The sequence below is a fragment of the Rosa rugosa genome, chromosome 4 (assembly GCF_958449725.1).
Source record: "Rosa rugosa chromosome 4, drRosRugo1.1, whole genome shotgun sequence".
Taxonomy (NCBI): Eukaryota; Viridiplantae; Streptophyta; class Magnoliopsida; order Rosales; family Rosaceae; genus Rosa; species Rosa rugosa.
In genome coordinates this window covers 18,689,908-18,761,996 of record NC_084823.1, presented here as the reverse complement: position 1 = coordinate 18,761,996, position 72,089 = coordinate 18,689,908, and the positions used below count along the sequence as shown (strand labels likewise).

At 39.1% G+C, this 72,089-nt stretch overlaps 4 protein-coding genes and 3 long non-coding RNA genes across 9 annotated transcripts; 2 read left to right on the top strand and 5 right to left on the bottom strand.

Annotated features, from left to right (window-relative positions):
• Positions 1-608: 608 nt before the first annotated feature.
• On the bottom strand, positions 609-2,814 carry LOC133745629 (transcription elongation factor SPT6 homolog). 2 transcript variants are annotated; one of them, XR_009863683.1, is made up of 2 exons: positions 1,572-2,814; positions 609-1,053 (listed from the first exon to the last, which is right to left on the bottom strand). XR_009863683.1 is itself a non-coding variant. In XM_062173739.1 (2 exons), exons 1-2 carry the CDS (start codon positions 1,955-1,957, stop codon positions 670-672), a joined length of 645 nt encoding a protein of 214 aa, XP_062029723.1. In that variant the 5' UTR covers positions 1,958-2,763; the 3' UTR covers positions 609-669. The 2 variants fall into 2 exon arrangements, 1 of the variants encoding a protein (XP_062029723.1); XM_062173739.1 differs by having other exon boundaries at positions 1,697-2,763.
• A 26,362-nt stretch (positions 2,815-29,176) lies between these two features.
• On the top strand, positions 29,177-30,152 carry LOC133745630 ((+)-neomenthol dehydrogenase-like). Its single transcript, XM_062173740.1, has 2 exons — positions 29,177-29,393; positions 29,557-30,152. Exons 1-2 carry the CDS (start codon positions 29,211-29,213, stop codon positions 29,932-29,934), a joined length of 561 nt encoding a protein of 186 aa, XP_062029724.1. The 5' UTR covers positions 29,177-29,210; the 3' UTR covers positions 29,935-30,152.
• A 6,122-nt stretch (positions 30,153-36,274) lies between these two features.
• On the bottom strand, positions 36,275-36,583 carry LOC133745635 (uncharacterized). The gene is made up of 2 exons (XR_009863687.1): positions 36,476-36,583; positions 36,275-36,399 (listed from the first exon to the last, which is right to left on the bottom strand). It is a non-coding gene; the product is annotated as an uncharacterized LOC133745635 (long non-coding RNA).
• An 11,290-nt stretch (positions 36,584-47,873) lies between these two features.
• Positions 47,874-49,136, bottom strand: LOC133744455 (uncharacterized mitochondrial protein AtMg00810-like). Its single transcript, XM_062172559.1, has 2 exons — positions 49,030-49,136; positions 47,874-48,948 (listed from the first exon to the last, which is right to left on the bottom strand). Exons 1-2 carry the CDS (start codon positions 49,134-49,136, stop codon positions 47,874-47,876), a joined length of 1,182 nt encoding a protein of 393 aa, XP_062028543.1.
• A 3,194-nt stretch (positions 49,137-52,330) lies between these two features.
• Positions 52,331-54,857, top strand: LOC133745628 ((+)-neomenthol dehydrogenase-like). Of its 2 annotated transcripts, none has more exons than XM_062173738.1 (5): positions 52,331-52,485; positions 52,558-52,804; positions 53,061-53,126; positions 53,864-54,037; positions 54,201-54,857. In XM_062173738.1, the coding sequence occupies exons 1-5, from the start codon at positions 52,466-52,468 to the stop codon at positions 54,576-54,578; spliced, it is 885 nt and encodes a 294-aa protein (XP_062029722.1). In that variant the 5' UTR covers positions 52,331-52,465; the 3' UTR covers positions 54,579-54,857. The 2 variants fall into 2 exon arrangements, with proteins under 2 accessions (XP_062029722.1, XP_062029721.1); XM_062173737.1 differs by having other exon boundaries at positions 53,861-54,037.
• A 201-nt stretch (positions 54,858-55,058) lies between these two features.
• On the bottom strand, positions 55,059-66,123 carry LOC133745636 (uncharacterized). Its single transcript, XR_009863688.1, has 4 exons — positions 66,047-66,123; positions 65,876-65,920; positions 55,379-55,480; positions 55,059-55,302 (listed from the first exon to the last, which is right to left on the bottom strand). It is a non-coding gene; the product is annotated as an uncharacterized LOC133745636 (long non-coding RNA).
• A 121-nt stretch (positions 66,124-66,244) lies between these two features.
• Positions 66,245-66,790, bottom strand: LOC133745634 (uncharacterized). Its single transcript, XR_009863686.1, has 3 exons — positions 66,691-66,790; positions 66,506-66,584; positions 66,245-66,340 (listed from the first exon to the last, which is right to left on the bottom strand). It is a non-coding gene; the product is annotated as an uncharacterized LOC133745634 (long non-coding RNA).
• Between the last annotated feature and the right edge of the window lie 5,299 nt (positions 66,791-72,089).

The window sequence follows — 72,089 nt, the reverse complement described above, 5'->3', positions numbered from 1 at the left end:
GACTCAAAGGTGGTGTACAAGATATTGGATCTTGTACTACAATATCTAGTGAGAAGCCCAATGCCTTTGGGGAAGGAAAAAGCTACTATTCAGGTGTGGCGTACCTGTTTTGGCTGTAGATTTCCTAGATTTTGAATCCGTAGCTTTTGTAATACAGTTGGGGTCATAGAATCATTTCCTTTTTGTTTTGGGGGCTGGTTTCTACAGATCGAAGGTTATAGTATTTATAGGATATCTACCCTTTTGTTGAACTTCTCCAGGCGTTGTTGTGGACAGGTCATCACAGTGCTTGCTCTACATGTCCACGCCAAAGTCAAGAGCAATTCAACTGCAAAACTAATATCTGAGGCACATAATAGCTACTGGAAGATTTATGGTCATTGTAGATGTGAGATTTTTAGAAAAAGGGGCCATGTAGGAGGAAGTTGTCTATTATTCTCTTCTCCACGCATTCACCATGTCTATTGAAGATGATGGAGTAGAAGCAGAACTACCACCCACTATATCAGAGTTAGACGACTCAACACCACCGATTGCAAAATAAAGCACTTATTAAGACGGCCTTCTTCACTGACTCCCACTAGGGTTCCCTCGAGATTGAGAGCATGGAAGAAAGTCTTCACCAGGAGGGCCTATTTATTCTCATGAGTAAATTAACATATACAGTACTTACAATGTCAAATCATTGTTGTTATTTGTATCATCATCATCATACAAGTCTTCTACATCATCATCCAGCAGCTTTATGGTGAAATCAAGAGTACCATTATCTTTAGCCTTCTGGATACGAAACAATTCTTCGTCCTTGAATTTACTTAATCTCTTTCCTACTTTAGGCCACATTGTCTTCCTTGATAGCCTTGCACGTAATACAAGGGCGTCAAAGTATTTTCTTCGCATATACTGCCTGATAATAGGCTCCAAACTAATCTCAACAGCTGCTAACAGCCTTGCTCCTTTAAGCACGTGTTCCCGCGTTTGAAAAATATCGGATGTAAATCTTGCAGCAATCTCCAGTGGCATCTCTTCAGGTTCCTCCAGCTCATTGATATTCTGCAAGCAAATAATATGCATTCCATCAGTAACCCCCTCGTCACCTATTAGTGAGCCGGAAAGCTTAGGGACGCCTCTCGTTCCTCTTCCCCCATTTGACAACCGTATCTCAGAATGTTCAGATGATTCTCTGGAACTAATATATGCTTCATTACTAAAGAATGGGGATATCTCGTTGGGAAAAAGCAGAAGAAAAGGATTTCACGGGCAGAAAGGCGAAGGGAAGTTCGGAAAAGCCTAGCAGACGGGACTATCAAGCCCTTTCTATTAAGACCTCGGCACCCTCCTTACCCCCTACTCAAAATTTCCCCCGATTTTGAAGCCGCTCATTGTTTTCAACCATACCATTCCTGAAGTTATATGAATTCCAAACTTCGCCTCATATTAAAAATAGTTAGTAACATAAAGCCTTTTAAATCGGCTCCATTTTGCAAGGCAACACAGTATGTACTTTACAAAAGAAAATCAACGTAACCAGCTCCAATGGAAATAGTAAGTTGGATTAAGCTAGAGCATACTAGTTCCTGAAAAAGAGGAACAGAGGCCAAACAGCAATTGCTGTAAAGTCATCTCATCATTCCTCGACGAACCACTGAGTGTGATTCTCTACAACAATAAAAAGTTCAAGAAAAAGAGAACTCACCATTTCCCCTGATAATTGCAACCCAAGTTCTTCAGAGCTAGGACCGAAGTTGCATGCAACCCTCCACAGGCCAGCCTTGCTGCAGACGCTATAAACTGATTCCACCTTATACTGGCATGCTTCCCACACTTGCTTCCAAATATCTTCTTCAGCGACATTATGTAGCTCAAGAGGTAACACATCTTGATTGAAATGGAATTTGAATTTTGTTTCAACGTCCTCAACCTCTCTCTCTGAGGTAGCACTCTCAAGGAACTTCATAGAAGATTGAAAAAGCTCGGTGTGGGTCACCGGGATGTGTTGCCGGTACGTATGGTGTCGCCGGTAGTTGGGCGCCAACAGTAGGTGGGGTGTTGTTCACCAAGAGGCGGTGAGGTGTGACAGCGATAGCAGCTTGTGGACTGTCGGTAAAGGATGCCAAGTGCCCGTTTGAACCGAGGTGAAGAGACGAGGAGTTGTCGGGACGAGGACGACAACACTGGGAGCTGGGTTGTGCAATTGCCACTGAGAGATGCCATTGTTCCAGGCATACAAGACTAGTGCTGAGATGTGGAGTGGTGACCAGAGGAGCTGCCGGGATGGGTACCCAAATTCTTCAACCATGGTGAGAGGAAATCCGGGATTTAGCTTATCTCTCCTTGTTTCTCTCTCATACATGAATCCACAACTATGAGGTTTGCAAATGTGATTAATGGAAGAAGAGATAGGCTCTTGGCGGTGTTGTGTCGGACCAGGGTGTCCAACTCAATTCTGGATATTGGTTTGCCGGCGCCTGAGTTCACTTTTGGGCATCGCCGGACAACATGGAGAATGGGTTTTGCTCGTCGAGGGTCGGTGAGCATGACGGAGGCAGTAGTGAGCCACAAATATGATCGAAGTTAGTCGACCACGGAGAGAAAATCTGATATTTTAGTCTCTCTCCACCTCTCTATCTCATCAATTAACCCAACCCAGAACCATGAAATTTTTGGATTTTGGAAGTTACCACATAGGAGAGGTGATCGTTGCTTACCAGAGAAGGAAGGAGTTGTTAGTGGCGTGGCTGAGGTTTGTTGTGCAGCTGCAGGTCGTCGATCTCTGCGAGGAAGAAAAGGTTTGGGTGCCTCGCCGGACGACGTGGATAGTCCAAGCATAAGTAAAAAGATAAAAATAAAAAAGAGGAAAAAAAATTGGAAAGTTATAATAGTCATTTTGGATCTGTTGTGTGAGAATTAGAGAGAATAAGGACTATCCAGTTTAATTTGAAAGGCGAGGGACTAAACTGTTTTTCAGGGAAAAGTTTGAGGAGTAACAAGTATTTAACCCTTATAAAAATAGCTAGGCGCTAGTCAGGCGGTGGCTAAGAGACTAGTGCCCAGGCGGTTTTTTTAATTTTAATTTTAATTTTATTTTTAATATATTTAATTGTATAATTAAGAATATATAGAGTTAAAGAGTAAAAGAATTGATAGAATAGATTTAAAGAACATATAATTACATCACATTGCTCTTCTTTACAATCCAACCACTTTGATTTTTTTTTTTTTGAAAATAAAGGGCTGGTGCGGCTGTCCTCAAGCCTCTATTAATGAAATTTCTAAATACAAAGGGGGAGGGGAGAGACATTGAGCTTAAACCCCTGCAATAAGCATTTAGAGTACGTCCTGAAAAATAAAATACATTTCTATTTTTGGGTGTGTGTGTTTGGTGGGGTGGTAAGGCTTTGGTCCCATATATAAGAGATCAAGAGTTCGAGCCCCATCAAGGGTGGGAATGGGGTGGGGTTTTTTTTTTTTAAAAAAAAAAAAAAAAAAAACGTCCTGAAATAATATTAGGAGTCTCTGCAAAATACATGTATTCAAACAAGCACCAATTAGCAAAGAGTGCACTACTGGCTACTCCATTTGCTTTGACATAGTAGTGACATACCGAAAAGATAACTCGATTACAATGAAGCATGATTACCAAGTGTATAATTGAAATAAAGGCCACGATCATTTATGCAAGAGGACGACGTGGCTTAACAACAAACCGAAACACCCATTTGAATATATCAAAAAAGCCAAAAACCAAAAATCCTCTCACTCATAATTGCAACAATATTGACAGTTTTGGCACCACGATCTTTAGCAATATCTCATTCTGCTTCTACAATCCAACCTCCACGGTCTCCACCAGCACCAGAATCCCTCTTTCCTCTACTAATTCTGTCCGCGCCTCTGGCATTGAAACTAGCACGCTCAACACGTAAGTTGACTTATCCACCATGCTTGCCGCAAATTCCGTCGTTCTGTAAAAGCTTCACCGTGAATTCCGCCTAGCCTAATCGCCTAATCTATTCCACCCAACTGCTCAACCTGTTCTACCTAACCGCCCAGACATCTAGGTGCTTGCCTAAAACCAAACCACCCACACCCACCGATTAGTCATTACTTGAGGCGGAGACTCACCGCCCATCACCTAGGCGCTGCCTAGATTGCCTGGGCGCTCGAGTTTTAGAACACTACAAATATATATATATATTGTTATAAACTAGAGAAAAATATAGAGATAGAAGCGAGAAACAGAATATGGAGGAGGTAGAAGTGTTTGTTTCATTCTCATTAGACCCCTTTATATAAGAGTAGTGTTTACATCATAAGGACATAACTAATGAGTATTTACAGTGGACAGCCACATATATATAATATTTATAACACTCCCCCTTGGATGTCCACCACTAAATGATATGGTGTTGGACGCGCTTAATGTTGTCTCGTCAAAAACCTTGTCAGGTAACAAAAACCCAGTGGGACAAAAACAACCCTGGTCGAAGGAGAAAAAGAGTACAACGCGCATATGTCCTAGGTAGCATAATTTTGAATGCTCCCCCTGATGAGAATCTCCCCCTGATTGTTGCAAGCTTCAGTCATGTATGCAATAAAATACATGCACCATGTATATTGGATATGGTGTGTCGATCACATAGGTGAGACTATGTGTGCTTTGCATAAAGGGGACTCATCATGAATTTCAATTCCTGCGAAGGTTAGGGTAATACCAATAAAACTATGATAATAAATCTTACCTCAAGTAGAACCAATTTCATATGCTCAAATTATAGATAAAGATATTAGTTAAAGAATAACAATATAAAGGAACAACAATTGACACATTTACCTTTATACAATATTCCGAGCATTGAAATTTATGTATGACATACTTAGCCATAGATATCAATTTGTGTAATTGATAATTTCATATAGGCTCAATATGAGCTCTAGATAAATTCATAACTTCGTGGAAGTTAGAATATGTTGCAACATTGTGAGCATGATTCGAATTCGATTTCTTAGTCTTGTCATAGTACTCATTGAGGCAATAAGTCACTTTGACCATAATTGAATGAGTATGTATGAGCTTTAGACTTTTGATTCCATGAGTGAGCTTTAAGCTCTTTCACTCATTCATGGACTTGCCTTTGGCAATATGAATCCATTAAGGATTTGGTTAAGCAATATGCTTATAATGACACATAGGATTTGGGGATTTGCTTTTAGCAATTTGCCTTTAAGATCTTCATAATAATCATGACAACTTGCTATAAGCCTCTCGTCAATATAATAGCTATATGTAACACTGTATTTATAGAAAAGTTATCGCTTGGAGAAGAATGATAAGCCCATGTCTCTATAAGAGACTTGTGTCATAGTGATTTCAATTCACTTTAGTACACCCTTTGTAATTTTTAGGGTAGATAACGTCCAAGTATATCATCACGTTTACAATATTTAAATTCATTGGAATTGCCTCTTTCCAATTTGGCCAATAGTATAATTTGTCGATACAATGAAACGTGGTAGTAAACAGCCCTTGATGATATTTAGTAGCTACTACAGATGAGATATCATCAATGATCATCAATTAGAGATCTATCACACATTCAAAATATATGCATGCATTAGCTATAAAAGCTTATTCATATCAGGTACCCATGCCTCTTTTAGGGCATTTGTTGTCTCTCAATGACAAATTAATTAAAGAATGTGGATCTTTGTATAACCTCATGAAGAGCGCTATAGGGCTTGTATAATCTTCCCTTACAGGGCGATTAAAACATTGGACTTGGTGGATATATCCCACATAATGCACGCCGTTACAATAGTGTTTCCTCCCCCTAACGGCGGGAAGACCATCTAGTTTGACCATTCGCAAAATATGCGTGCAAAAAATTTGGATTGTAAATCCATTGGTGGGTGGCGAGCCCAAACCAATTTTTAGGTCAAAACTTGTCGTTAATAAGTGTCACTTTCTCAATTTCTCATAATTGATTGAGAATTTTTCTTAAGATAATGATAAGACATGGTGGACAAATATCACACACCAATTCATATCGTTTTTCATAATATTTATCTCCCTAATGACGGGAGAATTGTCTTATTAAAGTGACAACTCGCAGATATGCGATAAATTATAATATCCTCGTTAGGAAAGTTTGCAATTATTGTTGTATTATACAATAATGTAGAGTATGTATGTAGATGAGTCTACATGACATAGTAATGACACATTAGTCACGCCAAAATAAATTTATTTGGCTCAATGAAATTTCAATTCATGATACAGTATACAGTAGTATACTTATAGTTGATCAATACAACTTAATTTAGGTGAAAATTTCATCACCAAATATATGCAATGGTATTCCACATAGGTAACATAATACGAGCTTAGTTGGAGTCATCAATCAAGATCTGCAGCTCTTGAGATGATTGGTACCTTAGCTTTTTGAAGCATCAATTGTGAAAAATTATCAACAATTGCAATGGATCATGTCCATAGTTGCATTAGATGCATGGAAGACAACTATGTTTGTCATTATATTTATCATGAACATTCATGGTTCAAAATGAATTTATTAATGAACATGTGGTTCATATTATTGTTTGACACTGAAAACAAATGTCAAAATTATATACTCAAATTTGAGTCTGGGACAGTAGTCCATATGAGTATAAGCATATCCTCCAATAAATAATAGATTTAGGGATCATAGCCCTCATACTCAAAACATTTGGTTTGAGTCTTCACAATTAGAAGCATGTTCTAAGAGTGGAGTGAACAGAGGTTCACATGTACTCATAAAGAGAAGGGACAAAGGTCCTAACATAATTGGAGATCAAGAAACAAGAGGTTTTGATCTATTTGATTGTATAACAATCAGTGGAGGAATTTTAAGTCCTCATGAAATTGAATCAAGAAACATGTAGTTTCGATCTCATTATAAATTGACAATTTTATATCAAATTATTAGATAAGATAATAAGAGGAGATCAAATTGAAGTCGTCAAACTCATGAAAAATACATACCTCGATTCTGTAGGAAATATAATTAATATTTTTGATACCAATATGTGAGTACCATATGTCAAAATAGAGGCAGATTCATTTAGAGTCAGTAATTGAAATATGCATTACTATAACATTATAACAAAATAATCATAAATTTGTTGTAGTCTAGTTGGTTAGGATATTTGGTTCGATCGCATCCAAAAAAAACCTGGGTTCAAGTCCCAGCGATAGAAAATAATTTTGTTATTTTTTCACAAACGACATAATCATATGAGGTAGATATGACAAAAATAATCATAAGACATTAATATAAATAACTATGATAAGAATCAAATAATGATAATAAAATGAGCTATTTACAACAATAATTACTGGAGAATAGTAATCTGGGTCTTCTCCATGGTGCGACGAAGCTTGTTTATCTGCAGGTTCTAGTTTCGATCTGGGATGACAGATTGCTGATGGCGGTCTGGCGAAGGCGGCGGTGCTGCCCTCTGCAGAGGCCGGCGGCGGTGACCGTAGGGGATTTGGGCCTGGCCCGGCCGGCAGTTTGTGGGATTTTCTTCTCTTGGATTGCTGCTAGGGCTTGGGCCCTTTTTTTGGGCCTGGGCTTAGCAAGTTATTTTATTTCTGTTTTAGTTTATTGCTGTTATGTTTCTAGGTCGCGTCTTTGGCGCGAAATAAGAGTCTACACTTGTGGTGTAGAACTAGTAGGGCCTTGTGCCAGTCTATGCACTCAATGTGCCTTATCTGCTCTAGGTTGGCAGCGAGTTTTTGGCTTCGTCAAATGGTCGTTACCGCCTAGTGGCAGGATGAAACTAAGTGTCGTCGGATTTATCATCTGGCGGCAACATAGTAGGAAAGTTGTGCTAAAGCAGGTACTTATGCTAGGTTGTACACGGGGTACATATAGTGTTATCTTTCCGCTATGTCACTGCTATGTTAAAGCAAATGGAGTAGCTATTGCACTCTTTGCTAGTTGGTGCTTGTTAGAATACAAGTCTCCTGTAGAGATTTCTGATATTATTTCGGAATTTTTTCTAGATGCTTATGGTAATCAGGGGTTTAGGCTCAATGTCCCCCCCTTGTATTCGACAGTTTCATTAATCAAGGCTTGAGGGCAGCTCCACCAGCCCTTCTTTCAAAAAAATAAATAAATAACAATAACTACCAGATAATGGTAATTGAAAACGTTATCATGATAATTGTAGCTCTTGCAACAAATACTCATGACAAATTCAGTTATGAAAGAATTGTAATAAAGGTAATTTAAACATAATAAATATGATTAAACAGATAAAGATAATGAAACATAATTACGTTTAATCGGTACCAAAACATAGGCTTAAAATGACTAAACAAAAATAAATAGAGACAAAAAAAGCGCCTAAACATAGGCTTAAAATTTATCGGTGTCAAGAAAAACCGCCGCTAATCATGTAATCAATATGTTTTCCATTGTTATCTTCACTAACAGATTCTCCACATAACTTTAGTTGGGAGGTAATCATATGTATAGTGGAATTGAAAATCAGTGACAGATTTAAAGTTCTGAAGGCGCAAAAATACGTCCATTCATATCGTGCTCTAGATAGAACAATGGTTTTCTGGTGAGCAAATCGATCAGCCAATGCTTGCCAAATCTCAAGTGGATATTTCACTGTAAGGTAATCATCTTTTAGGATCTTATCAAGATGATAACGCAAGAAAATCATAGGCTTGGCGGGATCTTGCACAGATGACTTATTGTCAACTTTGATGGAATTTCCAAGATTTTTAGCCATAAGGTGAATTTCAGCATCAAATAGTTCTTGCCAGAAATTTTAAGAAGATCAAAGTCCAATTTTGTGAGATGCGTCATCTTTCTACATAGAGAAAAGATGAGATATATCAGGATCCATAATTATTAGAACAGTATGTTCTATGAAAAATGATATAAAAATCATGTACGAAACAGAGTTTCAAAATGTTCATAAATATGAACAATGAATCCCATAGGGAACACACGAGAAAAACATTCGTGTGATGTCTATAGAACCATAGGTTCTAAGACTACTCGGTCAGAGGACTCGAGTCTTGAGCAATGGAACATGTAGTTCTCATTGTCGTATATGAAATATAAATTTTCAACAATTATATTATATAAAAGATACATACAAATACATGTAAATGATCGCATAAAGAAAATTGATATTCATCTAGGAGAGAAAGAAGAAAAACTCATAGATCATTAGCCTTGGACATAAGCCCACCATAAGGCTTGCGGATCATCATGGAGTTCAAAGAAGAAGAAGAAGAAAAATAAGAGCAAATTCGTGCTGATAACGTGTTATAAACTAGAGAAAAATATAGAGATAGAAGCGAGAAACAGAATATGGAGGAGGTAGAAGTGTTTGTTTCATTCTCATTAGACCCCTTTATATAAGAGTAGTGTTTACATCATAAGGACATAACTAATGAGTATTTACAGTGGACAACCACATATATATAATATTTATAACATATATATATATATATATATATATATATATATATATATAATCCAACAATCATCACTAAAATTCTTCGTTAACATAAAATAACTCACTATATACGTCGGGGGAGCTTGAGTCACCACCCTTCTGAGGATATCCTTCTTAGCTCACTTAGAAATTTCCCTTGTCAACTAAGAAGCCTTTTTTTCAATCTCTCTTTGAGATACTAAAAAGTTTCACTTTTAGACATTTCTACATAAGTCACTATACCAAGATAACTCATTGACATTTAGGCCTTCTCCAACCCAAAGGTCTAAAGGGCTAAAGGGGTAAAATTTGACCCAATTCATGTCCAACCCAAATGGTTAAGGGTTAAAGAGCCAAAAATGAGGGCTAAAGTGCATATCCAAGGCCTAAACATAAGGCATTTTCCAATCCACAAGGCTAAAAATATCCCTGAGGCTAAATTTTAGCCCTGATTTCTTTACTATTTATCGATGTGACATCAACCATCTCCAACCCGTCAAGGCTAAATTATAGCCCGAAAATATAATTTAAAAATTTGAATATGTTATATATATATATATATATATATATGTTCTTATTTTTTATCAGATTCTTACTTATCTCTATAGCCCTTTAAATAGCCATATAGCCAAAAAATGAGGGCTAAAGTGCATGTCCAAGGGCTAAACATAACCTGTCACGCCCCGGATTTTGAATGATGAATTCAAATCCGAAACCTGAATAATTACAATTACAAAAAAACCAAATCTCGAAACTTCGAGTTCATTATTACAATTCACTCTCACAATATATTATAAAGCTCAAATGAGCATAACACACCTCACAACTTACAATTGTTGTAAAACTCTAACAATTGCTCTAACCGCACGATCACCGTCCTGGTTCTCCTGTCCTGTAGGATTACCCGCTACACAATTTGAATAGTGTACCGGGAGTTGCAACAACACAAAACCCGGTAAGCTTTTTACAGCCAGTATGAGTAAACAAGAAAGAACTGTTGATTTATTAGATTTCAAGACTACCACAAACCCACGTTACTTTCTCACTCTCATATATATATATAGACACTTATGAGTTACTCTCAATTTAGCTCATAAGATCACTCACTCTCATATATATATGTAGACACTTATGAGTTACTCTCAATTTAGCTCATAAGATCCCTCACTCTCATATATATATATAGACACTTATGAGTTACTCTCAAATTCGCTCATAAGATTTCCCAACATTTGGTAGACAGACTCATATATATATATAGACACTTATGAGTTACTCTCAAATTCGCTCATAAGATTTCCCAACATTTGGTAGACAGACTCATATATATATATAGACCCTTATGAGTTACTCTCAATTTCCCTCATAAGGTTACCATATATATATTGACACTTATGAGTTACTCTCAATTTCACTCATAAGGTCACTCCACATTTGGCAGACAGACTAGAGCTCTAACTGAACGTAACCACTCGTCCGGCCACAGACGTGATTACGATTTAATACTATTAATAACCACCAGCCCGGTACGAGAGCGTGATTCACTAATAGATGCCATGGTCACCTCGTGACCTAGTGATCTCCACAGATCACAACAATTTATTGTTCCTCAACAATAAAACTCAACACCTCTCACAATATATTGTTTCTCAACAATAAACTCAATATCTCTCACAATATATTGTTTCTCAACAATAACTCAACACAACTCCAACAATACATATTATTTCACGTAATAATATATATACAGACATTCACACAGGAATGTCTAGTAACACCAACAATAGTTCATATGATTGCAACAAAATAAAGCAATTAATTGTATTGGGTTCGTAATATGAACCACGTGAGGTTTACTCACCTCGATAATCCCGCTGCGTCTTCAATTCAGCTCAAAATACGATCCACAATCGTCCACCAACTCAAACCGTCAATCACCTAGTCCAATAATGATCTTGACTTAGCCAACAACTCAAATATGTAATTAAACGACGATCCAACGCTCAGATTCAAATTAAACGATGATCCAACGGTCGGATCTGAATTTAATGATGATCCAACGGTCGGATCCTCACGGATCGCCTTTAGGATCATCCTCCAAAATTATCACGAAGATCCAACGGTCAGATCTTCCTGAATCGCTTTTACTAACATCTCCACAAAATTATATGAAAATCCGACGGTCAGATTCTCACGAATCGCCTTCCGAATCACTATTTCTCAATTATACGAAGATCCAACGGTCGGATCTTCGCCCGTGACCTCACAAGGTCACCGGGACAGTCATACGATCAACATATCCAAAATTGAAGCAAAACCGATGGTCAGATCTTCACAGATCGTAAACCGAAGATAAACGTAAAAACGTTAAATAGTAACGTCAAAACGTAAATCCACTATTTATCAACTTTTTCTAACATGACCATGTTATATATCAAAACGCTCGTATGGATGCATAGATCATCGCCTAGATAATGAAAACTCGAAATATGGTCTGATGCGCCGCCACAAGCGGTGGTCAGTGGGCGGTCAACGCGGCGGTCAACGCCGGTCAACCACCTCAGATGGCAAAGTGACCAACTACAAACTGGTTCAAAATGAAAGGGTGGTCGACTTTCATACCTGGAGCTAAGCCTGGTTCGGCCTAGATCGTCCTAGATCAAGCGTTGAAGTTGGATTAATCTCGTGCGTCTGATCAGATTCCAGATTGAATCAGGGACGTCGAAATCTTCAACTCGTGATCTTTCACTCCACACTCCAAATCGTCAAGCAAGGCCTATATGGGGATGATCAGGGGGAAGAGGAGATCACGAAAATGGGGAGGATCGGCCCGTGCAACGCCGGCACGGCTGAGATCCGGTCGGGTCGGTTACTCCGCCTGGGGTCGCTTCGATCCAGCTCTGGGGGCAACGGCGGTGCAAGGCAGCGGCACCAGGCGACTGGGCGGCTTGCGGCGATCACAAGGAGGGCCGGGTCGTGGCCGGAAGACGCCGGAGGACGAAGATGGGTCCGGGTCGGGTCAGTCGGGTCGGCCGCGTGGGAGAGGAGAGAGAACGGAGAAAATGGGGGACTGTTCCGCAAAAAGAAATTGTTTCGTCCTTAAATGAAATTTCTGATTTTTTTTCGATATTTATAGAAAATTCCCAAATTTCAAAAGTTCATAACTTATTCATACGAACTCCGAATATTGCGTTCCACATGTCCACGAACTCGTATCGACGAGCTCTACAACTTTCATGAAGGAAGTATTCCCAAATTTTGAACGTATAAAAAGTCAACTTTGTTGACCCCCTAAAAACGTTCGTTTTCGAAAATAAAATCGTTCGAACTAATTCCACACTTCTCCAAGCTTCGTACTCGCTCCTACTATCGTGAAATCATTTCTAAAAATCCACGGAATTTAATTTGGATTTTCCGGGGTATTACAGTCTACCCTCCTTAAAGAAATTTCGTCCCGAAATTTGAGCGTAAGTCAATTCCTCTCGATTAAGGTTGACCTAACTATAGAATCTCCATCTTTTCCAAATCTGTAGTAATCTACAAAGCCTCAGCCCTTTGTATAAAAATACATTCCTATGGCCACTAAATCCTTTCATCACAAACGTAAACGCACAACACAACTGCTCAACATCACTCCACATCAATTACACAAAATCATCACATGGATCATCTCATAGATCCTTACATAGATCTTCACTCTGTACTGGCATACAAGCACAGTAAACACTCCCACAAAGTGTTTCGCTACTCAATTAGCATCACGGTAAATCTCTATAGTAAAACTCAAGCATGCACCATTCTTCACAACAATAGAGATGCATCACTCAAAACAAATCATCCCCAAAAGCACGCCAATAAAATATGTCACCCAGTGACGATGACTTGGGCTTGTTCAATCCTTGGGCTAAGCACTAGGGCTGGCCATTTGGGCCTGAAGAAATCGGACCATCCACATTTCGAACCGGCCCAAACCACTTTGGGTTTAACATTTGGGCCTACTATTCGGGCCGAACAATTGGGCTTACCATTTGGGCCTACCATTTGGGCCTACCATTCGGGCTTACTATTTGGGCTTACTATTTGGGCTTACTATTTGGGCTTACGATTTGGGCCTACCAATCGGCCCACCAACTTCCAGCTCGGCTACGGTATGAAATTGTACATACCGTATATACGTATGCATACCGTACAGATCGTATATACGTATGCATACCGTACAACTGTATATTCGTATGCATACCGTACAGACCGTATATACGTATGTATACCGTACATACCGTATATACGTCGTATATCAAGCATATACGAGATCCAAAAATATTTGTAAGAGGTAAGGTTCGAACTCCCGACCTCAAACACGAAGGTTTTGCTCCCAACCACTGAAGCAAGAGCTGCCTTCATTAATATATGCTCACGTGTTATATTTATTATGTCATAAGCGACATAAATAAAATAACGGGGGAGGCAAGGTTCGAAACCTCAACCTGCCGCACGAAACCTTTGTCCCCCAACCACTGGAGCACAAGCTGTGCTTAATATAATGTGTACAAATTTTATACTTATTATGTCATAACGAACATAATAAAAATAAACGAGAGGCGAGGTTCGAACCTCAGACCTCTTGTACACGACCACTCGAGCACGGCTGCTCACGTTATTATCCATACAAATCCTTTTATTTAAACCAACTGTTTCAACTGTTTAAACAATTCGGCCCAAAACATCCAAGACTGTTGCAGAAACCCAGCCCAATGTATCCAAAACTGTTACAGAAATCCAGCCCAACTCATCCAAAACTGTTTCAGAAACTCGGCCCATCATGTCCAAAACTGTTTCTGAAACTCGGCCCATCAGGCCTCCACCCACAGCTACAGTGATGCCTTGATCCGAGACAGGCCCAAGTACGGCCCACTTGTGTCACGGCTTATCCCTTCCGTGATTTACGGCAGTCAAATCTGCTTTCGGCTACAGCTGTCTGCCACAGCGCCTCGAGATTCCCTCGGTCCCCTTACACGCTCTCCACGCGCCAACAGCTTTTCCGGGTTTCGGGGCGACTTTAATCCAACGCGTGGATTGAATCTCAGAGATCGTCCATCCAACGGTGGAGATCTGCTCACCTCGTTCTATAAATAGGTGCATCCTGGAGAAAAACTGTTCACACCAAAGAAAAGAAATTTTCCCCAGCCATTCTCTCTCAAACTCTGCAGCCTTCCTCTCGAAACTCAAATCCTTTCTTCATCAATTTCAATCCTTCTCTTCTGATCTTCTCTCCCATCTAGTTGATTCAATCCCATCTTTCCTCTGAACTTTCAGATCTTCAATCTTTTCCTCCAAATCTTCAATCCTTCTTTCTCAGATCTTTTCTTCCATTTGAAGATTCGATCTCATCTTTCCTCTGAGAATCTCAGATCTCCAATCACCAGTTCAACAACTCCAATCCTTCTAACAAAATCTCCCTCAAACACTAAACCATGTATTCCTCGATTTCCACATCCTCTCACCCCATGACCCAAGAGCCACGAACTCTGCAACTAATGGAGCTCCAAACCCCGCAACAAATGGAACCACAACAACAGCAACCAACAGAGGAGGGAGGAAACACCCAAGCAGCTGGAAGTAGTGCCAACATGGATTTCTGGCGAAGCCGTACCAGGTGGATTCCTACTCCAGAACAAATAAGAATCCTCAAGGATCTTTACTATGTCAAGGGATTTAAGTGCCCAACTACAGAGCAGATTCACGAGATCTGTCTCCAGCTGAACCAGTATGGGCATGTTGAGGGTAAGAACATTTACTTTTGGTTCCAGAACGTCAGGGCTCGAGAGAAGCAGATGAATAGGTGTAATCAGGCTGCTCCAGTGCCCATGAGAACTAGTTCTCTTGGTACTGGTAGATCCATTGATCTCAATTTTGGGTCCACTGGTTCTACTGGTGCTGGTGGATCCATCGACATCAATTTTGGGCCAGCTGGTGGATCCATTGACATCAATTTTGGGTCCACTAGTTCTACTGATGATGGTAGATCCATTGATCTCAACTTTGGTTCCACCTATTCTACTGGTAATGAAGGATTTCTTGATTTAAATTCTGTTTCATATTCTTCCTCACACTTCAACACTAATACTAGTACAACTCTTTTGGCACAACAGGAGGACAAACATCCCTGCAACAACGAGGAGGAGATCACCAGGAGGTTCAAACTCTTCCTCTGTTCCCCGTGCACGGCGAGGACGTCTTTGGTAACCTGAAGACTACTTCCGAGGAAGGTAGTGCACATGATTACTATTTCGGTGGCTCAGGCGGTTACAACCGTGGATCTCCAGTTTCTCTTGAGCTCAGCCTCAACCCATCCGGAGCTGCTGACTAGGCTTAGTACAGCATAGTCCTCGTTTTCCTTTTTTTTTTTTTTTTTTTTTTTTTTTTTTCTTTTTTTTTTTTGTAATATAAACTCAATAAGATGGTGTGCATGTTTTCTTTCCTGTTTGTTTAACCAACAACAACACCAAGGATCGAACCTTGGTCACCCAATACTATTTTCAAAACCATAAACAACTCTACTGCACACATCTTTCATAATGATGCAATAAAAACAATCACTCAAAAAGAATCCAACAATCAATTAAGTCGCATCGAGGTCTAGCTAGTATCCTCTGAGTCAAACCAAACACAACAATTTCATCGATAGGATTAGGGATTTATAAAGCTAAACACATCCTGAGTTAGCTAGGAAAAACCCACGTTTTTAGAGTTACTCTTACAACTCTTATAGAATCTCGATAATTCCATCTATCAATTGCTTCAACAAAAACTCACCACAATTCAATCCCTAACATTTAGCGATTCAGAAATCGAATCAAACTCCATATCACATAGTAATTCACTTGAACCACTATGGATACCTAACAAAGTCACTAAAATCAATATCTGAAATTGCGTTTAACTATATCACCTAAAATCAATCACCAAAGGCAAACCCTTGCCTGACTCTAACATGTCCTCCATGCTTCTTCCTGCACCATACATAGGCCTCAAAATTCAATTTCATTCACTTGAACAAAACTATATTCACAAGTCTGCTATAGACATCAGGGAAAAACCCATACTTTTACTCATAACTTTTCCTTCTAAAAGTTCATCACGTAGTGTATATAAAATCACCACACAACCTTCTTAGTCTACACTAAGAATTCAATCTCACACAAGGTCAGCATAATTGCCTCAGAGTCACTTTAATCACGTATCACATGTCAATTACCAAAACTCCACTAAGACGTCTCTTTATAAAACAAGATATCTAATCCTTGATACGTACACCTCATCTAAACATCTGTACGTCCAACTTAAGAAGACAAAATTTATAACAATTCATACTCGTATCCACACTAGGTACGTGCATAGGTCCACACCATGTCTTCAACCAAACACTTCAACAATCAAAAGAACCTCATTTCCATAAAACAATCCTCGTTGACTTAACAGAGTTGAATCAAGAGGTTCCTATTCCTCAAGGATTGTAACTCGCGGCCACTGAACTTATTCCAATACGAACCTACAAGACAACTGTAAGGTTCTAAGTACAACCCCTTCGAATCTCCATCACCTAAGGAGTATAGTATGCTTGGCTAAGACATGTATAACACTTAAAACACAGTATAAGTCAAATACAAATTCATATTAACCAAGTCAATACTATAGGGAAGGTATTCACGTTCCCTAAACGACCTAGCGGCCTAAACAACTCCCAACACTCACGCATACCCAATGACTTAGCCAATACCGAAGAGCACACGATGGGGATCCGCTGCAGACGGGCCATCACTCGGAAGGTATTGACACATCACCAAATATGCACCTTACGCTCTGATACCAAACTGTCACGCCCCGGATTTTGAATGATGAATTCAAATCCGAAACCTGAATAATTACAATTACAAAAAAACCAAATCTCGAAACTTCGAGTTCATTATTACAATTCACTCTCACAATATATTATAAAGCTCAAATGAGCATAACACACCTCACAACTTACAATTGTTGTAAAACTCTAACAATTGCTCTAACCGCACGATCACCGTCCTGGTTCTCCTGTCCTGTAGGATTACCCGCTACACAATTTGAATAGTGTACCGGGAGTTGCAACAACACAAAACCCGGTAAGCTTTTTACAGCCAGTATGAGTAAACAAGAAAGAACTGTTGATTTATTAGATTTCAAGACTACCACAAACCCACGTTACTTTCTCACTCTCATATATATATATAGACACTTATGAGTTACTCTCAATTTAGCTCATAAGATCACTCACTCTCATATATATATGTAGACACTTATGAGTTACTCTCAATTTAGCTCATAAGATCCCTCACTCTATATATATAGACACTTATGAGTTACTCTCAAATTCGCTCATAAGATTTCCCAACATTTGGTAGACAGACTCATATATATATATAGACCCTTATGAGTTACTCTCAATTTCCCTCATAAGGTTACCATATATATATTGACACTTATGAGTTACTCTCAATTTCACTCATAAGGTCACTCCACATTTGGCAGACAGACTCATATATATATATAGACCCTTATGAGTTACTCTCAATTTCCCTCATAAGGTTACCATATATATATTGACACTTATGAGTTACTCTCAATTTCACTCATAAGGTCACTCCACATTTGGCAGACAGACTAGAGCTCTAACTGAACGTAACCACTCGTCCGGCCACAGACGTGATTACGATTTAATACTATTAATAACCACCAGCCCGGTACGAGAGCGTGATTCACTAATAGATGCCATGGTCACCTCGTGACCTAGTGATCTCCACAGATCACAACAATTTATTGTTCCTCAACAATAAAACTCAACACCTCTCACAATATATTGTTTCTCAACAATAAACTCAATATCTCTCACAATATATTGTTTCTCAACAATAACTCAACACAACTCCAACAATACATATTATTTCACGTAATAATATATATACAGACATTCACACAGGAATGTCTAGTAACACCAACAATAGTTCATATGATTGCAACAAAATAAAGCAATTAATTGTATTGGGTTCGTAATATGAACCACGTGAGGTTTACTCACCTCGATAATCCCGCTGCGTCTTCAATTCAGCTCAAAATACGATCCACAATCGTCCACCAACTCAAACCGTCAATCACCTAGTCCAATAATGATCTTGACTTAGCCAACAACTCAAATATGTAATTAAACGACGATCCAACGCTCAGATTCAAATTAAACGATGATCCAACGGTCGGATCTGAATTTAATGATGATCCAACGGTCGGATCCTCACGGATCGCCTTTAGGATCATCCTCCAAAATTATCACGAAGATCCAACGGTCAGATCTTCCTGAATCGCCTTTACTAACATCTCCACAAAATTATATGAAAATCCGACGGTCAGATTCTCACGAATCGCCTTCCGAATCACTATTTCTCAATTATACGAAGATCCAACGGTCGGATCTTCGCCCGTGACCTCACAAGGTCACCGGGACAGTCATACGATCAACATATCCAAAATTGAAGCAAAACCGATGGTCAGATCTTCACAGATCGTAAACCGAAGATAAACGTAAAAACGTTAAATAGTAACGTCAAAACGTAAATCCACTATTTATCAACTTTTTCTAACATGACCATGTTATATATCAAAACGCTCGTATGGATGCATAGATCATCGCCTAGATAATGAAAACTCGAAATATGGTCTGATGCGCCGCCACAAGCGGTGGTCAGTGGGCGGTCAACGCGGCGGTCAACGCCGGTCAACCACCTCAGATGGCAAAGTGACCAACTACAAACTGGTTCAAAATGAAAGGGTGGTCGACTTTCATACCTGGAGCTAAGCCTGGTTCGGCCTAGATCGTCCTAGATCAAGCGTTGAAGTTGGATTAATCTCGTGCGTCTGATCAGATTCCAGATTGAATCAGGGACGTCGAAATCTTCAACTCGTGATCTTTCACTCCACACTCCAAATCGTCAAGCAAGGCCTATATGGGGATGATCAGGGGGAAGAGGAGATCACGAAAATGGGGAGGATCGGCCCGTGCAACGCCGGCACGGCTGAGATCCGGTCGGGTCGGTTACTCCGCCTGGGGTCGCTTCGATCCAGCTCTGGGGGCAACGGCGGTGCAAGGCAGCGGCACCAGGCGACTGGGCGGCTTGCGGCGATCACAAGGAGGGCCGGGTCGTGGCCGGAAGACGCCGGAGGACGAAGATGGGTCCGGGTCGGGTCAGTCGGGTCGGCCGCGTGGGAGAGGAGAGAGAACGGAGAAAATGGGGGACTGTTCCGCAAAAAGAAATTGTTTCGTCCTTAAATGAAATTTCTGATTTTTTTTCGATATTTATAGAAAATTCCCAAATTTCAAAAGTTCATAACTTATTCATACGAACTCCGAATATTGCGTTCCACATGTCCACGAACTCGTATCGACGAGCTCTACAACTTTCATGAAGGAAGTTTTCCCAAATTTTGAACGTATAAAAAGTCAACTTTGTTGACCCCCTAAAAACGTTCGTTTTCGAAAATAAAATCGTTCGAACTAATTCCACACTTCTCCAAGCTTCGTACTCGCTCCTACTATCGTGAAATCATTTCTAAAAATCCACGGAATTTAATTTGGATTTTCCGGGGTATTACATAAGAGATCGCACACCATATAAGTGGATCATTGAGATTGTATATGAAGAAGATTAAACAAGAGTTGGTTATGAGCAAATAATTAATTAGATTTATTATTTGAACATAATTAGGATTTTCGGGTAAAACCGAACCTATTGGGCCTAAACGATTGTCGGGTTTTTTGGTGTGGACTTGGGCTTCACTAAATGAGATTTAAATGAAAGCCCAAGACACATTTTTAGTGCCCAATAACATGTATGGACCAGCCAAAATATTGGCTTTATGAAAGTCAATATTTTTCTTTTAGTAATTGGAGTTATTTCCTATTATATAAAAGGGAAAGCATGGACAAAGAAAAGTGAGTGTCTCCACACTATTATTTTCAGATTAGAGAGAGAGAAAGAGAGTTCTCTCTTGGTCCATTTTTCAGAAATTAAAGGAAAGAAGAACACTTGCATAATTTCTTCTTTTCTTTCATCTTTCTTCATCTCTTGATTCACTTGGTGAAGATCCTTAGAGGCCATATATTTTTGTGGCTTTACTTGTTACATCAAGGAGGAGATTACAAGCACAAGAAGGAGTATAAGAAGGAGTTCTTAATTCAAGGTGCTTCAAGGTGGAGGAAACACACACAAGGAGAGATCAAGGAGAGGAACTTTGGTGGTTCACTTGGATCGGATTAAAATCACGCTCCAAGGGTGAGTAGAACATAAACTCCCTCTTTGTTCTTCCTTACCATGCATGCTATGTTTATATACATATCACAATAAGCCAAGATCATGGGTTAAAGGAATGGATTTTATGTTTAGTTAGTAGTTTAATTGTTAAACTTATTCCGCACTAATTAAAAAGTTTTGAAATCCATCCATTCCTTCAATTGGTATCAGAGCCATTGGCTTAATTTTGATATGTTATAAACATGGCTAAGTATGTTTGTTGATGTGATTTTCTTAAGCTTAGAGTAATATGTAATTTAGATCATAAAATTTGCTTTATCATAAAAGTTATGAAGCATGTGATGTAAGGTAGATTTTATGATAGCAAGAAAAGGTTTCTAGAAATTACATGTAAGAAGTGGTTTAAGTTTTATGAAACTTTAATGCATATGAGATATGTATTAAGGGGTTCTATATGTTTCTTAATTAAAATGTTAATCTTAGAAACATGTTAGATGATATATGCTTTAGGGGATGCATGTTTTGGCTTCAAAGATGAAGTAAACAAGTGTTCAATGGAAGAACATAAAGCTGGAATTTTATTTCCAGCTTTTTGGAATATGTCTAAACTAGTTGTGAACTAGCTCATTTTTCCATGGTGTTTGCTCTCACTTTTGATCCATAAATTCATGAATTGTTATTTACCTAATAGTTAATGATGACATAAAATCATTTCCATGTTTCTCTCACCAAATAGTTGGTAGAGTTAGTCATCTTTATTATTAGTTTCTTTAAATAACTCTCCAAAAGTTGGTGATGCATGATGTAAAACATTATCTCTAAATCACTCACCAAAAGTTGGTGATGCATGATGTAAAACATTATCTCTAAAATCACTCACCAAAAGTTTGTGATACATGATGTAAAACATTATCTCTAAATCACTCACCAAAAGTTGGTGATGCATGATGTAAAACATTATCCCCTAAATTACTCACCAAAAGTTAATGATGCATGATGTAAGACATCATCTCATAAATCACTCAACTAATTTACTTGCTTAAATTAAAGTAATTTAGTGGTTAACTTATTTTGATTGAGTTAAATATGCTTGTTTAATTAACCTTATTAATCTTGGTTAATTAAAGGATGATTATGGACTATGGCCTAATATAATTGAGCATGAGATTGGCCGACTATTCATTTTGAATGAATGTGGTTATGTAATTAAAGTAGTTAATTCATTTGGGTTATGTAATTAATTTGATTAATTCATTTGGTTGTGTAACTAAGTAGCTTATTTAATTTATTCAAGTTTGATTAAATTTAAATGGGAGCTTGTATGCCCCTTATCCACTCTTGTAATCGAAGATGGAGGCACATGATGATGATCCAAAGAAGAAGTTTGAAGTCATCAAGCCTTGAAATAAGTTCAAGTGCAAAGTGTAATAGCTTAGCTTAGTTATTTAATTTTCGTAATCGTTACGCGTAATTAAAATCAACCACCCAAACATGACCTTGATCCAACATATGGGCTCATGTTGGATCAAACAACAAGTCCATAATCATCCTATGTGACCTATTATAATTGCATGTTCGTTGCACTTGATCAAGTAATTTTATACTTCCCATGATTCCATTTGAAAAATGTTTTTGATGAAATCAAATTGTTTTTCCGAAAAACAATTAAGTGGGAGTATTTTATTATAGATCAAGTATAATGAAAATGTGATTGCATTAGGATCAAAGCAAATGCAATGTGATTGTTATTAATGAGATTATTAAAGATGAGACCTTAAAATTCCCTCAAAGTGATATTAAGTTGAAAAACGAAGAAGACATTATGAATGCTTCTTTGTGGCCTTCCAACATTGTAATCTCCTATTAGATGTTCTTACATGTGAATATCATTCCGAACGGGGGTATTTCTTGCTAGGAGCATTAAAAAGAGGTTATTCAACATTTGATGTTGTAAGGTAGGGACAAATCTTGGTCAATATTCTATTATGATGAGATTTAATTTTTGATCCCTATACTTACATGAGATGATGGGTATAGCTTAACTAGAGTAATTTATCAATATCCTATTATGGTGAGACTTACTTACTTTAGAGGCCAAAGTTATGGATATTCACATTTGATGTGATTGGATAAGAGTATCCTCTCATGGAAATTAAGTTGACCTATAGTTCTATTATGATGCGGTTGGCTTAATGAAAATGAGTCTTCCATACTCACTAAGAGTTTTAATTTATACTCTCGAATTCCTTGAGGGATTTGGAATTTGTTAAAATAGTGAGAGGGTGCCATTTGATTCTTAAGACCCGAGTCACTTGGTTTTAAAATCAATCTCACTTCTTTTATTTTATGTTATGTAGACTGCAATATGTCAGGACATCCTATCACCAAAATTCTCAATGAAAATCGTCTTGAGGGCCCAAACTTCAATGACTGGCTCCGCAATTTGAAAATTGTATTGACATTCGATAAGATCGCTTATGTCTTACAAAATGCACCTCCTCACACTCCATTGGCTCAAGATGCAACCGATGAGCAACGTGTTACTTATCAAAAGCATAAGGATGATGACACGCAAGCTAAATGTGTTATGCTTGCATCCATGAACTCACAACTTCAGAAGCAACATGAGAATATGGATAGCGCCAGTTCTATATTACTTCATCTCACTGAATTGTTTGGTGAGAGAAATAGAAATGTGCGATTCACAGCTGTCAATGAGCTTGTTAAGACAAAGCATGTGAGGGGTGCTCCTGTGCATCAACATGGTCTAAAAATGATAGGCCTTATTGAGCAAATTCAAGACCTTGGATTTGCACTTGATGCGGAGCTAGCTCAAGATCTTCTTCTATCCTCCCTAGATGATTCATTTTCTCAGTTCATAATGAACTATAATATGCAACAAATGGATCATAGTCTTTCTGATCTTCTCAATATGCTGGTAACAGCTGAGAAGCAAATCAAGAAAGAGAGTGGGAGTGTGGCCATTGTCGCTTCTTCTTCCAAGTCCAAAGGCAAGGGCAAAGGGAAGAAGAAACAAGTGGCAAAGCCTAAAGGAGCAGTCCAAAAGAAGAAGAAGAAGGAACAAAAGGAACCAAAAGGTGTTTGTTTCTTTTGCAACAAGGATGGGCATTGGAAGAGGAATTGCAAAGCTTATCTTGCATCCTTGAAGAACCAGTCTTCAACAGCAGGTATGATCAATGTGATTGAATCAATACTTACAGTTAATAATACTTCCACTTGGATAATTGATTCAGGTGCATCTCACCATGTTTGCACTTTGTTGCAGGACCTAGTGGGAGCAAGGAAGCTTAAAGCTGGAGAAATCACCCTACGTGTTGGAAATGGCACAAGAGTTGACGCCAAAGCCGTGGGGACTTATATTTTGAAGTTACCATCAGGAGATACATTGGAGTTAAATAATTGTCTTTATCTTCCTATATGTATAAAGAACCTTATCTCCATCTCCATGCTTTTGAAGGATGGTTATAGAGTAGTTTTTGATAAACTAAGTGGTTTTGTATCTATTAATGAACGCATGATATGTCATGCTAATATTATTGATGGTCTCTTTCATCTAGCTTTAGATGGTAGTATTAATTGTATGAAGGAAAATGTTTTGGGATCTAAGAGATCTCGGGAAACGGTTAACCCCATTAAGATGTGGCACCTTAAGCTTGGTCATATTAGCCAAGATAGAATTCACAAATTATCCAAAAATGGATATTTAGAGTCGTTAGGATCTGATCCTATGCCTACTTGTGAGTCTTGTCTAAAAGGAAAAATGACCAAGTCACATTATGGTGGACAAAGAACAAGAGTTAAAGAACTCTTAGGCCTAATACATACCGATGTATGTGGTCCCATGTCCACTATTAGTAAAGGTGGATTCTCATACTTCATAACTTTTACCGATGACTATTCTCGGTTTGGATATATATACCTTATGAAGCACAAATCTGAAGCCTTTGAAATGTTCAAAGAATTTAAAAATGAAGTTGAGAAACAAACCGACAAGAGTATTAAGGCTCTAAGATCCGATCGAGGAGGCGAATACTTAAGCAATGAGTTTATTGATTATCTCAAACAAGAAGGCATTGTTTCTTCATTAGCTCCTCCTGGAACACCACAACTCAATGGTGTCTCTGAAAGGAGAAATCGAACTTTGTTAGACATGGTTCGTTCCATGATGAGCTATACTGATTTACCTATATCCTTTTGGGGATATGCACTTCAAACAGCAATTTATTTGTTAAATAGAGTGCCTTCCAAGTCCGTCCCTCTTACACCATATGAGATGTGGCATGGGAAGAAACCAAGTCTCAATCATATTAAGATTTGGGGTTGTCCAGCTTATGTCAAAAGACTAGAAGCAGGCAAGCTTGAAGCTAGATCAAGCAAGTGTTTATTTGTGGGATATCCTAAAGATAGTTTAGGATATTATTTCTATCAACCTGAAGAACAAAAGGTGTTTGTTAGCAGGAATGCCACTTTCCTTGAAAGGGACTATGTCCTTGATGGAAATGTTGAACAAATGGTAGAACTCAAGGAAGTGTCCAACAAGCCACAAACTAACACTTCATTTCCCGTTGAACAACTTCCTGAACCAACTATAACACAAACTCCAAGAATATCTAGTAGGATCCGGATACCTCCCAAGAGGTATGGTTTGTGTCATGAAAGCCTTGGGGAGTTAAATTTCCTTGGTGACAATGAAAACCTGCATGATCCTTCTAGTTATAATGAAGCAATGTCAAACGTTGACTCAAAGAAATGGCAAGAAGCCATGGAATCCGAGATTGACTCTATGTATACCAATCAAGTCTGGACTCTCGTTGACCCTCCACCTGGTATTAGACCAATTGGAAACAAATGGGTCTTCAAGAAAAAGATAGGCTCAGATGGTAAAATAGAAACCTACAAAGCTAGGTTGGTGGCAAAGGGCTATAAGCAAAGAGAGGGCATTGACTATGAAGATACGTTCTCTCCTGTTGCCATGGTTAAATCCATTCGGATATTATTTGCTATAGCTGCTCACTATGATTATGAGATATGGCAAATGGACGTAAAGACTGCCTTTCTGAATGGCAACCTTGAGGAAGAGCTTTATATGGATCAACCTGAAGGCTTTGCGTCTAGAGATGACATTCATAAAGTGTGTAAGCTTCATAGGTCCATCTATGGACTCAAGCAAGCTTCAAGGAGTTGGAACATCCGTTTTGATGATGCAGTCAAATCTTTTGGTTTCACACAAAACATGGATGAACCTTGTGTTTACAAAAAGGTCAGTGGGAGTGCTGTTGTGTTCCTTGTACTTTATGTAGATGACATCCTACTCTTTGGGAATGATGTAGGAATGTTATCTTCAATTAAAGTTTGGTTGTCCAAGACCTTCCTTATGAAGGATCTTGGAGAAGCTGCCTATGTACTAGGAATAAAGATCTATAGAGACAGATCAAAAAGATTAATTGGATTATCTCAATCCTTGTACATAGACAAAGTGCTGAATAGATTTCACATGGAACAATCTAGGAAGGGTTTTCTGCCTGTCAGACATGGCATTCACCTTTCTAAGAAAATGTGCCCACAAACGATTGAGGAAGTGCAAAAGATGAGCAAGATCCCATATGCATCTGCAATAGGGAGCCTCATGTATGCGATGCTATGCACAAGACCTGATATCAGTTATGGCGTAAGCATAACTAGTCGATATCAGTCCAATCCAGGTTTAGAACACTGGAATGCTGTTAAGAATATCCTTAAGTACTTGAGAAGGACTAAAGATTTATTCCTCGTTTATGGAGGTGGTGATTTGCAATCAGAGTTGCAAGTGGAAGCATACACAGACTCAGATTTTCAATCTGATGTGAATGACAGAAAATCCACATCGGGGTTTGTCTTCACCTTGAATGGAGGTGCAGTAAATTGGAAAAGCTGCAAACAAAGCGTTACTGCAGATTCCACTACTGAGGCAGAATACATTGCAGCTGCAGAGGCTGCAAAGGAAGCAGTTTGGATGAAAAAGTTCATCACTGAACTTGATGTTGTTCCTACCATTGAGTCACCGATTCCACTTTACTGTGACAACAATGGGGCAATTGCTCAAGCCAAGGAACCAAGGTCTCATCAAAAATCCAAACACATCGAAAGACGTTTCCATATCATAAGGGAGATTGTTAATCGTGGAGACGTTAACATTCTCAAAGTAGCATCTGTTGATAACATATCAGATCCATTCACTAAGCCTTTATCACAAGCAAAGCTAGAACAACATCTTGAGAAGATGGGTGTACGTTTCATGGCTGATTGGGTTTAGTACAAGTGGGAGATTGAAGGAATTGTGTCCTAAAACAATCATTTTGATGTAATTATTATTGTAATTATTATTATTCAAAAGGGCAAGTTTATTGTTCATTGCTTATACTTAATATTTGATTGAACAAGGTCCAAGGAATATGAGTTAAAGAGAAAGTAATCTAAAGAGTTAGATGTGTGAGACATTTACTCTTTCACACTCTTATCCTAAAAGGTTCCTAGTCATAGGATTATCACTTGGACATTGATAATCCGGAAAGACTAGCACATACTATGTATTCTCAATATGGAGGATGATATGTCTCTTGTCATTTGTGTAGAGACACTAATACAAGTATGTGGGTGCTCTTAACTTAAAGAGTATACTGAACGCGATCATTAGAGTTCTTGTATGGAGTCTTACTTACATGTCAAACTTGAACTCTAAATTGCAATAATACAAATTAGTCCTTTGACCTGAGACACCATAGTTGTCTTATGAGTGAATGGATTATCTCTTGATGATGCAATAACATTGTGTCCCTTAATGGATATAATAGATGCATTCATTGGTATAATCAATTCGGTCATGGAGACATGTGAGTGTACAACAAGGAATCTCTATCCTTAAGTAAATAAGGTGTATGTTCAAAGATGTGATTCAATGAGTCTTTGGCCAAAGCATTGAATGAGATTTAAAAAGGAGTTTTTAATCACATTCTAAGAATCACATAAGAATGAAAATCACATTAGGGGATTGACATATCAATTCCATACCCCGATGATGTGATTTAGAACATCGTGTTAGAGAAGGACCGTATTGTATTGTAATTCCAATTGAATAGGTTCTTTGTCATTCTACATTAACTAGGGTAGTCATGATATGTTGCAAGACGTCACTCATGACTTGTGAAGTCCCCGAGGATTAATAAACATTTATTATCCTAATAACAAGGGAGAATCAAAAATGGAGTTTTTGATTCGTAAACAAAATAGAATGGTTTCTATAAACTTCACTGCCTTGTTAATTAGAACCTAAGAGATCGCACACCATATAAGTGGATCATTGAGATTGTATATGAAGAAGATTAAACAAGAGTTGGTTATGAGCAAATAATTAATTAGATTTATTATTTGAACATAATTAGGATTTTCGGGTAAAACCGAACCTATTGGGCCTAAACGATTGTCGGGTTTTTTGGTGTGGACTTGGGCTTCACTAAATGAGATTTAAATGAAAGCCCAAGACACATTTTTAGTGCCCAATAACATGTATGGACCAGCCAAAATATTGGCTTTATGAAAGTCAATATTTTTCTTTTAGTAATTGGAGTTATTTCCTATTATATAAAAGGGAAAGCATGGACAAAGAAAAGTGAGTGTCTCCACACTATTATTTTCAGATTAGAGAGAGAGAAAGAGAGTTCTCTCTTGGTCCATTTTTCAGAAATTAAAGGAAAGAAGAACACTTGCATAATTTCTTCTTTTCTTTCATCTTTCTTCATCTCTTGATTCACTTGGTGAAGATCCTTAGAGGCCATATATTTTTGTGGCTTTACTTGTTACATCAAGGAGGAGATTACAAGCACAAGAAGGAGTATAAGAAGGAGTTCTTAATTCAAGGTGCTTCAAGGTGGAGGAAACACACACAAGGAGAGATCAAGGAGAGGAACTTTGGTGGTTCACTTGGATCGGATTAAAATCACGCTCCAAGGGTGAGTAGAACATAAACTCCCTCTTTGTTCTTCCTTACCATGCATGCTATGTTTATATACATATCACAATAAGCCAAGATCATGGGTTAAAGGAATGGATTTTATGTTTAGTTAGTAGTTTAATTGTTAAACTTATTCCGCACTAATTAAAAAGTTTTGAAATCCATCCATTCCTTCACTGTTATATGATACGAGCTGAAGTTGAAACTTAAGCTGCGTATTATCTATGCGTTTGATATGAATCTTTTAAATTTGGATGCAGCCGAGTTTATTATTAGAGGTTCTCAAATAAAATCTGCCATATCTAACATTGCAGTTTCAAATTTGGAAGACAAGTCGTCTTCCATTAGTAACTTTCTTCACCTTGATGCAGAAGCTTGAAGAAGTCGATTGGAGTGAACTTTCAACACCAAACTACGAGTTATCGGAAGAATGCCTGAAAACAAACTACTATGGCACGAAAGGAGTGACAGAGGCACTTTTGCCCCTACTCAAGCTGTCCGATTCACCAAGACTAGTTATTGTTTCTGCGGGTGTTGCTAAGTTATCGGTATGAACAACAAAAGCTACTTTTATTTTTCACATTCTCCTAAGAAAATCAAACTTTCTACTAGTTGTGAATAAGGTTGCTGCAAACTTGTGAATATGTAAATGCAATTATTCTTAAAAGTCAAAATCAATTTAAAGCTCTTCTGTTTTTCATGTTGTTTCAGGATTTTCCAGATGGATGGCCTAAAGATGTATTAAGTAATGCTGAGAGCCTAACAGAAAAGAGAATAGATGCAGTACTGAGTCAGTTACTAGAAGATCTCAAACAAGGTTTGGTGGAAACCAAAGGCTGGCCTCGATACTTTTCAGCCTATGCAGTCTCAAAAGCTGCCTTGAATGCATACACTAGAATTCTTGCAAAGAAATATCCAAGTTTCTACATCAATTGTGTCTGCCCTGGTTACACCAAAACAGATTTAAACTGCAAATCTGGCATCTTAACCATTGACGAAGGTGCCGAAAGCATTGTCAGGCTGGCGCTGCTCCCCAATGGCAGTCCTACTGGCCAGTTCTTTATCCGGAAGGAACTGTCACCATTTTAAGCATATAAGTTTATAGAGGCCCTTTCTGCTTTCATGAATAATGATCCTACTTATGATCATTTACAAACTATTTGGGTTATCCAGTTTTATGAGACTACTTGAAAATTGAGATATATAGGTTGAGGTTGAGAGACTTACGTTTTTGGACTTTGTCTTTGTAGTTTGTTCCTGCCTTTCAATTCTTCCCTTATTGTTGGAGTCATTGTGTAATATGTGTTGAGATTAAGATTTGAATAAAATATAATAAATCATCGCATACCAAAAGGTCTTTCAGATTTCTTTACTTTGGAGTTTCTAGAGAAAGCGAAAAACATATGCTAAACTTGAAATGCAATCCGGCATTTAGAATGGAAAATCAAGAAAAGTGGACTAGATCTAAAAGAACTTGCTGCCTAACCAAAGTTTTATCAATTAATCTTGAAAAGCCTGAACTATAAGTAACCAGCTGATGCCAACTTGTCTAACCAAGTTGCGCAGATAGATTGAAGCATTCATCACTAGGCCAAAAAAGCGAACAGACAACAGACCAAATTCGTTGTGTGATTTGGACGATCTCCGTTGTGTATCGGAGCGTTGTGTGATTAAAAATCGCACAACGGTGGAAACCCGTTGTGTGAATCACAAACAGACAACACTTATTTGGTTAAAATCGTTGTGCCTTCTCTCGGCAGATGACAGCCACAGTTGCCGCGTAGTCATGCTGCACATGTCCTGGGCATCATTCACACAACGAAAGTTGTTTCCGAGCCGTTGTATGAAAGGCAATCAGACAACGTATTCTAGTTATTACAGTTGTGTGATTGTAAATCAGACGACGTATGTTTGTTAGAACCGTTGCATGTTATATAAGGATTCATTGTGTGAACATTCAAATTGTTACTTCAGACAACATTATTAACTTTAGAAATTCTGTTGTGTGATAATCGTCTTTTCTGGATTTTGTGCAGTGATAATAATGCTCCATTTTACCTAATGAACAGTGACTAACTGTAAAGAAAAGACATTGGAATCTATAAAATAAGTAATCCAACTCATACTATTTGAAGAAACGCATTCAAATGTGAAAAGGGAGAATTTCTCAATCATCCAAGCCAACATTGAAAGAAGAAAAGCATTCAAATGCATGCCCATCTACTTGGGACATCAAAAGCTGATACAAATACAAACTATTTGTTACAAAACATGCCACACAGTGCATGAATATTGTGCCAGCAGAGAAGCACAAAAATGATGCTTTCCTTCAGCAACAACCTACTTCCTCTTATGCTTTCCTTTAGCTCCTACACATACGCCTTCACGACATACTTTGCCCATTCATTTCACATCATATCTATGTCTGCTTGGGTATATTGATTGTTACCTCTCCTCTCCCACTGCATGGACATAAAAGAGTCAATATAAACCAAGTTAAAGTGACTACATTTATAAACTACACTTGTACCTTTCTTGGAAACAATGTCAGGTCTTTATCCTCAATGATGTCTCTCATGTAATTAGAATTTAACATAGGAAAATTTACCATAGTATTTACTCCGCATTACTACAGATTCAATTGGAAGAGAATCTCAAACCCAACTTCTACTTTTTTTTTGCTGGAGTGACAACTTATTATACTGTTTTAACATGTCCTGTTACCAAGGAATTATAAACGACATACAAACAGATGTGAGATACTTGATAAAGGTTCCCTATTTTAAAAGAGTGCAAGGAGAAGTGTCTCCAATTTGAAGCAACTAAATGTGCTTACTAAAGGCTCTGTCTTTATGTCCAGTGCACCATTCCTCAGAACCTTCAATGAATCACAAGCATCGGGAAAACCCTTAAACAACATATGTGCAGATTACCACACCAATATTACACTAAGCGATAGTCAAAGTTAGAAAGCCATTACGTAACAAATTGAGTTAATTGTAGTGGTTGGTCCATGCATATTTGTTCTATCTATTAACCGCCATGAAATGAGAAGAACAGACCGTCAAGGTCGGTGTAAATATATGAAAGCTTATAAGATGCCTAGGGTATATTATTAATTACCATCGATTAAAGGGAATAATACCGAAGACTAAAGATAATGCCTAAGGATGCCTTCCTATATAGAAAAAGCAGTCAAGAAACAAAGTTTTGTATTATAGATAATTAGATATCCAAAGACCAAATTACTAGGCTAAAGTTTCTAATATAGTGCATAAGCTAATCAAAAAAGATATTAAGAATTCCACTATACTACCTTCAGCTTAGTGCACCATATGTGCAAGTTGGAGATGGCACAAGTATCAAGGTACAATGGAAAGCTGATCTATTTCACATTTAGAGCAGACAATACCTTTTGAAGAGATTTGTTCTCAGCAATGAAACATACACCATAACGATCATCAATGACTCCTTCATAGACCCACCTATAAGAAGTTTCATTTCCAAACATTGAGATCAAACCCACCATAGATCAAATGTACCACATACAGAGCACAGAGAAGGTAAAGGTTGATAGAAGAAATTCTCAGTTTGTTTAATTTAAACAATAATAAGCATAAGATAGCAATTAATTGTCTAACCTGCAAATCCTCAGAAAGAGCCTCTGAAACTGCAAGTGTAGCAAACGGTTCAACCAAGCAGAAATTGGAGAATAGAACTGTACAAGTGTTAATAGAATCATAAGAAACTAAAGATTGAGATATTTGACAAGACAAACAAAGCATATAGTAAATAAATAAATAAAAAAGAAAACAGATTGTTTGATGCAGATAATTGTTTACTTAACTAACTTTCTATCATAAAAACTTAACTAACTTTCTATCATAAAACTGTAAATTGGATGTGTTTGACTAGTCGCAAATCTATGAACTTAAGAAGTTTGGAACACTTGCACACTTACTGAGATACGGGGAATAACAAAAAGCGATATCACGGAGTTTCGGCTATCTGCCTCTTTCTACATTATCTCAAATGAACCATATTTATCTTGCAAGTAGAAACCAGAAATCACAAGGTTATGATGACGCTTCATTCAACACTTCTAACAAATTCAAACGGAAAAGTTCAGAATCTTGCTCATATAGTACTACAGTCAAGAACACAAATCTAATTTCATTTATTCGCAAGCAATCAATCATATAATGCTGGAGACAAATTATTCACTGGGACATCTAATAAAAACAACATCAAAACAAAGGTCATTTCCAATTAATCTTGGACTTGGACTATTTTCAAGAGCTGCCCAGCCACCAAATCAAAAGTCAAGTTCATTGGAGCTCATTTCGCAGCTTGGTAAAATGCCTAAGCCAACACCCAAATATGCTTAACACCTCAAACAACCAATTATTCAAACTTTGCAAACAAATCCCAGCTAAACCACTGCAAGTGGCCTAGTGGTTCTTGCCTAGTTGGGTGTGCTCCCCAACCTAGGTTCGAACCCCAAAGCTGTCAAAGTGGCGAGGCACTGTGCTGCAATGCACAGTTGGAGCATTTCACATGCGCCGAAGGGGTTTATCTTGGGCCTAGGAAGCCTTTGGGTTCTCCTTGACAAAGTCAAAAAAAAAAAAAAAAAAACAAATCCCAGCTAAGAACAAGAACATGTTCAAGAATTAGTACTACCTTGACATTAGTGTTTCTGAGCCTAATTGCTTCCTCAGCATCAGTAAGAGCATGTCTGTAATTACCAAGCTCCTTCGATAACATCAACACATCACAGGAAGTCAGGAACCACGCTACAATAACACAACCAAGTGGAACACACCCAGATAATAATAATCAATCACTGGAACAATCACTTCACCAAACACCATACAACTGTTCTAAGACAAAGTCAACTCAAATACACAAGCAAACCACATGGGAGACGCATGTTCAGACCCAACAAAGCATCTCAGTAATTCAAATCTCGGTACGAAAACCCAGAAATACAAACACGAAATAAAGAACATTACCTTGATGGAGACCTTGCTCTTCACTTGGGTTTCCAGAGCCTCACTCATAGACTAACGCAAACCCCCACAACCCTATCAGAAACAAAATTAATACACAAATAAAATATCAATTAATTCAAAAGGGCTAACCCAGTTCCGTAACACAACCAAATTCACATTCAACTCGTGTACTAACAATATGCCATTCAACTCTAAGTCAATCAAACTCTAGGACATAATTAAATCAAAGAACAATTCCACCCAGAACCTCTAATTTTACCTTTGATGCCTGTCAAAAACCCAACTGAGTCTACAGCTTCTTCGACATCAAATTAACTCAATTTGAGCTAACAGAGATCTTGAACAAGCATAACTTGCAGCTACTATGCTCTGTGATCGTGGAGCAGAGCCCATCCAATTCCTCTTATTCAGTTCGGTATCCGAGCTCACCACTTTAGTCAATTCAATGAATTGAGCTCCACTAGCCATCAATCGGTGTTCCACGACTTCAGAAACGAACCCAAGAGCCTAGACTCGCCGCCGGAAAACGCCATGAACCGCCAGAAACAGGAAACTCCATTAAACCCCGAAAACACCCAAAACCAATTTATTCAAAATTCAATCAAAATCGAAAACTATGTACGCCAACGTGTAGAGCGTGGAGAGGAGATCAATTTCTATACCTCAAGCATCGACAATTGTGACTAGAGTCGCCGGAAACGCTGCCAATCCGTCGGAAAAGCTTCAGGCTTTTGGGTTTCGAATCTCTCCCCACTATCGATCTGTGCATGTATGGTCCACCACCATAGGCATGTTGGCGCTGAGAAGAGGAGTCAAACGCCGGTGGTGCGCCGCCGAGAGATGGCTGGACGGAGGAGTTCTGGCCGGGTCTCCTTTTTCGAACTGAACCAGAACCTGAATGGCAAGCTCAAGACTGAGAGTCCCGTTCTGAACCATCTCATCCAAAGTCTCAGTCAGACACATTCCGACCTCATGTAGAGCTCAAATGTCACCATTTTCTTCGATCTGTCACGAAATTCACACAAAGAAACGAAATTGAGAACGAATTCGTTGAATCCCAAATCTGAAATTGTCGGGGATCTTTTAGGGCTTGGGATAAGATTAGGAGCAGAAGAAGAAATTTAGAGGGGAAAAGCAAAAGCAGATGAAGAATTGAAATTGAGAGTAAGGGGAATTGGAGTTACGGATTGGTGGCGACGCTGTAGAGGAGATTGTTGGGGGTCTGAGTCGAGCTCTCTGTGAATGTTGAGCTTCGGAAACTTTTCTAAACACAGGTTGGAGAAGGAGCTGAGGTCGGGGACGCGAAGGAGCTAGGAGGCAATCAAAGTGAGAGTCTATCGATTAGGGTTCCAAAGTTTCAGAAAAAGTGACCTAGTGTTGGGGTCTTGGGGGGAATTAAAACTTTAGACCCTGCGTTTCTCAAACTTTTTAACTTAGTCCCTCTGTATTTTTTTCAAAATTTTTGAACGAAAGCTTACACATCGGTTAATTTAACGACTGATGTTTATAACTACAATAGAAATCGGATATTTCATAAATCGATGTTAACACCTTTTTTTACATCGCGTGCAATTCCGACCGAGTTAATAGTGATGATGTCTATTGACATAATTCTAGTAGTGTTTGTGTCAGAAAAAGGTGTGTTATTAATTTGTCCAAGTCAAAACCCAACACTCTTTTTATTTTTTATTAATGCATCACACAACAAACACATCCCAATATGTTGTTTGATCGTCTACAACTTAAATTTCAGCTTAGGTTCCAAGGAGGGAAAATTCCCGCGCAGCCGTGCTATGTACAATGGTTTTGGTGCTACTATAAACAAGTTTCATTCAGACAACAGAAATAAGGTTTTTACGTTGTGGGATCCTCAAACCATGACCTATATAAGTTCTCCGAAATTGTACGTTTTGGGGTAGAAGGAGTAGCCTTTGGGGGCACATCCAGAATTGCCAATAATATCTAATTTAATCATACAACACAAGTCAAAAACTGTTGTATGATAAATTGCAACCTAGTATCACACAACAGGTATAACCATAATGTTGTACAATGTAGTACATATTTGGACACAAATTTGTGTCAAGCTAGGCGGGAAATCTCCCACCCTTTTTTTTAATCTTTCACACAACAGAATACTCTTGCCAGCGTTGTGGAATCACCTTCTCCATAAAAACACCAAAATTTTTATGGCCTTATACAACGTATGGTTCTTAGTCATGTTGTGTGATTGACTTTGCATCATCACACAACAATTTTTTTTTTTCGTTATGTAAAAAGTGTTGTATATTGAGGTTATTGGCCTAGTGCATAAGTAACCTCTTATATATAACAGGATTCTGAAGCCAGTATTTATGAGACAACATAGTAGATACACGTTTGACCACATTCATCTTTCAAATATACAACTTTTGTTAGAACTCCAGATAATCACAGTATCGCTAGAGCCTGGTTTCCATGCATAACAATTGCTCCATTTGCACCAGGAAGGCTCAAAATGTGGCCATTTACATCAATGCTCAAAGCCTTTAAACTGGTAATCCTGCAGTGAGACAGAGTTTTCAGCAAAGAAAATCGACCTCTGTGCGTGTCATTGATAGTTTTATAGATATTATTACCTAAGGCCTTGGCGTTAACAATGCTTGGACTGGCAGCTGGTGGTGGAGCATTCTCATTCAGGAATGGTTCTACCCGTTTTGTATCAGACCAAACTGGATATCCTTTGAAAAAAATTAGAAAAATGTTTAAGGAAGAGAGAAATCGAGAGAGATTGAAGAGAGAAATTGTATATCATTATTGAGAATAGGAGCCCTATATATAGGGATTACAAAGTACATATTCTAATGTTATAAGGAATACTAATCCGAGTAAGATTAGGAATTCTAGAACCTTCTCTTCTATTACTGCTCCTAGTTTGATTAGGCACATGCACAAGACTTGAATCAACACTCCCCCTTGTGCCGCTCAAACTTGGTGGTGATGCTTCATCCGTTGCCTCGTTAAAAACCTTGCTCGAGTGAAAAACCCTGTGGGACAAAAACACGCTCGAGGAGGAGAAAAAGAGTACAACACGTCCTCTACTCTTCGAGATCGAATATGTAGACATCATAATTCCCCCTGTTGTCGATATCTCCCCCTGATTGCTACAATCATGGGAGTTCGGATAACTTCCTCAATCTGATGCTCTTCACATGTTTCTCGAAGGTGGATTTAGGTAACGACTTAGTGAATAAGTCCGCTACATTATCCTCTGATCGGATTTGATTCACTTCAATCTTTAGAAGTGATTGTTGTTGCTGATTATAGAAGAACTTAGGCGATATGTGCTTGGTGTTGTCGCCCTTGATGAAACCTAACTTCATTTGTTCAATACAAGCTGCATAATTCTCATAAATGCATGTAGGTTCATCTGTGGTAGACTTCAAACCACAACTTCCTTGAATATGTCTAATTACAGACCTTAGCCATATACATTCACGCACGGCTTCATGTAGAGCAATAATCTCTGCATGATTCCAGGAAGTAGCAACAAGGGTCTGTTTTGTAGACCTCCAAGATATCGCAGTGCTTCCCATGGTAAAGACATAACCCGTTTGGGAGCGAACTTTGTGAGGGTCAGAGAGGTACCCTGCATCAGCAAAACCCATCAAAACATTGTTGTCGTTTTGATGGAGGGGAGTAGGGTGAGGCCGGCCACCATGGGCCGCGGCGGCGCTGGCGGCGGCAACATGGCTGGCGGTCATGTTATGGACGGCGGCAATTTGCCTCTTGGGGTCCGGTCCCAAATTTCCGTCATTCCTTTTCTCTTTGTAGGGATAGAATAGGCCCATATCAGTCGTACCTCGTAGATATCGAAAGATTGTCTTTACACCAATCCAATGGCCACGTGTTGGCGCAGAGCTATATCGAGCTAACAAGTTCACTGCGAATGAGATATCCGGTCTTATGCATTGAGCTAAGTACAATAATGAGCCTATTGCACTTAAATAGGGCACTTCGGCCTCTAATGGTTCTTCGCCCTCATCCTTTGGATGAAACGGATCTTTTCCAGGCTCAAGACTACGACCGATCATGGGAGTACTCACAGGCTTTGCTTTATCTTCATTAAAGCGCCTTAAGATTTTCTGAGTATATGCAGACTGATGGATCAAAATCCCATCACTACGGTGCTCGAGTTCTAAACCGAGACAAAACCGTGTTTTCCCAAGATCTTTCATCTCAAATTCGGATTTCAAGTATTTAGCAGTTTCCTTTAACTCATCTAGAGTTCCAATTAGGTTCATGTCATCGACATAAACTGCTACGATTGCAAATCCGGAACTTGTTCTTTTAATGAACACGAATGGGCATATTTCATTGTTAATATATCTATTCCCAATCAAGTAATCACTTAGACGGTTATACCACATCCGTCTGAATTGTTTTAATCCATATAGTGAGCGTTTTAATCTTATTGAAAACGCACTCCGTGGTTTAGAGCCACTTGATTTGGGTAATTGAAGTCCATCTGGAACCTTCATATATATCTCTGAATCTAGATCCCCATAGAGATATGCTTTAACCACATCCATAAACTGCATGTCAAGTTTTTCCGAAACTACCAAACTGACAAGGTAGCGGAATGTTATAACGTCTATTACGGGAGAATATATCTTCTCGTAGTCGATTCCAGGGCGTTGTGAGAAACCTTGCGCCACGAGGGGGGCTTTATATCTAACCACCTCATTTTTCTCATTACGCTTTCTAACAAAGACCCATTTATGGCCAACGTACAAGTTTTACATCTGGGGGTGTCTGCGTTATAGGCCCAAATAACTGTCTCTTTGCTAGTGAATCTAATTCAGCCTGGATCGCATCTTTCCATTTAGGCCAATCCGCTCTTCGTTGACATTCTTCGACAGAGCGAGGTTCGATATCATCATATTTTATGATTCCTTTTGCAACATGATATGCAAATGCATCATCAATTGCCATAGAATTTCTATCCATCATCAGTGTAATTCATGGAGATCTCTCTATTCTCTGGAATTGGTTCTGACATTGGAGCGTCCCCCAATGATGTCTCTTGGACATAACCATAATCCGGAATATTCTCATGAGATGGATTATTTACATTGATGATTAATGGATTATTTTGTGCCAAACTCGCTTTCTTTCTTGGGCGAGAATCCATCGAAACCTATGGGCCTCCCGCGCTTCCTGGCAGGAGCCGTGGGCCTAGCCACAACGTCACCATCACTATGAGAGGGGACGTTGGCGCCATGCTCAGGTGCCCTTGAGATGGCGTCATGTCCTCTAATTTTAGGGACATCATTCCTTGTAGGCACGTTTGCAGCAGGTATGTGTGATCTCGTCACTTTAGCGATATCAGAAAACGCATCAGGCATCGATTCTGCTACTTTCTGAAGATCGAGAATTCTCTGCACTTCAATTTCGGACTGTGCGGTTCGGGGATCAAGATGAGACAGAGTGGGGACAGACCACGACAATTCCTGTCTTTCCTGTTGAACAGTTATGTTCTTATCTCCCCCTAACGACGGGAAGACTGTCTCATCGAAGTGACAATCTGCAAATCTTGCGGTAAAGAGATCGCCTGTCAAGGGTTCTAAATAGCGGACAATTGTTGGAGAATCATATCCAACATAAATGCCTAATCGTCGTTGAGGACCCATTTTGGTGCGCTGTGGAGGCGCAATTGGCACATAAACTGCACACCCAAATATGCTTAAGTGTGAGACATCAGGCTCATACTCAGTCACATCGTAGTCACGGAAGATCGAGATGGCGTCATCCATAGTAATAGTTGCCTTTTTAGAAGGATGGTATGTGTAGTTGCACTATCCACGAGGCATTCTAGCTCTCCGGGAAACATACTGAAAAATAATAAAGTTCAAAATTAAAACGTGTCCAAGACATTGAAAAAATAAATCGAGACTTTATTAATAATAGCCAATGATTACATCAAAGTTTCATGACTATAATCTAATCCAAAATAGAAATCAAATCGTAGACAAATAGTAGTCACTCTATCCGTTTGGTAACTCCAATCAAATATGACCAGGGAAGTAGAGAGATGTCGGTGGACGAGGCTCTCTTAAATACCACTAATCTCAATTACTTTCCTAGACATCATACTTAATTAGATGCGCCACATAAGATAGAATTAATACAAAATGTCATTTATTGACTAAGGCATATTGCCATTACATAATTCTTGGAAAATAAAATAAGGACTATACTAATCAAAATCTGCAGCATCTTTGTGCAATTCCTTGTCAGATTTGAAGTCCGCTATGGTGAGATTAACGTTGGCATCATCACCATCATCTTCTTCTTTGGCAAGATAGGCTTCATGCTCTTTAAAGTCTCTATATGCCTTGTAACCTGCAGCTAGTTGATTGCTTGCATTGCATTGTTTGAACCAATGTTCAATAGATCCACATCTATGGCATGCATCATTACGATTTCCTCCCTTGAATTGAGATGCATCTTGTGCATGAGGACGAGATTGACGTCCTTGTTGGACAATGGCGCCACCCCTATGGTCGACGGCCATGTGTCCTCCTCTCCCACGTTGGCTTTTGTTGCCACGTGTTCCCGCTCCATTTTGGCGGTTTCCTTCCTTTGTAGGGCGGTTATATGGACCAAAATGTCCGTTGTGTCCTTTATTCTTAGGGTTCCGCTCCTTGCGCCCTCATTTGGGTGCATTATTATAATTCGCCTCTTGAACGCTCTTAGTTCCGATAGGCCTCGAATTATAATTCTTCACAAGGATATTGTCATGTTTTTCAGCTACAGACATAACATTAATTAGCTGATGAAACCTCGTGATCCGTCCAGTATTGAATTCGGTTCGATATTGCTTTGATAGAAAAATTGCTGAGACGGGGAAGGTGGAGAGAGTTTTCTCAATTAGTTCTTGCTCTGTGACAGGTTGTCCATAGAACCCCAACATAGTTTTGAGGCGCAGAACTTCTGAATTATATTCAGCTACGGACTTGAAGTCGGCGAATCGTAGAATGCTCCATTGAACTTTCAAGTCGGGGAGGAGGGTATCCTTGACATTACCAAAATGCTTTTCTAGCGCAACCCATAATTTCCTACCATCCTTGATTGCCATGTACTCCAATCGGAGTGATTTATTTTATCCATATGACGTCTCATCAAGATGAGAGCGGTGGCATTATTTGTAGCCGTACGCTCAAATATGAGCTCGGGATTTGGTGCTTGAATTACGAGTAGGATCCCTTTTGAGGTGAGATGGTTCTCAACATCCGTGACCCAACTATGATATTCCAAGCTAGTTCAGTCAAGGATAGGAAAGTCAAGCTTTGGCTTCAACATCCTGAAATAAGAAGAAGAAATATATTAGTTTCGGAGTTTAAACTTCCATGACAACTAATAAATAAGATTTCCGAGCTATGCTACCAAGAAATCGATTTCCAAGAATGGTTGGATTAGACTGAAACAATGATGTTTATATGGTCATAAATCGATGCTTACGGACGCTCTTATTCCAAAGTCTTACGAACGCTCTTAGTTCGTTAATTGCGTGAATCCCCAAGATTCAGCTTTTCAAGGATCGAACCCACGTTATAAGAAAGGTGGGATGTAGAAGAAGGGAGGTTGCAAGTCCCCGAAGAAAATGAAGGAGAAATTAAATTCGGAAAGCGGGAACTTTAATTATAAATACTTACTTGTTTGTTTGGAGCTTGAAACCTTGAAATCTTGTACTTGGAAGCGATGTAGCTTGGTTGGCTTGGTGATGCTAGGCTCGTGTGATGATATGCGGCTGGTATATGTGGATGGCAGCAAGTAATAGCTGCCAAAGATGAGAGCTGAAGATGGAGGCCGAGAGTAGTAGCTTGGTGAGCAGTGATGGACGTCCGAAGGCTAGCAGGGCTAGTTGGGTTGTGGCAAGGCTGCAGGGGTAGCAGCGCAGCGGTGCTCAAGATTATCAATTTTTGGAATCAAGACTGTTGGTATGATTTATTATGTTCAGAAAAGAGCCATGAGTAAAAAATTCAATGATTTACTTCCCTTTACATATTCTGGTAAAAGAGGCAATTCAGACCATCCGATCCAGGTGCTTCAAGGCTACGAATCAAATTGACGGCATTTTCAATTTCCTCAAGAGAGATTGGATTCACAAGGCTGAGATTGTCAGCCTTAGAGATGACTGGTTCAATGATATTAATAAATTCCATCTTCCTTTGGGAAATAAACCTCTCATTAGTTATGCTTGAATCTCTTTTGAAACTCCTACACAAAAACATGTCCAATTTCAGCTTGATCAAAGGCCCAAAGGTTCAAATCATTTTTAATTTTAACTATTCTATGAATTTTGTTCTAATAGTAGCCTGAGTGTGAAACAATTTTGTGTTCTTGTCCCCCAAGGCAAGCCCTTTGAGCCTAATAGACCACTTCATTTTTATGAAAATTCAGAAGCTCTCTAGAGACATCCCAAACTTATTTTAGAGGAGGGGAAAAGCAAAAGCTGTGATTGGTCAAAAGAAAGATCCTTATGTAACACATTACACTTAGGATTAAATTCAGTTTAGTCCCTCGAACTTTAGGGCTAAAATCAGTTTGGTCCCTGACTTTTTTTTTTAATCAAGATGGTCCCTGCACTTCTAATTTCCATCACCCGAGTCCAAATTTCAAAATTGGCTCGAAAGATGACATCATGTGCTGAGTTGGAGCCGACACAGGGGCCCACTTTTCATATTTTAGAAGGGCAAAATGGACACTTCTAAATTAATCTAATTTCTAATTTTTTCTCTAATTTTCTTCTTCTTCTTCTTCTCTCTCTCTCTCTCTCTCTCTCTCTTTCTTCTTCCTCTCTAGATCGACGACCACGAAAACCCTTCTACCAATTCCACCTCCACCTCCCTTCGATCTGAAGCTTCACACCACGCCGTCTTGCTCCTCCTCCTCGTCCTTCTCGATCAGAATCGGTGGCGTAGGTACAACCTTCTCTCTATCTCCCCAAACCCGATTAAAGCCCTAATTTCTCACATTCACTCAATTCCATCAAATGTCACCCCCGGTTAGTTTCTCCATGACCTCCGAGTCGAGCTCCGGCGATGAAAACTTCGACCCGAAGCCCAACCAGATTGCAAAGTGAAGGAATCGAGCGAGGGTTTGGGGTGTGATGGAGGTGGTGGTATTCTGTGGGCGAGGACCAAATCGGAGCTGGAGGCCGACGGGCCAGAGAGCCCTAGCAGCATCGGTTATGCCTGCAGGTGGGGCACTCCTGACCTCCGATCGCCGGCGCAGATCTCTGATTCATCCTCAGGTAAACAATCACAAAGACGTGCTCTGTTGGTTTCGTTATTTGTTGGGAAGAATGTTCTTTTGGGAGGCCTGTGATTTGGATGTCCCCAGAAAGAAGAGGTTTTGGGTGTAGAGAGAAGATTTGGGGGCCGGCCATTTCAGTTTGGGAGTGCTGTTGGTGAAGCTCCATTCAAGACATTTGGCGGCAGAGGACGTAGTGAACGTCATCGTTGCAGGCGGTGCGGTTCCAGCTTTGGTGAAACATCTGCAAGCGCCGCCGTCGACCGGAGTTTGGTGGAGAATTTCAGTGGATAGTGGGAGTGTGTGAGGTGTGAACCTGAGAGAGAGAGAGAGAGAGAGAGAGAGAGAGAGAGCAGAAAATAGAGAAAAAAAATTAGAAATTAGATTAATTTAGAAATGTCCATTTTGCCCATCTAAAATCTGAAAAGTGGGCCCCTGTGTCGGCTCCAACTCAGCACATGACTTCATCTTTCGAGCCAATTTTGAAATTTGGACTCGGGTGGTGGAAATTAGAAGTGCAGGGACGATCTTGATTAAAAAAAGAAAGTCAGGGACCAAACTGATTTTAGCCCTAAAGTTCGAGGGACTAAACTGAATTTAATCCTTACATTTATTTAGAAAATTTCCAAACACACTTCTGCTCCAATGAGAAATATGGTAAGTGAAAGATCTAGAGATAGCTAAAAAATTCTTAAGGGGTTTAGAATCTAGGGTTTGGTCCCAAAAGAATTTAACAATTTTTGAGAAGTCTGGGTGAGACAGCTAACTTGCTTCAAATTTGAAACAATTTGCATGAATCTTTTTCAGAGGGAGAGTGGTCAAAACAATAGGGCTGCGATCAGAGCCTATCATAGGAAGATTTTCAAGAGAAGAGGAAAGAGTTATAACCAGCTAGGGTTAGCTAAAGCTCTATCTAATTTTTCAAAAATAAAAGTATGAACTATGTGTTTATTACTCCAGGTAAAGGGTAGCCCCTCAGCAGGTAAAGTGGTCACATTAATATCAAAGTTATGCATATAAGTGTTAGAGGGATTATTTCCACCAATTTTTTCTTATGTAGTTGTTTTGTGACTATCAATCTGTGATTGAAATCTCGCAACATGATTGAACAAAGCATGTGGAAGTTGATCGATATTTCATTAAGGAGAAGTTATCGTTGATAAAAGGAAACTTTCCTTTTGTTCCAACTGCAGAACAATTAATAGATATACTTACCAAAGCAGTATGTAGCAAGTTGTTCTATGACTCACTGGGCAAGTTGGGTCTTCAAGATGTTTATGCCCCAACTTGAGAGGGAGTGTTGACTTATGAGTCATTATTAGAGTTATTAGGAGAATATATGTATTTAGTAGTTACCTTATAGAAATAGATCTCCTATATTAAGTTGTACTAACTTGTAGTACAATTGCGTAGTACTCATTTAGGGTTGTATAATCCCCTAACACGATTGTGAATAACATCTCATAAATTTTTCTCACAAATATTTCTCTTCTCCAACTCAATATTTGACTACTGCATCTGGTTTGGGATTTTCCTGTGTGGATCAATAGGATATCTATTCTGCTTTACCTTGTATTATTGATTCTACTATATTTGATTTTACTGACGATGCAAATGCAAATTCCTTCTCACCCATGCAAAGCCACAACTCTAGCATTGATGTTGATTGTCAGGCATTGGCTTCTATTTATTGGCATCCCCTGTTAATTTCGATGATCTATATATTATGTGATGCTAATCAAAATAATGATGCAGGCTCTTCACAGATGCAAAGCATGAGCTCATTTGTATCTGATGATAATATTTTTATGTGATGCTACTCATAACGATAATGCAGGTTCTTCACATGCACAAAGCATTGCAGCTATTGATGGTCAGGATTGATGCGGGAAGCGTGAACACGATAGTAAGAGGCTCCGTCAAGCGTCGAAAGCCATATGAGATGAGCTAGAATCCACTAGCAATTACGGGCACAGCCGTAAAAAAAATAGAGAAACTTCTCTAATATTTGGTTTTTTATTGATAACTTGAATGAAAATTACAATCTAAGAGGTGCCTTATATAGGGCACATAGCATAAACCTAATACAACTAGAAAATATAAAGAACAATTTATTGTAGACTAAATTTAGGAAACCTAATTAAACCTGATTAAATAAAAATCGGAAATAAAATCCTAGATACTAAAGAATATTACCTTTGGAATCCCAGTCAAGATTTTGCTCGAGAGTCCCGATATATCCAAAAGAGTAATTTATGATTAATTTCATCATTAAGAAGCCTATTTGAATACCAATTTCCAATATTCAAATTATTCTTCTTAATGTGAAGACGCTTCTTTCTTTTCGAGATTTTTGGTTGAAATTGGCTAAAATCTCGTCCTACATCAGTCTCCTCCACTTGAAAAGAACTCAACCTCGATTTCCTCTTGTATGCAGCTCGATCAATAGTAGGAATAAAACATGATAAGCCATCAACTTCAATATTCTCGAAATTAAAAGGTATCACCATGAATCCAATACCGTAGACAAGTTTAGAATAAGCATCTTGAAACTTGAACTCCTCCACTTGAAAAGGAATGGGAAATGACTTCTCCTTGGGTTGATCTTGAACACAATTAGGCATGCATGACATGGATATCGATGTGATGAATGAATTAGCTTCCTTGTCCTTAATGAGTTTCTCTTCAATCTTCAAAGTGGCATCTTCATGTTCCTTTTCACACACCTCAGGATGGTCATTCTTGATGTTCTTCATTCCAGGCTTGATTTTAATTTTATGCGACTCCCACCTAAATAAATATGTGTTGTCCTTGAAATAACCACCTTTGACGCTTTCATGCCATGGTCTTCCAAAAAGTACATTAGTGTCGTCCATGTCAATCACATGACAAGTAATCTCTTCTTTATAAAATTTTCCCATAGAGACAGGAACTTTACAAACCTCTGTTACTTGTGCATATTCATCCTCTCCAAATGGAATCTAGTATGGATCACTCAGCTTCACTGTCGGTAATTGAAAATAATCCACAACTTTGTTTGCTACAAAGTTCTCTCGTAGACCACTGTCAATTATTACAGAGCATACCTTGTCTTTGATGACACATGTAGTTCAGAAGTCGTCGTAATCCGACGTTGTGAATATCCAAAGTTCCATGTTTTTTTTTTTTTTTTTTTGGATTGATGAGGTTGTCCTAGGGCGAATCCCTTGACATGTTCCTCTTCAACGAACTTTCTTTGATAGATACTCTACGACCAACGTCGTTGAGGTTGGTGGTAGTGAACTTCTCCCTTGGATCGTAGTCTGCTAAGAAGCGGGCGATACCCGCTCTGATACCAAATGATGCGGGAAGCGTGAACACGATAGTAAGAGGCTCCGTCAAGCGTCGAAAGCCATATGAGATGAGCTAGAATCTGCTAGCAATTACGGGCACAACCGTAAGAAAAATAGAGAAACTTCTCTAATATTTGGTTTTTTATTGATAACTTGAATGAAAATTACAATCTAAGAGGTGCCTTATATAGGGCACATAGCATAAACCTAATACAACTAGAAAATATAAAGAAAAATTTATTGTAGACTAAAACTAGGAAACCTAATTAAACCTGATTAAATAAAAATCGGAAATAAAATCCTAGATACTAAAGAATATTACGTTTGGAATCTCAGTCAAGATTTTGTTCGAGAATCCCGATATATCCAAAAGAGTAATTTATGATAAATTTCATCATTAAGAAGCCTATTTGAATACCAATTTCCAATATTCAAATTATTCTTCTTAATGTGAAGACGCTTCTTTCTTTTCTAAATTTTTGGTTGAAATTGGTTAAAATCTCGTCCTACATCATTGATGGTCAGGATTGGAGCAACCAGTTTGAAGAATCATATTCAGATTACATTGGAGAGTTGGAGTTTTCTTTTGACGATGTGTACGATCATTACCTACTCCATTCTCGTGTTATCAATGATGATCAGCAAGTGACCATTGACTAGTTCTGTGCCCTGCCAATACTGTAGATGCCAATTGACTGGCTGTAGATTATAGTTTGTTGTAGATACTTTTCATGGCATTTCTTTCTTTAGCCAAAATGAGACAAATGTAACATCTTCAGTTGCAAACTTGCAATCATAAATCAATAAAGATCAAATTTGTTTTCTTAAGCATTGGTGTTACTTTTCAATTCTTATTCTTAAGCATTGGTATTATAGTGTTGTTTGTTCAGATGAATCAATGTGTGTGGTTATAAACTAATGATAGTCAGTGAAGAGGTTCAACTGTAATGACAACTATGCTTAATCATTGGCCTATCATTATCCAGTTGTCAAGATTTGCTGAATTCACAGGAATGTTGAATCCTTTGCGAGATCACAGTGTAAAACTATTCCACCTTTCAGGTTTCAGTTCTCAGGAGTACAAAGTTGCAAAGGAAAACTGGAGCACACCATTTTCTGCTGACAATAAGCTATGACTGCAATCCTTGTTTGCTAATTGGATTCTGGTGATCATGTTTGGAGGTATAAGATCATCTATCTCTTATTGTGTAAGAAAAATATTTGAGGTGGAATAATATTCTCATTGATACTAGAAGATTATATACAGACTAGGTTCTTGTACAACAAGTAAATCCCTACAAGTTAGGGATACAAGGAATATTACAATGATTTCCTAAAGATACACATAATTACAATAGTAATTACAGAATATTCTTAACACTCCCCCTCAAGTTGGAGAGTGAATATCAAGCACTCCCAACTTGCATAACAATGCTTTGAACTTGTCTTTGCCCAATGCCTTTGTGAATATATCTGCTAACTGTTGTAAAGAACCAACGTATCTGGTGCTGACTGAACCGTTCAATATCTTGTCTCGAATAAAATGACAATCCATTTCAATATGACGTGTTCTCTCATGAAAAACTGGGTTTGCGGCTATGTGTAGAGCTTCTTGATTATCACAATGCAAAATAGCAGGTCTAGAAATAGGCATATGTAAATCAGCAAACAAATATTGTAGCCAAGTGAGTTCACAACATGTACCAGCCATTGCTTTATACTCGGCCTCGGCACTAGACAATGAGACCATCTTTTGTCTTTTGGTACGCCATGAGATCAAAGAATCTCCTAAGAAAACACAATATCCAGTAGTAGACCGACGAGTAACAGGACAACCCGCCCAATCTAAATCACAAAAAGCTCTCAAATTCAAATTGCTATTGGAACTTAAAAGCAAACCTTGGCCAGGAGAGGATTTTAAATATCTGACAACTCGAAGTGCAGCAGCCATATGAGGTTGACGCGGCTCATGCATGAATCTACTAAGAACATGAACATAATAGGTAATGTCTGGTCTTGTGATTGTAAGATATATAAGCCGTCCAACCAAACGTCTATATGCAGCCGGATCCTTAAGTAGCTCACCTCTATTTGATAATTTGGCTTCTTCCATGGGAAAATCAATTGGCTTTACACCCAAAAATCCAGTGTCCTTGATAATTTCTAAAGCATACTTGCGTTGAGATATATAAATGCCCTTTTTTGAACGAGCAATCACAAGTCCAAGGAAGTATTTAAGTTCACCCAAATCTTTGATGCGAAAGTGGGTGTGAAGAAATTGTTTGAGAGCTTTAATAGAGTCAAGGTTGTTCCCAGTAATGAGGGTGTCATCAACATAAATTAATAATACTGTGAGGGAATTACCAACCTTTTGAACAGAGAGAATAGTAAACTTTTGATTGAGTGAATCCGGCAGCAAGAATTGCTTCTGTAAACTTGGCAAACCATTGACGAGAGGCTTGCTTCAAACCATATAAGGACTTGTTAAGGCGACACACATAATTCTGCCCTGTCGCCGAAGGCTTGGAGGAGGAGACATGTACAACTCTTCTTGCAAATCACCATTAAGAAAAGCATTATTAACTTCAAGTTGGTGAAGAGACCAACCTTGACAAGCAGCAATGGCAAGGAGGCAGCGGACAATAATCATCTTTGCTGTGGGTGAAAAGTATCATGATAATCAATCCCAGCAGCTTGAGTGAAGCCCTTGGCAACAAGGCGAGCTTTATACCTCTCAATAGAACCATCAGCATTATATTTAATTCGATAAACCCATCTGCAAGCAATAGGACGTTTTCCAGGAGGAAGTGGGACAAGTGTCCAAGTATTATTGGCATTGAGAGCGGCAAGTTCATCGTCCATTGCTTGCTGCCATTTACGATCAGAGGCTGCATCTGCATAAGAAGAGGGCTCCTCAGCCCTGCTGATGGAAGCAACATAAGAAAGATGGGACGATGAGTACCGTTGATAAGAGATGAAATTACAAAGCGGGTAACGCGTACCTGGTGGAGGACTTGGTGGAGGAGATGATAAATGGTGTGGTGGCAGAATCACCTGCGAGCAGACATAATCACGGAGACGAGTATTAGGAGCATGGGAACGTTGGGACCGGCGGAGCGCGGGTTCAGGCGCTTGTGCTAGCACAGGGTTAAGCACGGGTTCAGGTGCGGGTTCAAGAGTGGGGTCAAGCACCGGGTTAGGGGTAGGCATAGGCGCTTCAGGGGCCGGTTCAGTCATTGAATCGGGCTCGTGTGCGACAGAAAATGGTGGAGAGTGAGACACAGGTACATTAGAGGAAGATGATGGCTGTAAATCTGGGACTGGATTAGGTAACACGGGATCAGAAGGAGAAAAAGGAGAATGAGTTTGGGGAGGAAAATGAAAGGTATCTTCAAGGAAAAGAACATCCCTATTGGTAAAAATTTTCTTTGTTTCTAGATTGTAGAGCTTATAAGCTTTTTGGCCCATTGGATACCCAAGAAAAATGCATTTTTGAGCTCGTGGAGCAAATTTTGAAGCTGGGTGAACAGAAGTAGCAAAAGCAACACATCCAAAAACACGCATTCGAGAATAGTCAGGAGGCTTATGATAAAGAACTTCAAATTAATGGGGTTTTCTTATTCAATAAAAGTGTAGGAAGTCGATTAATTGTGTAGGCAGCGGTAAGAACACATTCCCCCCAAAAATCAATTGGCAAGTGAGATTGGAAGCGGAGGGCCCTAGCAGTTTCTAGAAGATGTCTATGTTTGCGTTCAACAACACCATTTTGTTGGGGTGTGTAAACGCAAGAATGTTGAAAAATAACCCCTTGTTCAAGAAAAAAATCCTGTAAAGAAAGAAATTCCGCCCCGTTATAAGTACGTAGTTGTTGAACATGAGTCTGAAATTGAGTTTTGACATAAGCAAAAAATTTTCGAAGCAAAGGTTGTGTTTCACTCTTATGGCGCATTAAGAAAACCCATGTAAAATGAGAAAAATCATCCACAATAGTTAAAAAATAATGAGTGCCATTGAGTGAAGGAGTTGTATGTCGTCCCCAAATATCACAATGTATAAGAGAAAAGCATCGAGAAGTTGATATTGAACTAGAAGGAAAAGGTTGGCGAGTTTGTTTAGCTAAAGGACAAATTTCACACTTACTGTTGGAATCGAAATGAAAATGAAGCGACTCATTGGCTATATATTGTAAACGGGCAGGAGAAGGATGCCCCAAACGGCGATGCCAAAGGTCGGAAGAGATGGTAAGGTGAGAAGCAAAAGGGTGTTTGGATGAGGAGATGGAAGCTAGAGCCACAAGATAATAAAGGTCTCCTCGTCGCTTACCCACACCAATTATCGTCCTCGAAGCCAAGTCCTGCAAAATACACCAAGATGGAAAAAAAGTTACCGAGCAATGTAAGTCATCTATAGTTCTTCCAACAGATAAAAGATTGACATCAAATGAAGGCACACACAGAACATCTCGAAAAAAGGCATCATTGATTTTAATTGACCCCTTCATGGAAATATGAGCCTTGGCACCACTAGGCAAAGAAACTGGTGGTAGTGAAGTATTCTTCTGACAACTTGCGAACAACTTTGGTGAGTTAATAATATGATTGGTCGCTCCACTATCGATAATCCACTTATTAGGGGCAACTGGTGACAAAGCAAACTTAGAAGCACAAGCCATGAGAAGATGATGAAAAAGATAACGCAGCAAGTGGTGCGGCGCAAATAAAATGAGAGCTAGGGTTTTTAGGCCCGCTCTGATACCATGTAAGAAAAATATTTGAGGTGGAATAATATTCTCATTGATACTAGAAGATTATATACAGACTAGGTTCTTGTACAACAAGTAAATCCCTACAAGTTAGGGATACAAGGAATATTACAATGATTTCCTAAAGATTCACATAATTACAATATTAATTATAGAATATTCTTAACATATTGATCAGTACTTGTTTCCCAGAGTTCGAGATCAAGTTCGCATGTCCTGATTAAATTTATGTTAAATTCACAGACTCAATCCATTATATATTGTCATTTCTAAACCTATATATGCGTAATGTGTTAGTATTAGCCAATTTAATTTATGATATTTTTTGTCTGTCTCTATTTGTTAAGTTAAAAACTTAAGAAGTTGTTAAATATGAATGTGAGATATATGATCTGATTCTATGTTGTTCTTCGCATGCTTTCTAGTGAACGGAAGTTTTTGTGCTTTCGTTACAAACTTTTTGGTTGATTTTAGCTTGAAAACATAGCATATATATATGTTATATAACGCTTTTCCCAGTTCAAGACAATATGAAGAGCTAAATGTGGGAAAAGTGCTGTACTCAAAGGCTCATATGATGGTAAAGAGGAAGTGTCCCCTACACCCCAGTAATCTAGCTAATGTGAGGCTTAAAGCATTGGACAGTGTTGAGGAGAATTTGAAGAGTTGAAGTCTCTTTTGAAATACGTAGAAGAGGAGGAAGCTCAAGGGAGAATTATACTGCTCTATGTTCTGAGGGAAAGGTATTCTAGATTGAATTGTGACAATCAGAAATAACATAATACTTATTTCTTTTGCTTGGATTAATAGAAAGGTCCATTTTCAAGTTTATCCCCAAACATGGTATTGTCAAATTTATTTGGAGCTCTAGTTTTGACCAAAAGGCAGAGAGAATAGTCAGAGGGGCCATACATCATTTATTCAACAAGTAGAAAAAACGGGGTCTGGTAAGAAATTGATCGGCAATATCTAATTAAGATTTCCCAAATTGATGACCTCATTGCATACAAAACTATCTAATCAAGATTTCCCAAATTGATGACCTCATTGCATACAAAACTATCTAATTAAGATTTCCCAAATTGATGACCTCATTGCATGCAAAACCTGAAGACAATGGTAATACGTCAATTAAGCTGAATCTAGCTATAAAGTCCAGCTGTTTATGTGTGGTTTCTCCACTAAAAAGCTAGTAATAAGCTGAAAGAACATCAACAATGGCAGAAGCCAAAAAGAGGTAATTCTTGGTTCTTTTGTAAAGCGACTTTCACATTTCTCATTGTGTAATAGAGGTTTATTATTCCATCAGGTATGCAGTTGTCACAGGGGCTAATAAAGGAGTTGGGTTTGGAGTAGTAAGACAGTTGGCTACAAATGGGATCATGACAGTGTTAACTGCTAGAGATGAAAAGAGGGGTCTTGAAGCTGTTGAAAAATTGAAAGAGTCTGGCCTCTCTGAGCTTGTGGTATTTCATCAGCTTGATGTGACAAACCCAGATAGTATTGCTTCCCTTGCACATTTTGTCGAAACCCAATTTGGGAAACTAGATATCTTGGTATGATAAGACCCTAATTTCTCAAACTCAGTTGTCATATGTCTATAAGACAGTCTTAAAATCTGAAGTTGATTTTTATTGCTCAGTATTTTTATTGTGATGCTCTCCATTAGAATTTAACTGGAAGTTTTTTTGTGGTTAATCAGATGAAAGGGACTGAAAAGTTCATGAAATATCGAGCATACATGCCTGAATTTGTTTTGGAAGTTGATTTAACGATAACATAGATGTAAATGGTGGATTCTGGACTTTGTAGGTAAACAATGCAGGAGTGGTTGGATGCATAATAAACCGTGAAGCTATTAGAGCAGTAGCCGGTAAGGTAAGATTCCATATACCCTATGTATCTTCTTCACAGTATATTGATGACTTTGCTTGATGCAACATTAATTTTGATAATAACTGTTGTCCTTATTTGGCTTCTAAAAGTAAATGGCCTTTAAACAGATCTATGTAGTTCACTGCCATGTACTCCCCCTTCTTCTTCTTTTTTATTTTATTTATTTATTTATTTATTTTTATTAAGAATGATCTTTACTGCGATAATGAACTAGCTTTTAGGTAATAACAGTCTCCAAATATGAATATGAGAACTGCCCCTTCAAGCTCTTACGTACACCATTGTTTGCATCACATAAATCAACAATAGCCAAGGTGGCCCAGCCTCCTGGCAATACATTGCTTGAACTAAAGTTAAAGCTCTCCTAGCCAAGCCATGAGCAATTAGATTCTTTTTCTTTCGAACATGCTAATTCCAAGACACAACCTCTAATTCCATCAGCAATTTCCTGACTTCGTCCATGTATTCCCCTTCTTACAAAAAAGAACTTGTTCCTTCAGATTCTAAGACCATTCCAGCATCTGTTATATGATACGAGCTGAAGTTGAAACTTAAGCTGCGTATTATCTATGCGTTTGATATGAATCTTTTAAATTTGGATGCAGCCGAGTTTATTATTAGAGGTTCTCAAATAAAATCTGCCATATCTAACATTGCAGTTTCAAATTTGGAAGACAAGTCGTCTTCCATTAGTAACTTTCTTCACCTTGATGCAGAAGCTTGAAGAAGTCGATTGGAGTGAACTTTCAACACCAAACTACGAGTTATCGGAAGAATGCCTGAAAACAAACTACTATGGCACGAAAGGAGTGACAGAGGCACTTTTGCCCCTACTCAAGCTGTCCGATTCACCAAGACTAGTTATTGTTTCTGCGGGTGTTGCTAAGTTATCGGTATGAACAACAAAAGCTACTTTTATTTTTCACATTCTCCTAAGAAAATCAAACTTTCTACTAGTTGTGAATAAGGTTGCTGCAAACTTGTGAATATGTAAATGCAATTATTCTTAAAAGTCAAAATCAATTTAAAGCTCTTCTGTTTTTCATGTTGTTTCAGGATTTTCCAGATGGATGGCCTAAAGATGTATTAAGTAATGCTGAGAGCCTAACAGAAAAGAGAATAGATGCAGTACTGAGTCAGTTACTAGAAGATCTCAAACAAGGTTTGGTGGAAACCAAAGGCTGGCCTCGATACTTTTCAGCCTATGCAGTCTCAAAAGCTGCCTTGAATGCATACACTAGAATTCTTGCAAAGAAATATCCAAGTTTCTACATCAATTGTGTCTGCCCTGGTTACACCAAAACAGATTTAAACTGCAAATCTGGCATCTTAACCATTGACGAAGGTGCCGAAAGCATTGTCAGGCTGGCGCTGCTCCCCAATGGCAGTCCTACTGGCCAGTTCTTTATCCGGAAGGAACTGTCACCATTTTAAGCATATAAGTTTATAGAGGCCCTTTCTGCTTTCATGAATAATGATCCTACTTATGATCATTTACAAACTATTTGGGTTATCCAGTTTTATGAGACTACTTGAAAATTGAGATATATAGGTTGAGGTTGAGAGACTTACGTTTTTGGACTTTGTCTTTGTAGTTTGTTCCTGCCTTTCAATTCTTCCCTTATTGTTGGAGTCATTGTGTAATATGTGTTGAGATTAAGATTTGGATAAAATATAATAAATCATCGCATACCAAAAGGTCTTTCAGATTTCTTTACTTTGGAGTTTCTAGAGAAAGCGAAAAACATATGCTAAACTTGAAATGCAATCCGGCATTTAGAATGGAAAATCAAGAAAAGTGGACTAGATCTAAAAGAACTTGCTGCCTAACCAAAGTTTTATCAATTAATCTTGAAAAGCCTGAACTATAAGTAACCAGCTGATGCCAACTTGTCTAACCAAGTTGCGCAGATAGATTGAAGCATTCATAAGTAACCTCTTATATATAACAGGATTCTGAAGCCAGTATTTATGAGACAACATAGTAGATACACGTTTGACCACATTCATCTTTCAAATATACAACTTTTGTTAGAACTCCAGATAATCACAGTATCGCTAGAGCCTGGTTCCATGCATAACAATTGCTCCATTTGCACCAGGAAGGCTCAAAATGTGGCCATTTACATCAATGCTCAAAGCCTTTAAACTGGTAATCCTGCAGTGAGACAGAGTTTTCAGCAAAGAAAATCGACCTCTGTGCGTGTCATTGATAGTTTTATAGATATTATTACCTAAGGCCTTGGCGTTAACAATGCTTGGACTGGCAGCTGGTGGTGGAGCATTCTCATTCAGGAATGGTTCTACCCGTTTCGCATCAGACCAAACTGGATATCCTTTGAAAAAAATTAGAAAAATGTTTAAGGAAGAGAGAAATCGAGAGAGATTGAAGAGAGAAATTGTATATCATTATTGAGAATAGGAGCCCTATATATAGGGATTACAAAGTACATATTCTAATGTTATAAGGAATACTAATCCGAGTAAGATTAGGAATTCTAGAACCTTCTCTTCTATTACTGCTCCTAGTTTGATTTGGCACACACTACAAGAGAAAACGAAAAATGTGACGAATGAAATTCCTCACAAAAAGTCTAAATTCCTCATTGATAATCATCAGTGAGGAAATTGAGTCGTCGCAAATTTTCCTCGCTTAAACCCCCTCACTGATAACGTGTTTAAGGAAGAGAGAAATCAAGAGAGATTGAAGAGAGAAATTGTATATCATTATTGAGAATAGGAGCCCTATATATAGGGATTACAAAGTACATATTCTAATGTTATAAGGAATACTAATCCGAGTAAGATTAGGAATTCTAGAACCTTCTCTTCTATTACTGCTCCTAGTTTGATTTGGCACACACTACAAGAGAAAACGAAAAATGTGACGAATGAAATTCCTCACAAAAAGTCTAAATTCCTCATTGATAATCATCAGTGAGGAAATTGAGTCGTCGCAAATTTTCCTCGCTTAAACCCCCTCACTGATAACGTGTTTAAGGAAGAGAGAAATCAAGAGAGATTGAAGAGAGAAATTGTATATCATTATTGAGAATAGGAGCCCTATATATAGGGTTACAAAGTACATATTCTAATGTTACAAGGAATACTAATCCGAGTAGGATTAGGAATTCTAGAACCTTCTCTCCTATTACTACTCCTAGTTTGATTAGGCACACAAGACTTGATTTTCCTTCAACAAAAAAAACCCAAAAAATGAAGCTCCTATTGGAAAAACTCATTCCTATATTTTCTTTTAATCTACACTCATTCACATAATTAAACATTCCTTATAGGTTTTAAGTCTAATTATGATTTTTCACCTTTTTTTAGTTTGACTATTTTACCCTTCTGATTGAATAGGTAAAATATTCCTCAAATATAGCTGTTTGTTTAAGGAAAACTGAAATTGAGAGAGAATTGAGTCGTGCTTTCATTGATAATAGGGGTCTCTTTATATAGAGGATTACAAGACATAGAATCAGAGTTGTACAAGGAAAGATAATCATACAATTAATCGGATATCTATGAATATCTCTAATTCAAAACCCTATTACAACTAGGTCAAGTAACCTAGAGTTTAAGCCAAACACATTCTGGATTTACTTTAACACTCCCCCTTGTGTCGCCCAAACGTGGTGTTCCTCTCGTTGCCTCATTAAAAACATTTCTGAGTAACAAAAACCATGTGGGACAAAAATAACCTTGGTCGAAGGGGGAAAAGAGCACAACACACCATTCACGTTTCGAGACCATACATGTAGACATCTCCCCCTGATGTCTGCATCTCCCCCTGATGACAATGGTCATGGGAGTTCGGATAACTTCCACAAACGATGCTACCAACATGTTTCTCGAAAGTGGAATTTAGGCAATGACTTAGTGAGCAAGTTTGCCATACTTTCCTCAAATCAAACCTAGTTCACTTTGATCTTGAGGAGAGTTTGTTGTTGCTGATTATGCTTGGTGTTGTCGCTCTTGATGTAGCCTTGCTTCATTTGTTTAAAACAAGCAGCATTATCCTAAATGCTTGTAGGCTTATCTGTGGTAGACTTCAAACCACAATTATTCGAACATGTGTAACTATGGATCCAATCCATATAGATTCACGAACCACTTCGTGAAGAGCAATAATCTCTGCATTGTTCGAAGATATAGCGACTAGGGTCTATTCTGTAGACTTTCAAGATATCGCGGTCTTACCCATGGTGATCGAACACTTAACCAGTTTGGGAATAACTTTTGTGTGGGTCAGAGAGATACCCAATATCAGCGAAACCTTCCAAAACACATGTTGTTTTGGGATGGGGATAAAGGACGCAAGCCAATGTTGGCGGCATTCTTGGTGTGTGATGGGTCTGAATCCATCGTCTCTCTGTAGGGATAGAATAAGCCCATATCAATCGTACATCTCAAGTACCGAAAGATATCTTTTACACCAATCCAATGGCGTCACATTGGTGCAGAGCTATACCTTAGCTAACAAGTTCACTGGAAATGAGATGTCCGGTCTTGTGCATTGAGCTAAGTACAATAATGCGCCTATTGTACTTAAGTAGGACACTTTTGCCTCTAGCACATCTTCGTCATCATCCTTCGAACAAAAAGGATCCTTTTCAGGATCAAGACTACGGACAATCATGAGGGTGCTTGAAGGCTTGACCTTGTCAAAATGCCTAAGCGTCTATCAACACGATGCTTAAGTTCCAAACTGAGATATAATCGTGTTCTCCCAAAATCCTTCATCTCAAACTCAGATTTCAAGTGTTCAGCGGTTTCCCTTAACTCTTTAAGAGCTTCCAATGAAGATCATGTCTAACATGAAACGCGATAGAATCCGAAACTTATTATGGAAACGCGCGGGCATATCCCTTCCCATTCAAGTAGTCACTTTAGTGAGCGTTTCAATCTTATTGCAAACGCGCTCCGTGGTCTAGAGCCACTTGACTTGGGTAAATGAAGTCCACCATGAATCTTCATGAATATTCCGTATCTAGATCCCCATAGAGATACGTAGTGACCACATTTGTAAGCTGCATGTTCAGTTATTCAGAAACTACCAAACTGACAGGGTAGTGGAGTGCAATGACATCCATTACGAGAGAATATGTCTCATCGTAGTCGATTCCAGGGCGTTTTATGAGAAGCCTTGTGCCATAAAGCGAGATTACCATCTCTTTTTCTCAACACGCTTTTCTAACGAAGACCCATTAGTCAACAGGTTTTATGTTAGGAGGTGCTGGCATCACTGGCTCGAAAACCTTCCTCTTCGTTAGAGAATTCAACTTAACCTGGATCGCATCTTTCCATTTAGGCCAAATTTCTCTATGTTGGCATTCATTCATCAATGAAGCGTGGTTTGATATCATCGGACTCAACAAACTCATGGGCAACGAAATGCGCGATTGCATCATCAATTATGATGGAGTTTCTATCTCACATCTCATATACACTAGTGTAATTTTCATAGAGCTCTATATTCTCAGGAATATGTTCTTACGTTGAGGCGTCCCCCAACGATAACCATAATCCGGAAGATACTCATGAGACGGATTTTGAGTGTCGATGATCCAAGGATTGAGTTGTGCCAAAGTATCCTTCGAACCCACGGGCCTCCCACGCATCCTAGCTAGGGCCATGGCCTGTAACGCCAGAGTGCCACTCTTTTTGGCATTGGTGCCATGCCTTCCTCCGTGTAGGGTGGCGCTACGTCCTCTCGTAGGGACGTCGTTCCTTGCAGGCATGTTTGTAGAATATTTGTGTGATCTTGTCACTTTAACGGGGATCGAGATGAGACATAGTGGGGACGGCCACGACAATTCCTGTCGTTCCTGCTGAACATTCGTGTTCTTATCTCCCCTTAACGACGGGAAGACTATCTCATCAAAGTGACATCAGCAAATAGCGACAAGGAGATCGCCTAGCAAGGGCATTAAGTGGCAGACGATTGTTGGAATCTCAAATCCAACATAATTGCCCATTCGTTTGCAAGGACCCATCATAGAGCGCTGTGGCGGCGCAATTGGCACATAAATGGCACACTCAAATATGCGTAAGTACGATACTTGTACTCAATCACTAGCTGTAACGCAGAGATACATTGAGTGGCGATAAGTCGTAGATGAATTAGCATAGCTGCATGCGATATTGCATCACCCCAAGCGGATCTAAGGAGATTGGTGCGCATTACTAATATCCGGACTACCATCGTAGTCATTTCCGTGAGACCATTTGGGTGTGTTCATGGGAATATGATGTCCAACATCAGTCCCAATGCAATAACCATCGAAAGTCTTCGATGTAAACTCTCTAGTATCGCCTAGTCCAATTGACGGAATAGGATGATCCGAGGAGTGAGCCCGTTGTTATATGATATGCACTGGTCACGTGTTGAGCTCGTTGTTATATGATATGTGCTAGGAGTGTAATATACGCAACATTACAAGTGGACAATGGCACAACACGTGACCAGCGTGTTTGCGTGTCAACCAACATCATGAGATATTTAACTGTCCGCAGGTTGGTTGAATCAGTCCACAAAATCCCCATGGATTCTATGTAAGAACAGAACGAGTGTTTTCATATCCTTTGCATAGGACGGTCTCAGTCCTAATTTCCCCAAGGAACGGGCTTTGTAAAACGAGCGAGAGGCCTTAGAATCAACCAATGAGGATTTTGGTTGGGCCTAAGCATCTGAAACATTATTTGAAGCAAAGTTGATGATTGCAACATCACCTGGGGTGTCATCACCATGATGTACGCTATCCATGGCGTCATGGATAAGGACTATGCCAGCCTTAGGCTGGTGGTGGACGGCGGCGGCGGACGGCGGCGGCGGTCACACTTAGTCCAGAAATCAACTTTTGATTCATGCTTCGTTTCGCTCGAAGGAAAGGATGTCCATGTAAAGTCTTTAGTAGACGGATCATCATATCATGACCAGGATGACCTATCCTGTCGTGACAAAGCCAATATGTGTCTAAATCCAAGAGATCTTCTCTCATGACTTTATTGGATTTAATAGCTCGAATAGTGACATAGAGTCCACTAGAGAGACACATAAACTTCTCTAAGATATGCCTTTGTTCGCAATCATTAGAGGTATTGCAAAGGAACTTATTTCAGTTCTCTACATGCGTTTTCGCATGGAATCTGTTGGATATTCATAGGTGTGATTTGCCCTAGGAGCGTAGAGAGTTTCTGTGACAGTAATCAAGGTGCCATTTGGCAAGGGGAACTTGGGCTATTCCATGTTCTTGAACTAATACTGATGGCTCAGCCATCGTAGTCACAAAGAAATATGCTCATAATCAAAATGGAGTCATGAAAAGAACTCGAAATTTTATTCATAATCCAACGGAGTTACATCATTGTCTCTTTGACCAAAGAAAATCTAATCTAAAATGCTAGCTAATGCAAAACAAAGGTAGTCGGTGGAGCAAGGCTCGCTTATGTACCACTAATCTCAGAACCTACCTAGACATCACACTTACTTTGGGTGAGCCTACTTTGAAGAAAGACTAAACCATTGGCATCTACTACAAAGTATATGGCAATTGCCTATTACATCTCTTGGAAAAATAAAGACTTAAACAGAATTGGCGATCTATTGATCCCAGCCAGATTCGTAGTCTTCAACACTTTACTCTAGATCATCTTCTTGGTCTTCTTGTTCCACATAGTGAGCTTCTCTTGCTTCACAATATGTTTTGTAGGCGGTGACAATTTCTTCACGAGCTCTACAAATGTGTGCCCAATGACCTGATACTCCTTATCGAGAACATACATCTTTGTGCTCAGACTCCATTGATTGAGGCGCTTTGAAAGCGTCATTTAGATGACTCTTAGTGTTGGTGGCGCCACCAACATGGCCAGAGGCGTTGTCTCCCTCTCTTTCCACGTTGACATCTTCGGTTCCATGTTCGCCTAATTTGGCGGTTACCTTCCCAAGTAGAGCAATTATATGGACCAAAACATCTAGAAGTATCCCTAAGATTAGAGTTTCGCTCTTGGCGCCCTCTCTTAGGGCTAGTTTGGGATTGTTCTGACTTAAAAAAAAACTGTTGCTGCTGTGTTGTGAGAATAATCAGCTGTGAATTAAAACAGTTTCGTGTTCGGTTCCATGTTCACCTAATTTGGCGATTACCTTCCCAAGTAGAGAAATTATATGGACCATAACATCTAGAAGTATCCCTAAGATTAGAGTTTCGCTCTTGGCGCCCTCTCTTAGGGCTAGTTTGGGATTGCTGTGACTTAAAAAAAAACTATTGCTGCTGTGTTGTGAGAATAATCAGCTGTGAATTAAAACAGTTTCGTGTTTGGTAAATAATATCTTTAAAAGTGCTGTCAGTACATAAAACAACTGCAGAGCGTGTTTTGATCCACAACAGCTTCTAAAAGCAACCTCTGGGCTGCTTCTAAAATCTGTTGCCAGTGACCTATAACTTTCAATTAAAGCTGCTTTTTATTTATTTACCAAACACAATAAAATCTAAAATTTTGAACAAAAACTGATTTTTTTTAAAGTGAAGCAATCCCAAACGGGGCCTTAGGGGCGCGACTATAATTGGATTCTGGAATATGCTCTGTTTCCACGGATCTCGAATTATAGTTCTTCACAAGGATGTTGTCATGTTTTTCAGCGACATTCATAGCTCCAATAAGCTCATGAGACCTTGTGATCCGTCCTGCAGTAACATCGATTCGATAGTTCTTACCAACCATCAATGCAGAGATGGGGAAGGTAGAGAGAGTCTTCTCAATCAACATCGCATCTGTGATCTCTTTACCACAGAATTCCATTAAGAATTTAATGCAAAGTGCTTCCGAGTTGTAGTCAAGAACTGACTTGAAATCACATAAGCGGAGGCTATGCCATCTGACTTCTAGGTCAGGAAGCAGGGAGTCACGGGCGTTGCCAAATCTTTCTTCGAGTGAGACCCACAGCCTTCTAGGGTCTTCTTCATTCATACACTCGTACTGGAGCGAATCATCTATATGACGAGTCATTAGGATGATGGCTTTCACCTTATTTGCCTCTAAGGCTACTCTATTGGCTTCCAAAGCTTGAGCTTGCTCAACAATTAACACTTCCTGGCTAGGCTTGAGATTCGTATCCAGGATTCTATCGACTTTGAGATGCTGGCGGACATCACGAACCCACCTATGATATCCCGAGCTAGTTGTTTTTAATGGAGCAAAGTCCAATTTGTTCAGGTTACTCATCCTGAAAGAGAACAAGAAAAAGGGTTAGTTTTGGAGCGGAAAAAGCTACCACAAAAACGTATATAAAATTTCTGAGCGTAATCACTCCCAAGAAATTCAATTCCAAGAGGTATTGGATTAGATCGAAACAATGACGTAAGTGGTCGATCATAAATTCTCTACAAACTCTAAGTTTGGAGATCTTAGCAAGCTTCAAGCTTGGAGTGAGCACGAATCCCCACAGTTCGGCTTAATTAGGTCTCCCCTATGATGAAGAAAGGGGGGGGGTAGAAGAAGGGAGTTCGCAAGTCCCTGAGAAAAAGAAAAGAAATTGAATAAAAACTCAAAAAACGGGAACTTTTAGTAAAAAATACCTCGAAATAGGTCGCCGGAAAAGTGCCCGAAAAAGTGGCTGGAAAAGTCGCCTGAAAGTTGACCGGAAACGGTCAACTGATGTTGACCGGAGTTGACTAGCGTTGACCAGTGCTGATGTGGCGCTGGGGTCCGTTGCTGACGTGGCAGTGGGGTTCGGCTGCTGACATGGAGGTGGGGTCCTTGCTGATGTGGCGGGTAGGGTCCGGATGCTGACGTGGTAGTGGGTTTGGCTGATGACGTGGCAGTGGGGTCCGGTTGCTAACGTGACAATGGGTCCCTGTGCTGTCGTGGATGATGACGTGTCAAGGGATGCTGATGTCTGCGGGCTTCTGGGCTTGGGTTAGTGGGCCTCTAGGCCGAGAGCTTTCTTCTTCTGGGCTCCTGACGTTAGGCTCGGTGGTGCTGCAGGTGCAAGGACTGGCAGATGGCAGACCGGCTAGGGATATCAGAGGTTTTGCTGGCCGATTTTGAATGTTTTTGGCCGGTTCCGGTGATCTTTTTCCCGGTTCCGAGATTCTCGGATAGGGTTTCAGTTCCTGACAGAAGATGACGGTGTTGATGGAAAAAGGGCGAACCGGGCAGGAGATCTTCGGATTCTTCTTGGGACCGGTTCGGTGTTTTTCTGGCCGGTTCTGGGGGTGGCACCGCAGGTTCTGGGCTTCTGGAGTTGAGAGCTTCAAGGTGGGCGGCAAAGGTTTCTGGGATTTGAAGGCTACCAATTTAGGGTTTCAGGGTTAGGGCTTCGTGCTGATAACGTGTTTAAGGAAAACTGAAATTGGGAGAGAATTGAGTCGTGCTTTCATTGATAATAGGGGTCTCTTTATATAGAGGATTATAAGACATAGAATCAGAGTTGTACAAGGAAAGATAATCGTACAATAATTAATCGGATATCTATGAATATCTCCAAGAATATCTCTAATTCAAAAACCCTATTACAACTAGGTCAAGTAACCTAGAGTTTGGGCCAAACACATATTCTGGATTTACTTGAACACCGTTGACTTTTTAGTAGAATATTCATTTCACCTCATTTAATGGAAATGAAATAGAATAATCCAACACACTTGTCATTGACTTTCACTTGCTAATTTTGGTATTTCTAGATGAACCATAGGTATAACTATATAATTTTTCCTATCATACAAGTGTTAAATATCATGTGAGTTTTAACATAAGTAAATGATTTAGGTACCTATTATTTAGGAGTTCACAATTTGTACCTATCAATCAGGGAATAACTTAGGTAGAATGAACCATAGGTAAAATTGCATAATTTTGTCTATCATTCAGGTGTTAAACATCGTGTGGGTTTTAACATAAGCAAATGATTTAGGTACCTATCATTCAGGGAGTTCATAATTTGTACATAAATCATTCAGAGAATGACTTAGGCACCTATAATTCAGGGTAAAGCTATGGTATGTTAACATTTCTCATATATCAACTATTTTTACCATTTTAAGGACTCATGTTACCACTTTGAGGACTAATATTACTATTTTGAGTAGGGCTGGGCACGGTCCCAGACCGGCACTGCTTTTACAGGGATCGGGACCGGAACCGGCAAAGCTAAACCCGGATCGGACTTGCAAATGCAGAGAACGGGGACCGGCCTAAACCCAGACCGACACAAAACAGGCCGGTTCATCCGGGCTTTCGGTTCCTCCTCCTCCTGCTTCTTATTCTTCTTCTTCCTCCTCCTCCTCCTCTGAAAAAACCCACCATTAACAAAGACTCAACCTTTACATCACACCCAACACCCAAAGACTCGACCTTTACGCAGTTTCCTCACCTCACGATGTGCCCAATCACCCAACCCCGTCATTCTCAGCCACCGCACCCATCTCCTCGTCTCACTCGCAGCCACCACCGCCTTCTCCCTCCTCCTCTTCCTTCTTGTCTGCTTCCTCAAAATCACCCGCAAAAGCACCCTCAAAATCACCCGAATAGGACAGAGAGAGAGGAGACCATGTCTGATTTTCTGAAGGATATGGTTAATGATTAAGAGAATAAGAGGCTGCTACTGCTCTCTACAACGGGAGATGGAGAAAAAATAGGAGAGAGAAAGAAAGAGAGGGGACAGACAAAGAGAGAGGGAGGGAGGGAGAGAAAAAAAAATACTAAAATAGCACTCATGATTGAGTGCTGTCACCAACTTGGGATTAATTAAAACGTGGGGGCATAAAAAGATGTAAAATGGTATCCAAAGCCCACTTGTGGTTATTCTCAAAACAAAAAAAAGCCCACTTGTTGTAGTGTTCGGGTTTTTCGGTCCAAGAGTTCAGCGGAAGTCAGGAACCAGGACCGGACCGGCAACTCTACATATGAGACCGAACCGGACCGAAAACAGTAATTTTCAGTGTAAAACCCGACCTGGACCGTCCGGGCCGGATCGGTTCCTTCCGGTTTTTCGGTCTTTCGGTCATTTGTGCCCACCCCTAATTTTGAGGACTCATGTGGTAAACTAAGAAAATTTACCACTTTAAGGACTCATGTTACCACTTTGAGGACTAATATTACTATTTTGAGGACTCATGTGGTAACTAAGAAAATTTACCACTTTAAGGACTCATGTTACCACTTTGAGGACTAATATTACTATTTTGAGGACTCATTTGACCACTTTTAAGGCAATTGTATGCATGTCATACGTTAACACATTGTAGAATTTTCCTATAATTCAAGCTTTTGAATGTGGAGATTACATAACCTCCAACCCTAGATATTGATTTCAATTGCTGGAATTAAGAGTTGATTAATTCTTAGCGATGTCTTTGTGCAGCCTTTTCAAGAGTTGCATCTACAGAAAGTTTGGGGATGGTGGCAACTTTAGTAATTCTTAACAACAATGAGTTTTAATAATTATCCTATTTAATAGGTTTTTTTTTTTAGATAAACCTAATTAATAGGTTTGGGTGTATATTAAAACAATCTTATAGAATGGGTTTAATCTAAAAGGTGTGTGTGAATTTGATGCCAAAGCATAAATTGTTGTCAGTACCCTAAACCATAGCATTGTAATTGTTGTCAGTACTTTGGTGCCAAAGTGTATTCTTTTCAACCCATATTTAAATTATGTAAGCTATTTCAGATGATCTTAATCTTGATATTCTTTTTTACATTCTCCAATAGTCATATTAGTGACGTACCAGGACATTAAGAGCAGCCAATGTTGCCATTCCTTCTCGAGTCCACTACATAAACAAGTAAGGGAACATCGGGACACAGTTACTTTCAGTATACTAAGCTTGATGAAAAGAAAGAAAATAAGTCTTGATCTCTTAACCATCCAAACTTTCAACAATGCAAATCCATAATACCTTGGAGGCAGAAGCAATGTGAGGTACCACGATGGCATTCTTCAGGTCGGCAAGCCCAGGTTTCATGTAAGGCTCAGGTTTCATGTAAGGCTCATCCTGATACAACACCATTGGTGAACCAATCAGATGTTAGAGACGGTGTCTGCAATAATAACGGAATTCAACCGAGAACGTGGGTTGAAATGCTCAAAGACGTCAAAGACCAACTCGAAACATGGGATTTTGTTTCAAATGCTCCACAAGAGCAACCTCATCAACCACAGGCCCTTTGCTACAGTTAACAAGGACTGCTTCCTGTACACTTATATTACATATAACTATTCACGTAGATACATATAACTATTCACGTGTGTGTATATTCACATATATTGCATATTCCTGTACACATATATTGCATATAACTATTCACATGAGAGTTAGAAATAAAAAAAATAATAAAAAAAGAAGTTCAAACTTCACCTTCTTCATCGTTGCTAATTAATCTTTCTTTGTTGATCAGATGATAAGCGGTTTTATCGAGAATTGGGTGAAGGCTTATCTAGTATGAGAATCAGTAACCACAAATTAAACACCCCATAAAAAGAGACCAAAAAATTGAAAAACAAAGGGATGGGGTTGAGAGAGATATTGTGTGTGCGCCATACCACATCTGCTTCTCGGAGCACCTCATCCATGTTTGCTGCTCTTTTCCAAGTCACAGGGCTTTCGCCATTGGCTTGTAGGAGCTGACCATAAGCTGGAACAGGAAATAGTGGGACCATGATTTATGCAATAAACTGACTGGGACATGCCTGTAACAAACTTTTCTAGTCGCGTAGCCAGTTACAGATCATAGTAAATTAGGTTCATCTTGAAACCTTCAACCTGTTGAGATCAACACAGATTTTAGTCCCATGAGCATACTTAATAAAGCACACTGATATGGAAAGAATCAGTCAATAGGATCATTAGTGAGAACTTGTAAAGAATCAGGAAAAGAAAGGAAACAACGACCCAAATGGTGGACCATGTAAGTAAAGAAGTGCAAAAAAGAGTTAAGAATAGTACGTGCTGTGATTGGAACTGAATGTAGTGTGCATTTGATTTAGTAGATTTATCCATCACACAGTCGAAATTATATAAGTCATTTGTCCAAGCATTAAGTTCAACAATGAATAGAATTGTAGTTGATGATCGCACGTTAAATGCAGTGGAGCATATGGATAGGTACCAATAGTTACCTAAATCTTCTTATGACTCTCAGTTATGTGGTAGCACAATACCAACAAAGTATCTCTAGATTAAGAATTAGCATCAAATACTTCCGACTTCACGGTCCTGTTAATAGGTCAGTGTATGCTAATCGCTAGACTAACATAAATATCATGCAACCAGGATCATATCTATCTAGCCAGAGCTTCAAGATGTTGGACCAAGGAAATTACCATCTGTTGGCGTGAGTCATACTTACCTTATTTATGTAGATATTCTGTAATATTATGTGATCTGTAATATATGTAGTATTATTAGATTTACTACTTGCTTTAGGAGTAGTACTTGTCTTAATAGACAGAATTGTAATTTGTATATAATTCCTTCTTGTAAGGTGAATGATATATCAAAAAGTAATTCAGCCAAAATTGTCTCTTGTTTCTTGTTATATTTTGACTTGGTATCAAAGCAGAGATTTGATCCTGGACTCTGACTCATTGTCCTTTGATCCTTGACTCTTGTTCTTTGTGCTTGGATTTGTTCGTTGTCCTTTGATCATTTCATCACCGTTGCCTTCTTATATTTCCAAGTACTTTGTTGTTTTTCCTTCCGCTGCATATTCACCATGGTGAAAGCTCCTTCTTCCCCCGTGTTCTCCTCAAGTCTGACTTATAACTACTGCAAGAATCCAGGCCACATCAAAGCAAACTGTTACAGGTTGGTTGGTTTTCCAGCAGGCTACTTTGATAGGCCACGACCTCAGGACAACAAACCTAAGGGAAAGGCTGCTGGTCGTCTTGTTCAAGACCAAGATTACTATGCGGTGACAAAATTAGATCACACCAACTTTGCTGGTAAGGATACCGCATCCGTAAGTTGCGGTGGTAATGGTAAGATTGGAGTTGCTTTAAAAATTTATGGCTTTACTGGTGGCAATACTTGGATAATTGATTCTGGAGCATCTGACCATATGACCTATGATCGTAGTTTCTTCCTTTTTCTCAATCCACCCTCTATTTCCTCTGTTGTCAATGTCAATGGTGATTCTTTTCCTGTTTTAGGAATAAGGTCTGTTCGTCTCACCCCTTCTTTGACACTACATGATGTTCTTTATGTCCCTGATCTCTCTCATCATCTTATATCTGTGCCTCAGCTTAATACTTAGTCTCGGTGTTCTGTAACATTTTTTCCTTTGTATGTGATTTTTCAGGACCTCCTCACCAGGGAAATAATCGGCAAGGGTTATCTGAGGGGTCGACTATTCCATCTGGATTGCATGTTTGCCGGAATGAAGCCGGAGAAGGCAGTCCAAGCAGCTTTGATTTCGACTAGGGTTACTAATCAAATTGAAGAGTTATGGCTATGGCATCAGAGATTGGGACATCCTTCCTTTAGTGTCATGAAGAAATCTATGCCATCCTTGTTTCTGGGCATTGATGAGTCTACGTTGCATTGTGAGTCATGTGTCTTAGCTAAAAGTCATCGTACTAGTTATCCTTTAAGTACTACTAGGAGTTCTTTTCCTTTTGAGCTTATTCATTCTGATGTCTGGGGACCTTCCCGTGAGTCAACCTTGTCTGGCAAACATTGGTTTGTTTTGTTTATTGATGATTATACCCGTCTTACTTGGGTCGCTTTGTTGAAACACAAATATGAAGTCTTCTCTGCTTTCCAAGAATTTTTTGCTCTTGTTCAAAATCAATTTGGAGCCAATATTAATTAAAGTCTTTCGTTCTGATAATGGGGGGGAGTTTGTCAATTCTTAGTTTCACCAATTCTTTCATTCTCATGGGATTATTCATCAAACTACTTGCCCTCAAACCCCTGAACAAAATGGGGTCTCAGAAAGAAAGAATCGTCATGTTCTTGACATAGCTCGGTCTCTTCTATTTAGTGCTCATATGCCTAAGTATCTTTGGGGAGATGCAATTCTTACTGCTTGTCATCTCATCAATAGGCTACCTTCCTCTGTTCTCAATGGTCAAACCCCCTATGCTGCCCTTTCAAATCATGTGTCTGTCCCTTCGTTTTCTAATCTCCCTGCTCGTGTCTTTGGGTGTGTTGTGTTCGTCCATGTTCCTAAGAATCAACGGTCCAAACTCGATGCCAGGGCATTAAAGTGTGTATTTGTGGGCTATGGTGTTCATCAGAAGGGCTACAAGTGTTTTCATCCTCCTACACAGAAAGTTTTTGTTACCATGGACGTAACCTTTTATGAGGATGCATATTATTTTTCTCCCATCAATCCTTCACTTCAGGGGGAGAAACACACTTTTTTGGAAGAGAAGTCTTGCGGGATTAAAATTCAGCCCATTGAAGCCAATGACACTCCTGCAGAAACAGAAAAGGCAATTGCCGAACAGAGCAATGTGAGTTCCAAAACAGAAAAGGCAATTGCTAAATCGTCTACCCTTCACCATGCAACTGCCGAACAGAGCATTGCGAATTCCGAAACAGAAAAGGTAATTGCTGAATCGTCTACCCTTCGCCATGCAACTGCCGAACAGAGCATTGCGAGTTCCGAAACAGAAGAGACAATTGCCGAATCGTCTACCCTCCAAGAAGGCCAAGCTCCTCCACCCCTCTTAGATACAGATAACCCTTGTCAACCAATCCCTGAGGAGCGTCCCAATCTTGAGGTTAGTGGTGTTTCTTCTAACTCTGATAATTGTGATAGTGTGTATGTTTTGCCTCCTAGGTCCACCCGTGGTAAACCAACTCGTCAATATGAGCCAAGTTTAGATGTTAAGTCTAAGTATGCCATAGCTAACTTTTTATCCACCCACCGGTTATCCAAATCCCATGCTTCTTTTGTGAATCAAATATCCTCTGTATGTGTTCCCAGTAAAGTGCAGGATGCTCTCAAGGATCCCAAATGGTCTCAAGCGATGAATGAAGAGATGGAGGCATTGGAGAAGAATAATACTTGGGAGTTGGTGCCACCTCCACAAGGAAAGAGAGTTGTTGGATGTAGATGAGTGTTTACTATCAAACACAATGCAGATGGTTCAGTGAACAGGTATAAGGCAAGACTTGTTGCAAAGGGATATGCTCAAACATATGGCGTGGATTATGAGGAGACCTTTGCTCCAGTAGCAAAGATTAATACTGTTCGAGTGTTGATGTCTCTAGCAGCTAATCTAGATTGGCCTTTGCAACAGTTTGATGTAAAGAATGCCTTTCTTCATGGAGAGCTATCTGAAGAAGTCTATATGGATCTACCACCAGGATATGAGGCAAGCACAAGAGGTAGATTTGTGTGTAAGTTAAATAAGTCCTTGTATGGACTCAAACAATCACCACGAGCTTGGTTTGGAAGATTCTCTCAAGCTATGCATCGGTTTGGGTACAAGCAGAGCAACTCTGACCTTACATTGTTTCTGAAACGCAGTGAAGGTAAATTAACTGCCTTGATTATTTATGTTGATGATATGATAATTACTGGTGATAATTCAGAGGAGGTTGAAAGATTAAAAGATCTGCTTGCATCAGAATTTGAGATGAAAGATCTTGGTTCTCTTAAATATTTTTTGGGGATTGAGGTCGCCAGGGGGAGTTCAGGAATTTTCTTGTGCCAGAGAAAATATTAGCTTGATTTGTTGACAGAGACAGGAATGCTAGGGTGTAGACCTGCTGATACTCCTATTGAGCAGAATCATAAACTGGCTGAGTACCCTAATCAAACTCTTACAGAGAAAGCTTGCTATCAAAGATTAGTTGGCAGATTAATTTATCTCTCACATACTCGGCCAGACATTGCATATGCAGTTAGTGTTGTGAGTCAATTCATGCATAATCCAAGTGAAACTCATATGGAAGCTGTGATTCGTATTCTGAGGTATTTAAAGTCTGCGCCTGGAAAAGGCTTGATGTTTTCAAAGCATAATCATCTGGATGTTAGTGGTTATACAGATGCAGATTGGGCAGGTTGTGTTACAGATAGAAAATCCACTTCTGGCTACTTCACTTTTGTAGGTGGTAATCTTGTTACTTGGAGAAGTAAGAAACAAAAGGTTGTGGCAAGGTCAAGTGCTGAAGCAGAGTATAGAGGTATGGCTCATGGAGTTTGTGAATTACTTTGGTTGAGAAATTTACTTCGTGATTTGGGATTTAAACCCAAACGAGCCATGGATTTGTATTGTGATAATAAGGCAGCGGTGGATATTGCTCACAACCCAGTTCAACATGATAGAACTAAGCATGTTGAGGTTGACAGACATTTCATTAAAGAGAAGCTTGATGCTAAGCTTATCTCTTTTCCGTTTGTCCACTCAGAAGAACAGTTAGCTGATGTTCTCACGAAAGCAGTATCGAGCAAGGCATTTCATGACTCACTTGGCAAGTTGGGCATTCGTGATCTGTATGCGCCAACTTGAGGGGGAGTGTTGGCGTGAGTCATACTTACCTTATTTATGTAGATATTCTGTAATATTATGTGATCTGTAATATTCTGTAATATATGTAGTATTATTAGATTTACTACTTGCCTTAGGAGTAGTACTTGTCTTATTAGACACAATTGTAATTTGTATATAATTCCTTCTTGTAAGGTGAATGATATATCAAAAAGTAATTCAGCCAAAATTGTCTCTTGTTTCTTGTTATATTTTGACTCCATCATTCTGGCATATGCAGACCCTATACGACCAGCTCCAATCACACCAACAGTCTGCCCTTTTAGCAAGTTTCCCACAAACCTGCCGTCGTAAAGGAAACAAATCAACAGCGGGAGACTCATGAAATGTATAATTCATGTATGATGTATCGGATGAGTTCAAGCAAAGCATCGATAATACTAGTAAACATGGGAGTAATGACAAAAAGTAAACATGGTAGCCATACAGATTGGGAA

Coding starts and splice junctions, on each gene's coding strand:
- LOC133745629 (XM_062173739.1), bottom strand. CDS start 1,957: ATGAAGTTCCTTGAGAGTGCTACCTCAGAGAGAGAGGTTGAGGACGTT. Junction 1,054..1,696: donor TGCAATTATCAGGGGAAATG/GTGAGTTCTCTT, acceptor ATTTGCTTGCAG/AATATCAATGAGCTGGAGGA.
- LOC133745630 (XM_062173740.1), top strand. CDS start 29,211: ATGCAGAAGCTTGAAGAAGTCGATTGGAGTGAACTTTCAACACCAAAC. Junction 29,394..29,556: donor CGGGTGTTGCTAAGTTATCG/GTATGAACAACA, acceptor ATGTTGTTTCAG/GATTTTCCAGATGGATGGCC.
- LOC133744455 (XM_062172559.1), bottom strand. CDS start 49,136: ATGATTATTGTCCGCTGCCTCCTTGCCATTGCTGCTTGTCAAGGTTGG. Junction 48,949..49,029: donor GGTGATTTGCAAGAAGAGTT/GTACATGTCTCC, acceptor TATGGTTTGAAG/CAAGCCTCTCGTCAATGGTT.
- LOC133745628 (XM_062173737.1), top strand. CDS start 52,466: ATGGCAGAAGCCAAAAAGAG. Junction 52,486..52,557: donor ATGGCAGAAGCCAAAAAGAG/GTAATTCTTGGT, acceptor TTATTCCATCAG/GTATGCAGTTGTCACAGGGG. Junction 54,038..54,200: donor CGGGTGTTGCTAAGTTATCG/GTATGAACAACA, acceptor ATGTTGTTTCAG/GATTTTCCAGATGGATGGCC.